Source organism: Salvia hispanica, chromosome 3 (genome assembly GCF_023119035.1).
Source record: "Salvia hispanica cultivar TCC Black 2014 chromosome 3, UniMelb_Shisp_WGS_1.0, whole genome shotgun sequence".
NCBI classification, from domain to species: domain Eukaryota; kingdom Viridiplantae; phylum Streptophyta; class Magnoliopsida; order Lamiales; family Lamiaceae; genus Salvia; species Salvia hispanica.
The window spans coordinates 41,955,199-42,013,749 of NC_062967.1; the positions used below are offsets into that span (position 1 = coordinate 41,955,199).

At 38.0% G+C, this 58,551-nt stretch overlaps 4 protein-coding genes across 4 annotated transcripts; 2 read left to right on the top strand and 2 right to left on the bottom strand.

Moving 5' to 3' along the window:
- Positions 1–3,415: 3,415 nt before the first annotated feature.
- On the bottom strand, positions 3,416–4,284 carry LOC125210216 (secreted RxLR effector protein 161-like). The gene is made up of 3 exons (XM_048109786.1): positions 3,929–4,284; positions 3,666–3,884; positions 3,416–3,518 (listed from the first exon to the last, which is right to left on the bottom strand). The coding sequence occupies exons 1-3, from the start codon at positions 4,282–4,284 to the stop codon at positions 3,416–3,418; spliced, it is 678 nt and encodes a 225-aa protein (XP_047965743.1).
- A 13,042-nt stretch (positions 4,285–17,326) lies between these two features.
- On the top strand, positions 17,327–18,109 carry LOC125210217. Its single transcript, XM_048109787.1, has one exon. It carries the CDS (start codon positions 17,327–17,329, stop codon positions 18,107–18,109), a length of 783 nt encoding a protein of 260 aa, XP_047965744.1.
- Positions 18,110–29,791: 11,682 nt separating this feature from the next.
- On the bottom strand, positions 29,792–31,663 carry LOC125210218. Its single transcript, XM_048109788.1, has 4 exons — positions 31,297–31,663; positions 30,756–31,015; positions 30,218–30,385; positions 29,792–30,152 (listed from the first exon to the last, which is right to left on the bottom strand). Exons 1-4 carry the CDS (start codon positions 31,661–31,663, stop codon positions 29,835–29,837), a joined length of 1,113 nt encoding a protein of 370 aa, XP_047965745.1. The 3' UTR covers positions 29,792–29,834.
- Positions 31,664–42,350: 10,687 nt separating this feature from the next.
- LOC125216031 (protein BIG GRAIN 1-like B) lies at positions 42,351–43,497 on the top strand. Its single transcript, XM_048117634.1, has one exon. It carries the CDS (start codon positions 42,451–42,453, stop codon positions 43,426–43,428), a length of 978 nt encoding a protein of 325 aa, XP_047973591.1. The 5' UTR covers positions 42,351–42,450; the 3' UTR covers positions 43,429–43,497.
- The last annotated feature ends 15,054 nt before the right edge of the window (positions 43,498–58,551 follow it).

Genomic DNA, 58,551 nt, shown 5'->3' on the forward strand with positions numbered 1-58,551 from the left:
CTACTTTTTTCTCTCTTCTCTCTTCTCTCCCCTACTTTTTCCCTCTCTCATACTTTACTCTCTCCACTTTAACTATTTAAATATCAATTCCTTAAATCATGTGCCCAAAAGAAGTGAGTCTAATACTTTGGAACGGAGGGAGTAATAAATATTTATTTGAATGAAATATGTTTTTCTTTGTACACATATACGACAGCTAAAAAACCTGAAACTTCTTAATATTTCATTTCAAATCTTATGAGATATACCAGAATTCGACCGATTCACGTACATAATTTAAAAGGCTACTTTAATTTCCCATCAATCAACAAGGTCTAGTGACTATGTCTATGTATATTCATACCCCAACTTGATTCTCTACATCAGGCAAATATGAGGCATAGTTTTCATCACTATCTTGAGAGTTGATGAACTCAAAAATATTTTACACACTCAACACATCCAGTAGGAAGTCCCTCAATCCATTAACTACTATCAGAATAACGAATGAGAAAATGAGACACTAAAAAAATGTTCACTAAAAATTTTGGGGATGCATGAAATCGTTGTACTAGTCATAGGCAGATATTTAATTTTAGTGGGGGACCAATTCATAACAATTGAATTTAATTTTTTTGGAATTTCGTTAATAAAAACAAATTTTGGGATTACTTTCATTCACCACTCTCTATCTCTCCCTACAATAATTGCACAAACTGCTGATTATATTCTCTTACATACGTAGGCAAAGATGCTTTATATATCGTCATCATAAATGCATTTTTGTACATTTTACACCAGAGGATGGAGAGAAATCAATGGGAAAGAGCACCTATAAATATGTTACATCAACCTTGTCCGTTTTGACGAAGTCTTATAATTAATTTGTGGCTACTAAATTTTTTAGAGCAATGATAAACAACCAAATTTTGTACAACTAAAATAAGTTATATTAATAATTTGATATATTAGTTATATATTAAAATTATAAATATAGTAAGTGGATAAGTTGAAAAGACTTATTAGCCTTTAACCTCATTTTTTATATTTATATTTGAATTTTCTTTCTATTATTTTTAAAATTTGAATTAAAGTAGGCACTAGTTACATATATAATTCTAAAAAAATAAAAAAATTATAAAAAATCATAAATATATAACCACAATATTATGCACTTCCCATGTACTATATATGTATCTAATATTTTAATTAAATTCATAAATAAACCTATTTTTTTATCAAATAAACAAGAATTTGGTTGTATAAAATTTGGTCACATAGATTTATTGAATTTTTTAATGCTTTATTTTACATTACTAAAAACGGCTTTTAACTGAGGGAATGGTAAGGGTTTGGCTGGTTTTAATGCCTTTAAGCACAAAATCAAGTGTCCTATTATGTGAGAATTGATTGGCTGGTTTTATAACTATTTGCAATTTCAATTATCTAGTACTCACTCCGTCTCATAAATTTTGTCACACTTTGATCGGACATGAGTTTTAAGAAATGTAATAGAAAGTGAGTTGACAAAAGTTAGTGAAATGTGGGTCCTACTTTTATATATTAGTTTTATAATAAAATGTGAGAAAGAATGAGTTAGTGGAATATGAAGAATGTGACAAATTTTATGGGACGAACGGGTGGAAAAACAAGACAAACTTTTTGTGACAAATTTTGATATGATATTCAAATCGAGGAATGGAGAGGAACTGTACTGTAATTTAATTTCAAATCCAAACTTTTTATAGAACAAAGATTGGATTTGAAATGGAAGGCTTCAATTTCAATTCCGCAGGCTCAATTCCATGATAACAAATGGAGCCTAAAAGATATTCAAACCGAAATCAATCCCAATTTATAATAATTAAGAACTTTGGACTACGGTAAATCCAGTATTCATATAAAATGTTTTATACTTGTTTAAATTGGTAGAAAAGATTTCAAGTTTACATAACCAGCAGGAGTAGTACAAAAGGTTAAGATGACGTTTCCAAGTTTACATAACTAATAGTACTTCAAAAGGTTAATTGTACCACAAGCTTTATGTGACATGTATTAAGTAAAGATCACGAATGAAATGAGTCTTTGTCAATGTACTTCAAACATGGAATACCATATTTTCGTCCAGAAAACACTTGTATAGTCAACACAATGCAAAATAATACTTCCTCCGTCCCGGATAATTCGGGTCATTTTGACTGGGCACGAGTTTTAAGAATTGTAATGGAAAGTGGGTTGAAAAAGTTAGTGGAATGTGGGTCCTACCTTTATATATTAGTTTTATAATAAAATGTGAGTAGGAATGAGTTAGTGGAATATGAGGTCCACTACCAAAAATGGTAAAAGTGAAGTGGGACAAATTATGTGGGACGGACCGAAATGGAAAACTGAGACGAATTATCTGGGACGGAGGGAGTAGTATTGTAGGGATCAGATTAGGTACGAATTCACTATTTACCAAGACCTCTTTGTTCTTCATTAGGAGAGCTCAGTCAAACTCTAACCATGCGACTAATAGTATCAAGATTACAAAGTTCGAATAAAAGAATGTAAAGTCTAGCTATTACAATCAATATCGAACCCTAGCTAAATCTTGATTCTCCACAACCTGCACACTCAATAAACTTGCCAGTAAGACAAAACCAGATCCTCTCGGATCTAAACCAGTTAATCAAGTGAACCACATATCAAGAACGAAAATAGAACAATCAAGGTAGTGGCTCAGCCACCCGCCTATAGAACAAGTCTATTCACCAGAAACCTAAATCCAAGGGAGCAACCGTTGAATCCACAAGTGATTCACCTCACACCGCAGAGATCAACACCAAACACTCCTTCACACCGGATCTAGAACTCAAGAACACGATCTCACACAAGATCTCTCACACACTCAAACCCTAGGTCTCACAACACAACCGGCAACCAAGGTAGTTGCCTCCACCGGTCAACACCTCTGTCAATCGCACAGAACCACCGCGAATAACCCCAAGGAAACCACCGGAGAAGCCATCGGAGAAGAAGAGTAAACAGAGAGAAGAGAGAGAGTATCTCAGACTAGAGAGAGAGAGAATTGAATAATGTGTGTGACTCAAAGAGTCACCACTCACATAACTAACACACACCACAATCCAACGGTTCAGAGCCTTGATCCGGGTGGGAGTACACATGCATCATCTGGAGGTAGAGGTAAGAGTATTGGGCTTGGCCCAAACTAATATCACATGGGCTACACAAATAACCGGCTCAAATGAAAGTCCACCACAAATACTCAACATACTTCACCTTGGACTTCATTATGGGAAACCAACTTGCACTATAGGTTAAGGTTTAATTCATCACAGCCTACAAGACAGTTTCCTTAGCACCAAAGGACTAAGTCCACAAGCATTTTGAAAACCACCAGGTTGCCTTTAGACACCAGAGGGGCTGACACCCATTAGTCTAAAAGGACTTCATGCCTCCACTTATCACCCTTACCACAGTTGATAAGAAGGCTGAGGTCTTCCTCCCCCCCCCTCCCCCGGGACATGCAACCTATCCTAGATCAAAATGCAAAAACTTAATGCAGAAAAGAAGTTTTTGTAATGGTAAAGGCTTAGTTCCCATGTCAGCTGGGTTTTTATCTGTATGCACTTTTTGAAGAAAAAACTTCACTCTTTTTTACAATATCCCTAATGTAATGAAACCTTACATCTATATGCTTTGTCCTATCATGGAAAACAGGATTTTTACATAACTGAATAGCAGATTGAGAATCAGAGAACACAACAGGAGAAGTTTTCACAAACTTAAGTTCAGAGAGCACTCTCTGTAACCATACAGCCTCTTCCATTGCCTCAGTGATGGCAATATACTCTGACTCAGTAGTAGACAGGGCCACTATATGCTGCAACTGAGATTTCCAACTTATGCAAGACCTACAGACTGTAAACACATAGGAAGTTGTTACTTCCTCTTATCCTTGTCATTAGCATAATTGGAATCCACAATACCAGTTAGTAAGACACCATCATCACACTTAGAATAGCATAATCCATACTTAGCAGTTTGCTTCAAGTATCTAAGCAACCATTTCAGAGTTTCCCAATGAACAGGACTATGATTTGACATATATCTATTAAGACAAGAAACTGTATAGGCAATATAAGGCCTAGTGCTAACCATCAAATACATCACAGATCCAATAGCATTAGTATAAGGAATTCTCTTCATAACATCAAGTTCAGTCTCAGACTTAGGGCACAGATCTTGACTCAACATAAAATCAGCAGCTAGAGGCACAGAAGCAGGTTTAGCATCAAACATGTTAATTTTTTTCAGAATTTTGTACACATAAGGCTCTTGATGCAACACAAGGGTAGAAGCTTTCCTATCTCTAAAGATGCTTATCCCTAAGATTTTCTAAGCATCACCCATATCCTTCAAGTCAAAATTCTTACTCAAAGCAGCTTGCACACCTTTTATGGTTTTCAAACAGGGACCCATAATAAGCATGTCATCAACATATAACAGCAAGAAAATAGGCACAGCATCAAGGTTCTTAACATATAAGCATGCATCAAAGGTACTTCTAACAAAACCTAACTTCTGCATACATGTATTAAACTTGATGTTCCACTGCCTAGAAGACTGTTTTAAACCATACAAGGCCTTTTTCAACAAGCATGCATGATTGGGAAACTTGGGATCAACAAAGCCCTCGGGCTGTTTCATGTAAATGGGCTTATCAAGATCACCATGCAAGAAGGCAGTTTTAACATCCATTTGCTTTAATTTCCAATCAAAATGAGCACACAAAGCAAGCATCATCCTGACAGTACTGAATTTAACAACAGGGGCAAAAAAATTTGTGTAATCTACCCCCTCTTATTGAGTAAAACCCTTTGCCACTAATCTGGCCTTATACCTAATGCCCTCCACCTCATTTTTCAGTTTGTAAAGCCACCTGCAGTCAACCACAGATGCACCAGGAGGCAAAGGTATAAGAATCCAAGTAAGAGGCTCATCCCCATCAGATTCATACACATTGAAAACCAAATTTATAAGAGCAACTAAACCAACAAAGCCATCAAACCTAAAAGGTCTATTGACATTGACTCTTCTAGTTCTATCTCTAGATAACACATAATCCTGCAAATTAGTATTATCAATAGCATTTTGAATGCCACTAGGGCTATGTATCACATTCTGGGCAGGAACAGGAGGAGCATTTCTAACAGGACTATCATGCATGTAAGGCACATTGTCATCAACATTTTGGGCATGATTATCATACATCACATTTGGATTTCCTTCATTAGGTGTCTCATTAGGTGTAAAGACTGGATAAGTGTTCCAGAATGGCTGCTCCACCTCACTTGGAGCATCACTGGGATGCTCCACACCAGTGAGTGTATTTGAGAACTCCACCTCATTGAGGGGTTCATCATCCACATCTATAGGATCTGGGTTACTTGTCAATCTTAAGCAGGAGAATTCATCTTCATTGAAAATCACATCCCTACTTATTATGACCTTGAACCCAGGTTCATCTCTTAGCCAGACTCTATAACCTTTGACACCTTCAGGATAACCTAGAAAAACACCTTTCCTAGATCTAGGCTCAAGTTTATCAGACCTAGTATGCACAAAAGCAGTACAGCCAAAAATCCTTGGATGAGAAAAGTTAAGAGGCTTTCCATAAAACACATTGATAAGGCTAATTTCATGCATCGGTTATATGGTGAAAAGCACTATATTTTTCTGTTGGGTCTAACACAGTTTTTAAGCCAGGTGTGTGACAGAATCGCTAGATCCAGGAGATGCTGGAGGAAATGGACTAGCGAAGGAATGAAGGAGAAGTTAGCAGAATTTAAGGAAAAGAAGGCTAGAAGAAGGGAGTCAATAGCTGAGGGCAACAAAGTCTATCTATACCTCGTTGGGCCCCACTTCAACGCCTATAAATAGAGGAGCATGCAACACACAACATATACAATCTTTTCGCTCTTAGCTCACACACAACACACACACACACTTGGGAAATGGGAGTTCTGGGGTAGTTTAGTTTTTAAGGGGTCCAATCTTCAGAGGAAGTCCGTCGTAACACCGTCCGTGTGAGGGCGAAGATACAATCAATTTACTTTCAGTTCTTTTGCACTTTATTTCGTTCGAACTTTACTTTTGGAAGTCGATTTGGTTATTGATGTTACTGATTATCTATGCATTTCTTAGTTTTTGTTATATTTGTGTTATCTTGTGTTGATCTACGTTGATCTTGTGGTTTGAAGTTTTTATTTCGGCAAGTTGCATGTTGATCTCTGTTTGTCACTTTGGTGCTTGATCTGGGGAATTTGGCTGTAGATCTGCGGAGTTGTTGTTGATCGGAGGTTGTTTGTTGAATCTGAAGTTATGGAATGTTTTTGGCTAGAGTTTGTGTCGGATGCTTGGATCCGGAGTGAATTTAGCATCCGAGGTTGGATCTGAACAGGGGAAGTCGAGTTGTGCATGGATTCTGAGTTTTCTGTTTACTTTCTGTTTTGCTTCGTCTAGCAGCCGTAGATCTGTTTAGTTCTTAATTGTTCTTCATTTAATCGTTTAAATCCAGTCTGCTCTGTTTTCCGATTACGTTTCATACCTGTTTCTTCTGAGTTTTTGTGAAATTTGATTTGAAGAAGATGATGTCGTTGTTAGTTAGTACTTTAGTTAGTTGTTTTCTCAGCTTTTCGTCCGTACTTGCTTTTTCAGTCATGGTCCCCACCGTCAGTTTATTTCCCAGATCTAGGTAATTTAGAATAGTTTCTTAGATCTAGCGATTGTCTCGTTCTAGTTTGCGTGCATGTTTTCTGTTTCGCCTAGATCCAACTGTTAGCGTAGCAGATTCCAATACCAAGTCTAGTTTATTTTCCTCAATCCAAAAAAATGCGTGGCAGCAGCCAACCCCAAAAATAATTTCCAAATCCTTAAGCATGTTCATTACGCATCCATCTCTGTGGGATCGATCCCTACTTCCCTGTGCTAAGTTTTAGTGTAAGTGGTTGAGGGTTTTTGAAGAAGTGCTCTGTGTGTCCGACGACCGAGATTTTCCAATGACCAGTGAGTTCCTAGACCAGTGAGGTTTCTGTGCACACAGCAACTCTCGTGTCTTCACACATATTCAGGACACTCACTAACCAGAGGCACAAAAGGAGACCTATTCACCAAATAAGTAGCAGTTAATAAAGTCTCACCCCAAAACTTTTTTGACAAACCAGACTTAGAAAGCATGCATCTCACTTTATCAAGCAAAGTCATGTTCATTCTCTCAGCAACCCCATTTTGCTGTGGGGTATAATACCAGTTTTATGTCTTTTGATTCCAAAACCATTACACATGTCATCCATCTAATTATTACAAAACTCTAGGCCATTATCAATTCTAATGGCCTTGATTTTCTTATCAGTCTGAGTTTCAATCAAAATTTTCTAAGTTTTTAGTTTTTCAAACACCTCGGACTTATGTCTCATAAGAAAACACCAAACGTTCCTTGAAAAATCATCAATCACAGACAAGAAATAAACACATCCAGAGTGAGAAGACACAGAGGCAGGCCCCCAAACATCCATATGCAAATATTCCAGAATACATGTACTCACATTTGCAGGTGCAGGAGTAGAAGGAAAGGAGACCTAATGCTGTTTACCCAGCACATAAGAATCACAAAAAGACAACTCACTATGAACATCATTATCAGACAGGATGGCATGCTTTTTCAGAATACTCAGGCCTTTAGCACTCATGTGACCTAGCCTATTATGCCACAACATATTTCTATCAGATTTAACAACATTGGCAAAAGATTTTTCACATGTAAGAGGCACAACAGTACAGACATATAAACCACACTTCTTTTTAGCTTTGAACAGGCACATAGATCCTTTGCAAATTTTCATATAGTCTTCCCCCCACTTTCCCCCTATACTCTCATTTTCTAGAGCAGTACAAGACATCAAGTTATAGCACAGATCTGGAACATATCTCACATCCTTCAAGTTGAGCACATAATCATTTTCAAACTTCAAACACACAATGCCAATGCCAAGAATTTCACACTTCTTGTCATCAGCCATAGACACAAAGGTTTTAGTTACAAGTTTCAGCTCAGAAAACACTTCCTTGAAAGGACTCACATGATAAGTACATCCAGAATCACATAGCCAATCATTAGATGTAAAAGGGAAAGCAGGAGAAGCATTCACAAATTGCAGATCATGCACCATGAACACAGAATCATTTACACTGTCATATGTAGCAACATTAACATGAGTTTCAACCTGGGCATTGTTGTTGGGAAACTTATTCTTCTTAGGCTTAGTACAATCTTTCTTATAGTGTCCAACCTCACTACAGTTGAAACACTTTCTATAGGTTTTAGGATCCTTACTTCTAGACCTAGACCTAAACTTTTTCCTAGAGTTTGAGGTATTACCAGAACCACTACTGGGCTCATTGCCCCCTCTAGATTTAGATCTACCTCTGACATTTAAAACTTTGTTATAAGCATTCTTATCAGCAGCTCTCTCCCTAAGTTCAAGTTCTTTAGATTTCAGGGAGTAGAATCTCTACCATACTTAACGGCAGCCTTAACATCACTATAGGAATCAGGTATGGCATTCATCAGAGCTATACTGGTGTATTTATCTATAGTTTTATTACCTGATCTCTTAATATCCTGAACAAGCTTCTGGAACCTATCCACATTGTCATCAATGTCTTTTTCAAGATCAAGCTTAAACTTAAACAACTTTTCAAGCAGATACATTCTTGAAGACATAGAGGTTTCAGTATACAGAGTATCAAGCAATTTCCACATTTCAGCAGCAGATTGCTCATGATCAACTTTTCTAATCACAGATTCAGACAGATTTAACACAATAGTAGCCGTAGCCAACTCATTCATTTCATCCTTTTTGTCCTGAGTAGTATCCTTAGGTAAAGCACCATCAACAGCTTTAAAAACATTTTGTTGAATCAAAACACATTTCATTTTCTGTTTCCAAATAGCAAAATCATTTTTACCATTATAGGGAACCAAACCAACAGACTGAGCCATTTTAGCAAGAATTTTTGCAAGAACACAGGAAGCAAGACAAACTACTCAAAGCCTTACACACCTGAAAGCACAGGGACATACACAAGCAACACAAGAACGGACACAAAGCTTTCACACAACAGATAGGACCTCAAATCCTTGACTGTCACGAGCAAAACTGGCCAATGCTTTACCAGCTCGCAATCACACACTACTGGAGGGCGCAGGGGGTCACTTGGGCAGTATAAGATGCTTGGTGGTCAAGTAAAATGAGATCACAAGATCATAGAGAACAAGAACCAGCGGAAGCAACACAGAAAAGAAAGCACAGAAAGTCCTAAGTCTTTGCCAGAGACTATCTACCAGAAACAAAAGTCCAAACCTATGATTGGCATTAAACAGAAAAGGAAAACCAGGAGATACAACCAATTTACCAGAGAAAATCTCCTCTCGATGGAGGATTCCACTTGCCCACCTCCTTTAGCGACTTGGCGTGCCGACCTAATCCCCCCGTGGCTCTGATACCACTGTAGGGATCAGATTAGGTACGGATTCACTATTTACCAAGACCTCTTTGTTCTTCATTAGGAGAGCTCAGTCAAACTATAACCACGCGACTGCTAGTATCAAGATTACAAAGTTCGAATACAAGAATGTAAAGTTTAGCTATTACAATCAATACCGAACACTAGCTAAATCTTGATTCTCCACAACCTGCACACTCAATAAACTTGTCAGTAAGACAAAACCTGATCCTCTCGGATCTAAATCAGTTAATCAAGTGAACCACAGATCAAGAAAGAAAACATAACAGATCAAGGTAGTGGCTCAACCACCCGCCTATAGAACAAGTCTATTCACCAGAAACCTAAATCCAAGGGATCAACCGTTGAATCCACAAGTGATTCACCTCACGCCGCAGAGATCACACTCCTTCACACCGGATCTAGAACTCAAGAACACGATCTCACACAAGATCTCTCACACACTCAAACCTTAGGTCTCACAACACAACCGGCAACCAAGGCAGTTGCCTCCACTGGTCAACACCTCTGTCAATCGCACAGAACCACCGCGAATAATCCTAAGGAAACCACCGGAGAAGCCATCGGAGAAGAAGAGTAAACAGAGAGAAGAGAGAGAGTATCTCAGACTAGAGATAGAGAATTGAATAATGTGTGTGACTGAAAGAGTCACCTCTCACATAAATAACACACACCACAATCCAACGGTTCAGAACCTTGATTCGGGTGGGAGTACACATGGCATCATCTGGAGGTAGAGGTAAGAGTATTGGGCTTGGCCCAAACTAATATCACATGGGCTACACAAATAACCGGCCCATATGAAAGTCCACCATGAATACTCAACAGTAGTAGTATAAATTAATTAAATAGCACCTTAATTTTAGGGAAAAAATAGATTATTCAACAAAAATGAATCTAGAAAACGTTCGACGTGCTAGACAATGCTTTAAAAAAGTGGCGGCTCTACGAATTTGTTGTTCTTCCCTGCTTACAACCTCTTTAAAAATGTGAATGCGTCATATTCGTCGTAACCTGAATGGGCTATGATGAGAAATGCCTTAGCCTTTAACTCAAGATTGGTTTCCTAGAATAAGAGTCCAAGGTGGAGTATGTTGAATATATGTGGACTATTATTGCTTGGGCCTGATTTAATTTGTGTTTGGGCCTTTTATCCTTATTGGACTTGGCCCAGAAGCCCAGCTGCTTCCCCTTCTCACCAGATGCTGCCACGTGCCCTCTCACTGGGATCCTGTTTCTCAGCCGTTGGATTTAGGGATGTGTTTGTTATGAGAGAGTGTCAGCAGTTTCTTTTCTCATTCGATGCACTTCTCTTTCTCTCTCTACTCTCTGAAACTCTCCGTCTTCTCTCTGGTTCTCCGATGGCTTCTCCGGTTGATTCCTTGAGATTCTTCACCATTCTTGTGTGATTAATCTAGTGTGAGTTGGTGAGAAGGCAACTTCTTCGATTGCTTAGTGTTCGTGAGAAAACTAGGGTTTCTCTTCTAAGGTTTGGGTGTGGTGAGCTGATCCAGTGTGAAGGGGCGGTGCGGTGAAGGTAGTGACGGTGTGAGGGTAGACTCCAGTCGATTCATCGTTGCTCCCTTGGATTTGGTTCTAGTTGAATAGATCTGGGCTATGTGGCGGGTTCTGAGCCATACTTTGTGATCTATTCTACTTTGCTTTGTTTTCTCTTGTTAGTATTTATTTAAGGTCTGCAAGGATCTTGTGTTGTTATACTAACAAGTTTCTTGAGTGTGCAGGTGTATCAAGAGGTCAAGATTACTCAAGAACCCTACCTAGAACTAGTTACTGTGATTGTAATAGTTGTGAGGGATTCTCTTTGTAATCTGTTGTATTTATCAGTCGCGTGGTTGGAGTTTGACTGAGCTCTCTTAATGAAGAACAAAGAGGTCTTGGTAATTAGTGAAATCGTCCTTAGTCTGATCCCTACAGCATTGATATCTATGTTGTCGTTTTCAAACAGATACTCTACAATCTGCAATATTGTGTGTTAATTTTCTTGATTTTAGGTAAAGAAAGTTGTTACTCATTTTCTTGAATCTTGATCCTATGATTATTGAATGATCATGATTTATTGCCTTTTGCATACAAGCCTTTTCTATCTATGTCTTTCTCCCTCTCCTTTAATTGCACAAATTCTTGATTATTTTCTCATATGTAGGTAGGCAATAATGTTTTGTTTATGGTTATCACATGGTTGACTTCTGATTACTACAGAGAGATAGTTGACTTGGTCACTAATACTTTTCTTATGAATATGAACAGAAATTACTGGGTAAACACCTTACACCTATGTCTACATCAATCTTGTTTAATTCGATCAGGTCTATTAAATTTTTTTGGGTATGTGGACTCGTATCTTTTATCATCGTTGATTCCATAGTAAGCCAAATGATTTGCTTTTTCAAGGGGACAGGCGAAATGATTAATTCCATACTGTTCTATGGAGAAAAGAAAAGAAAAAGGGTAATTTTCGTTTTGTTTCTCAGTGTATTTACTTGTTTTCTGAACCTTGGTTCATGCACTTAATATACTACTATATACTAATTCACATTTATTATTTCTTTTACCACTTTATTACTCCGTATTTTATATCGCTCCCCTTTTTTTTTATCATTGTTTTAGTAGTTATTTTTATGTATACGACTCGGTCCAAATGGCCCATAAGCTAGGGGCCTGGTCTTAGACCCGATTGCCCAAATGGGCCACAATCTAGGGGCTTGGTCTCAGGCCCGATTGACATTTTATCATTAAACATGAATCTTTCAAATAATTGCTTACACAAGTACTCACTAATTACACATGAATGAACTTGTATAGTAATGTAGTCCTCATCTACCTGAATCTATAAGTAGTCCTTGAAAATTAGAAAAGCACTTCCTGCGAATCAACTTGAATATTATAGCTCGAGCCAGGGCCTTCAGAGAGAAGGAGTTATCAATTTGTATATCAATATTATTTCCACAAAATTATCAGTTTGCTCTATAAACTCCACTCCTATTTGTTCTAGAAGTGGACCTCTTGAGTGAACAAAATAAAAGAAATCTGGATATGTTGAGTGGGACGAAACATAGGAGAAATTTTACTCTAATAATTGCACAATTTGTTGATGATAATGTGTCATTTTACATATTAATGCTTACTTAGATTGGGTTTTTGGATTAAATGTAGTTAAAACGTTTGGGCCACTTTTATTGTTATTGGGCTCTTATTAATTTACACGTTGGGCCATTCTTTTAATCTATTTGGGCTGTTTTATATGGATTTGAATTTAATTCATCTTTGGACTGTTTTTTTACTTAATTTGGGCAGTAAAAAATATATTTTGGGAGCATAAATTTTTTTGGGCCTGTTTTTGTTTACTGTATTTATTAAAATAAAAATAACTTGAGAAATCAGTATTTATAATTTTTTACTTATTATTTTCATTTATTAAAATTATTGTATGGTAAATATTAAATCATATTTTGCAGTAACTTACTAGTTTTATTTTATTGTTGTGTAGCTAATGTTGGTTTGGTGTATCCATTCAAAGTTCAATAGGTAAAAGTGATGTTATTCTTGAAAAACCTAATATATGTATTGTAAATGATAGTATTTGTTCGTCTATTGATTAGGTATTTTAATTTTAAAAAAAAATTGAAAAATTGAAAATATTAATTTTGAATGCTTTCATTTATGTATTCACTAGATAAATTCATTTAATTTCTTATTTTTAATATATTTTTATTTTATTAATAATTTAATTTTTTTTAAGTTTTGTAGAATACTAGAATATTGGTGATGCTTTATTCAATTGTTCATATAGTGGTGCATACTTTTGATTTGAGGAATGTCTAGGAAAATCCAATCTTATTCCCTGTGTTCGATATCCATGTACTAACCTTTAGCTATAAAAGATCTCCCTTATGTTTGATTGATTATTTAAACTAGACAGAAATAAATAAAAAAATAAAATAAAGCATAAAAACATATGATACAGGCGAATGAATGTAGAATTTTAGGATCCAAAACACGATCGACTTCCTTGAATTACGGTCTCTAGAGTTATTAAGTCGGTCACTTAACTAGATTAAACCCCCTCCCGAGGTGAGAAATTTGTAGATTAGGTGTTGAAATCAAAGTCCCCTTTAAATCTCTAACATTTAACTCCCAAAAGATCGCTAAGACCAATGACCTCACGTGAAACCTCAACTCTCCTGAGTTCTATTGAATTAAAGTGTGAATCATCCCTCTTCACAGTCAATTATTTCATCTCCCGAGTACTCTAATCAACTCTAACATATATTCAAGAGGTAGCTAATCAATTGAATATAGAAGGCATATAGATAAATCAAATAACTGCAAGAGCAAACAAGAAAATCAATTGAATATCTTCGCCAAAAATTCCACAAATGATGTTCTACTCATAACAAGTAAAAAACAATAATTAAAGTACGAGACATGAATAAAACCCAAGGTCGAATCTTCAATCTTCAATCTTCTCTTGTCTGGATCTGCAGAGTTCCGCTCCAATAGAAGATGGATGAATATATGTGTGGAATATGAGAGGGAAGAATGTGTAGAGAGTGAGAAGGATTGGAGGCTCTTAATAAATAATTCCATGTCTATCCATTTTTCTCCTCTTAGTGTCAATTCTTCAACCTTAATAAATAATTCCATGTCTATCCATTTTTCCCCTCTTAGTGTCAATTTTGTTGTCAATATTGATGCTTGGCACAAGATACTTGGGCATTTATCTTATACCAAATTGAAATCTATGTCGACACTTGAAGCTCGTGTTACTTGTGTTGTTTAGACTGTGTGCATAGAAAGGAATAACAAGCCTTCTAGGTCCAGCGAATCCACTAGATCACAGGGTCTAGGAACTCACGGATCGTTGGAAGATCTCGGTCTTCGGACATACAGAATACCTCTTAAAAAAACCCTCAACCACGTATACTAAAATTAGCACAGGGAAGTAGGGATCGATCCCATAGAGATGAATGCACAATCAAACACGTCCAAGGATTCGGAACTATTTTTGGGTTGAGGAAATTAAACTAAACTTGGAGTGAAATCTGCTACGCTAACAGCTAGATCTAGGCAGAAACAGAAATCATGCATTTAACTGGAACAAGCGGGACAATCACTAGATCTAAGAAACTATTTTCTAAATTACCTAGACCTGGGAAATAAACTGACGGTGGAGACCATTTGCTAAAAAGGTAAAGTACGGAAGAAAAGCTAAAAAACAACTAACTAAAGTACTAACTAACAACGACATCATCTTCTCCAACAATTTGCATAAAAATTTCTGTAGAAACAGAGATGGAACGTAGATCGAAACGAAGCAGACCGAAATTTAAAGCAATTAAACGAAGAACAATTAAAACTAAGCAGATTTGCGACTACTAGACGAAGTAAAATGAAAAGAGAGCAGAAAATTCATGATCCATGCACAACTCGGTTTCCCCTGTTCAGATCCACACTTCGGATGCTAAATCCACTCCGGATCCAAGCATCCGAAACAAACTCCGACCAAAAGTATATCCATAGCTACAGATTCGCTAAACAACCACCGATCAACAACAACAACATAGATCCACAACCTATTTCCCAGATCAAGCACAGAAACATCCAAAACAGAGAATAACATTCAACTGCCGAAATAAAACCTCAAACAAAAACTCAGAATCAACATAATTCAACACAAAATAAACACCATCATGACATAAACTAAAATGCATAGACACATATGCATGAGCTAGCTTCAACTTTTAGGCAACCGTCCCCACAAGATCAAGGTCAATCCAATAGGATGCACTTCTCCAAATCGGCCCCTTCCCTTCTTCTACCTAATCAATCTGTCAGTTCGTCAAAATAGCCTTTCACTTCCCCAATTGTTGGATTCACTCGATCACTCATTCCTCACCAGGGATGTTAGGACCGATTCTCTCTTAAGTTATTGCCATACCACTAAAGCGTCGGGTTATGAAAGTTTCTCCTTTAACACTTTGTTCCCCCCTTTTTTTGCTGGGTCAGGTTACTATTGCTTCCTGCCCTTAGACATATTTCCCCTGGACTTTGTCCAGCTTATACATCATCTTTTTTCATTCCTTATATTTTTTTATTCCTCCATTTCCCCCCTTTTTTTTCTCTTCTCTCCTCTGGACTTCGTCCAGCTTATAACTCCTTTACCTGGACTTCGTCCAGCTTATACCTTCATAACCCAATTCCCTATTTTTTTTCTCCTTCATGACTCTTCTCCCTAAGCATTCAGTAGCGACCCCATTACATGTGTTAGCTCAAAGTTATTTAAGACTTATAACTCACTCTTAAGTGGGGCTTCACAACTAAGTCAGCTAAGGCATCCTCTATCGTTCTTACTTCGTCCAGATCGACTTGGCTTATTAAAGGAAAAGGCTTCTAAGTTGAAATACATCTTATCTTCAATTACTCTCACTAAGGAGATCATGCCGTATTATATTCACCAACTCATGCGACACAGACAAACCTAGACTTAACGACTCATAACATGCTAACAAATACACGCATTGATTCCTCTCCCCCTCCCACTTCACTCAAGCTTGTCCCCAAGCCATCGTCGTGAAGGGGGGAGACAGGGTAATCAATGCAACACACAACAAACAAATAATAATCATATAAAACTTCTCACACTTAGACCGAGCATCGCGCTAAGTGGGAGAATACACAATAAACATAAAACATAAATTTCTCACACTTAGACCAAGCATTGGGCTAAGTGGGAGAAGGGGAACACATATAGCAAATATTCACAAAGACACATAATAACAAAGACATAAGAAAAAATATAACGGAATGCAGAAAATAAAAGTTACTTGGTCATGGGGATGATTCACTTCTGGGTCTGGCTCCCTCGAGAGCCAGATTGGGGTGGGATTCCGGGTCGGGTCATCTTCGTGACGCATCAACTGACCGGGTCCGCCGACTTTTGGTAGGATGCTAAATTAAAGACCATGCCCCAGGATCGAGTGGACGGGATGACATGGGAGGACTTCAAGACCGAAGTCTATGACAAGTACATACCCAAAAGCTATCGCAAGGCAAAAGTAGCCGAGTTTCACCACCTCACTCAGGGACGTCTGTCCGTGACCGAATACGACCGCGCGCTTTGTGACATGACCCGCTATGCGCCGGAACAGACGGATACTGACGAGAAGCTGGCCGATAAGTTTTGTGAGAGCCTAAGGCACGAGATTAGGATGGCATTGGCAGTCCGTGGGACCCTTACGTACTCCGAGGTGCTGGCCCACGCATTGGATGTCGAGGCAGCAATGCCCAAGGAGAGGAGCGCGGGGAACACTACGCTGGCACTACCCCCGCCACGCCCTAACCATGATAAGAGGAGATGGGACGAAAGTAGGACCCACTACGACAACAAGCGATACCGCCCCACCCAGAACCCTCCGCCGTACGGAGGAGGGCAACTTCGTTCAATCCAAGGAGCGACCCCCGGGCCAGGCCACCCCAATGTAACGTTTGCGCCAAGTACCATTTCGGGGAGTGTAGAGCGCCAAACCCGACTAGGTGCTTCAACTGTGGAGGGAACGGGCATTTCTCGAGGGAGTGTCCGAGCAAGAATATGGGAACCGGGCCGAGGCAGAACCATTAGGGTTTCCGTCAACAGCCGAGGGCGCCACCGACGGGCTCGGGAGCGAACTGGGACCAACCCCAGCGGCTGCAGCAGCCTTTCCGCCCAAGACTGCCCGCCCAGGCTAGAGCGTACGCCATGAGTCAGAAGCAGCCCAGGATTGAGCAAGGAAACCACGAGAGTGGAAATTTGGCAGGTATAGGCGAAATCCTCAATACCCCTATTGTTGTGTTTTTTGACACGGGCGCATCGCATTCGTTCATATCTGAGTTGTGTGTGCATACCTTGAGCTTGCCTATTAGAAAATCTGAACATAGGATGATGGTGTCCTCACCAGTAGGAGGGATAGTAGAGATTTCCCGATTTTGCTTGAACGTAGAAATCGTACTAGGAGAACTTAAGTTAGTTGCTTACGAACTGCGAGTTATGGCGATGAGAGATGTCGACGTAATCCTAGGAATGGACTGGTTAACCGCGAACTTTGCGACGATTCGCTGTAAGGAGAGGCAGATAACCCTACAAGCTCCGGGTACGGAACCCATCGTGTACCACGGAATCTCGATGAACCGGCGAACCGCTATAATCTCTGCGCTGCAAGCCACCGCGATGATGAAGAAAGGACGTCCTGCCTGCCTTGTCTATCTCCACGGAGAAGAGAAGGAGGAAAGGAAGATAGAAGACGTCGCTGTCGTACAAGATTTTCCAGACATTTTTCTCGAGGTGTTACCTGGATCGCCACCAGATCGACAACTAGAATTCACGATTGACCTCGAACCTGGAGCTACACCCGTATCCAAGGCACCGTACCGAATGGCGCCTAAGGAATTGGAAGAACTCAAGATACAACTGCAAGAGATCATGGATTTAGGTTTCGTTATGCCTAGTGTTTCGCCATGGGGCACTTGGACCCGAGGCCATTGAGGAGATGGTCGAAATCGTTCAACAAATCCGCGCGAGAATGAAGGAAGCCCAAGACAGACAAAAGTCTTACGTTGACGTCCGACGGACCGACTTACAATTTCAAACCGGTGATAAAGTTTTTCTCAAGGTATCCCCGTCGAAAGGGATAATACGTTTCGGTGTTAAGGGAAAGTTGAAGCCGCGATTTATCGGATCTTACGAAATCTTAGAAAGAGTAGGACCCGTTGCGTATCGATTAGCGCTACCCCCAAGCCTTGGGAACGTGCACAACGTTTCCATGTGTCGCAGTTGCGGAAGTACGTGTTCGACCCGACGCACGTGATTCACTACGAGGAAGTTGCGTTGAATCCAGACTTGAGCTACGAGGAGCGACCCAGATGATCCTGGACCGAAAGGTTCAAACCTTGAGAAACAAATCTGTCGCCTCAGTGAAAATACTTTGGAGAAATCACGGGTACGAAGAAGCCACGTGGGAGCTTGAGGACAAGATGATGGAACTATACCCCGAACTCTTCCCATGAAGGTACCAAATTTCGGGACGAAATTTCTTTTAAGAGTGGTAGAATGTAACACCCCACTTTTTCGAACCCTAATTTTAGAGCCGAAAATTTAATTTCCTAATTTATGACTTAGGAGACGTGAATTAATTGAGGAACGAAGTTATGACCGAGTCGGGTGTAGGGTTGCGTTGGAAGCTTGAAAAGTCAAACTTGTTGATTATATGACGTGGCATGCGAATATTTGAATTAAAGGTGAAATTATGTGATGATTTAATTGTTTAAGGGTGAGTGAGATTTTTAGGATACTATTCCATAACCTTTTCCTTGGAATTTTCGAAAACCATAGCCTTAGTGGAGAAAATCCCATTTTTCCGGATTTAATTTAATTCTTGGGATATTTATCCAAATTAAATCCAAAACTCAATTATTCTCTATTTCCTAATAAGAAAAATCGAACCCTATTGTTTTAAGGTGATTTTCGAAAATCACCTATATTTGGGAAGGAAGAATTATTTTATTTTTAATTGATCCCTTATTGATTTCCTTCCATACCTAGAATTTAAATATTCTACCAAATCTTTCTATACCTCAAGGAGATCTTGTCATATCTTATTTTAGTTAATATTAAAGATCCATTCCTTATTTAAAGGAGCAAATACACGCCTATTTCTTTTCCTAATGGGGAGGATTTTTATTTTTATTTTGCTCCATGATATTTTATTCTACTCCGTAAAATATACAAAACAAAATCTTGGCTAATTAAAAGCCATATATTTCGAAAATCCCCATGCTTGAACCCTAGATCTTTTTCTTCCTCCCTACTCCACAATATTTGTTTTTAATTAATTATGGAGAATCAAATCTTACCAAATATTCTATATTATTTACCTAAAGATCTTATTGAGCACTATAAATAAGAGAAACCCCTAACCCTAGCCATCACAATTTTCGCCCCCTCCCTCTCTCCACTCTCTCTCAATTTTCTTCTACTTTACTCCAATAATCCTTCATCCTTTGAGAAGAATTAGAGTTTGAGCCTCAAGATTTTTGAAGAACCAAGTCTTTACTTCGTTTCTACCGTTCGTTATTCTCAAAAAGGTGAAACCTCAGTTGCGAAGCAGGATAACAAAGGAAAGAACATACTTGAAATCTAAGCAGTCGAGGTGGGTTTTATTCCTAAACTCTTTTATGTTGCAAATTTATGAAAGTGGAGAGATAAGGGCGGTTTAACTGTTATGTCATGCCTATGTTTGTTTTGTGATGATATTGTGTGCTTGATGCCTAGTTTGTGACTACGCTCCATTAGGCTACAGTGGCTATGGATATGTTTAAACGAATTCGGGTCTGCGTACGGGCCGCAAACCCTACCAGGCTGTGTACACGGTGGGATCGGGAGTCGTCCTTGCTAGTCGGCCGGTCTCGTGGGAGAAAAGTGTGGCCACACTTTCGTCGCACTATGGAAATGATGAGATTGTGGAAAGTGATGAGGAAATTGGGGAGTTGTTTGATTGGCCAATCTATGGAAATATTTTTGTGATACTCGTTGAATATTTATCTTGAAAAGTGTAAAACCTCGAGTTCACTATGGTAAGGGTGGCGTAACTTATAAAATGTTTTGGCAACGAGTTCACTGAGTATTTCAAAATACTCAGCCATGCATGTGTTTTCCTTATGTGCAGGTTGAACGACGACGAGCGGTGGTGGGTGTTGAGCATATTAACTTATTAAGATGAGTGTTTTGAACTTCAAGCGTAGTTGTGTCTCCATACATAGCTGCACTTTCTCTTGGTCGTTTCCGCTGAATTTTCTTTGAAACACTTTAGTATTATTTGGATATTTTGCACTTGTTCCTTTCGTTTTAGAATCTTGAGACATCTTGTGATATCATTGGGATTTATTGAACCCTTCAGTTTTGATAAACCTTTGACTTGCGACTCTGATAGTCCGTTTTATACTTAGGTCAAGCCTCTTTAAATGGAACCCTAGCCTATGTTAAACTCTTTTAAGTCAGTTTTGGTAGCAGTCGCCGCATTTATTGTACCCTAGGAGGGCGGGCTGTTACAGTTGGTATCAGAGCCTCAGTTCTTTCCGCTCTGGACCCAAGAGTCTTTTCAAAAATTTAAGTTGTCCTTGTAATCATTTTCTAATAAACTGAATATGGAAGGCTCAACACCGCAACTCGTCTTGTTCAACCACGAAGAAAGAGGTACAGAATATTTCTATGATTGAAACTTTATGCTCTTGGAAATTTCGGTGGAAAATGTTATTTTTGTGAAAAGCATGCCATAAGTGTTGGAAATATTGTGAATGTGAAGCGATGCTTCCCGAGTGATGACCTGTCGAATGTGTATGAGAACTTGTGAAATGCGAATGTGATTACGTGAGATTTTGTTGAAATGTTGCGATGCTTAGACCTGGACTTTTTGGAACCTAGCATGACTTAGCTATACGATCACAGCGCTTGTACCAACAATAGAAACGTGGAATGACTAGTATAAGGCCGTTAGTGTATGTGGAAACTCGACGAATCGTTAGAGGAAACACGCAAATAGTTGCCTTAGGAACGAGAACGTCCGACGATATTACCTTCGTACCGCCATCTTTTGCTCTTATACACATGTCTATCCTTTTCGCAGCACCATACACACTTGTTATTCTTTTCACCCTTTGTGGCGGTGCTGACTTGTTCCTTTTCCTCTTTATGTAGATGGTTCAACCCTATCACGCCCTTATACGTCACCATTACTCCAAGAATAGGAACTTTCCGGTGGAACGCTATAGAGAGCTGGAATGGGACGGAAAGCAGTTCCTCCTGAACTTCGTCACCGATTTCTACGGTCACTGGCTGGACGCTTACGCGTACGGAACTACCCATCATGAGGGAATCATGCAACTTATCCATATACTACCTTCCCCTTGGAGCCAGTGGACCGCTCAAGCCTCAGTATCCTACACCTGGTTTAGTCCGTCCAAATACATGCCTTGGGGAGACTTCGTCGGCCTAATAGGAGTCTTACTTCCGGCCATGTATGCCGCCATTGACGGACCTCCACTCCATCCTCCAACGCAAAAGTACTCGCCAGGAGCAGCACGTCGAATGAAGTATCGCGATGATGAGGAACCGCACGTCGCTCGCGTTACCCAAAGGAGGACACTTAGGATGCGCATTTCGGCCCCTCGAAGGATCATAAGAGAGGCCAAAGAGATGCTTACCTCGATCCCTTCGCCCCTAAGCGACGGGAAGAGAGACGAGGAGATGGGACCCGCAGAGAAGGGAGAGAGCTCGAACGAGGAAAGTGTTGGAGAGTCGGAAGAACCGGAAGAGGACAAGGGCGAAGATGTCTAGTGCTCGAATAGTGATTTTTGTTTTCCTTTCCCCATGTTCTGAATTTTAAAACCTTTATTTACGTTGTCATTTTCTTTCGCTAGTTTTGTCCTTTTTCGTTCATTGTACTAAGACCTTTTGAGACCACTTTCGAGATTTAATGGGGAATTCGCACCTTTTTATCTTATTATCTTGCAATGAGCCGTCTTCACTCTTTTCCATCCTTATTGCGTGAAAATACTTGTTCGTTCTATTTTCTTCCAAGTGTTTTCCACCTTGTGGTGCAACTTTATTATGCTTTCTCTTGCACAACTGTTTTTCTTTACAACTGCTATTGTGTGGTCTTTCCTTGGACCTTACTTGTAGAAGGAGTTAAATTTTTCTTTCAAAATGTACCACATCGCTATTCTGGGTTTGAATAAGTGCGCTAAAAACTCGAGTGAAAATGAATCAGAATGCCGCCTAGACGCAACGTAAGACGTGCGAACGAGGAGCCATCTTCCCCAGGCTTCGGAAGAAGAAAGCGTGACACAACCAAGGCCGCCACCACCACCTCCTCGATGTGAGACGCCTTAGAGTAGCTGGACTTAAACGCCCCTGCCTTGGAGTGGGTGACTAGTTCCCATGCTGCTTGTACTTTGAATCCTGGCGTGTTCTTCGGTACACCAACCATCCTCTCATTCCATATGCTTTCATCGTCCCCAGCCTTGGTAAACAACCCCATCCTCAAGGACCACTCTCGGATGCTCATTTCATGTTCTTCGTTAAAAAGCCTGAATGTGATGGAGTCCGCGTCGAGGTCAGAAGTGTTCTTTAATCGAAATGTTGAGAAAAACTCTCGTGCTAAATCCACCGGCACCTTCTCCTGGCTGTACCTCAATAACCACTCAAAACCGATTGAATAGATACACGCACGGAAGTCTTCATCACATGCAATCGTCATAAGTTCCTCGGAGCTGTACTGCTTGCCAGACTTAGCCATCTTTCCAGCACTACATCTCTCTTTGTACACTGTGGCCCGTTTCTGATCGTCGAAATGCCTCATCGACTCCAGCAGTTCCTTAGTCAGCCGCACCTCCAGACGCCCATGGATGAACTCTTCTTCAGATTCTTCAAGTTCAGAATTAGACCCAGGGGAAGGCTCAGCTTGTTCCTCGGTAGAGGGAACTTCGGTCACTGGGGAAAGGGGCTCCTCAACCTCCTCGGCGGAGGGAGCTTTCCTTGACCGTTTTGACTGGGTCGCAGCTGCCTTTCCTTTCCTTGCCCTTTCTTTGGCCAGGCAACGATCCTCCGCCTCTTCAACTTCTGTCCCTCGGGCAGTGAACTCCTCCTTCTCGGAATAGACCAAGTCATCCACTTCGTCAAGCATACTTCTCCTGGCTCACCAAATTCCATATCAAACACCTCAACATCAAAATAAACAGAGATCGACATAACATTTGAAGAAATAAACTAACAGCAGAGAGATCTATGCAAATTGACTTGAAATTTAACTGCTAAACGCAGATCAACAAACGGTAAAACAAGTAAGCATCATCATCATCAAGGTCGACTCCCAAAAGTGAAGTTCGACGGTAAAAACAAGCGAAACAACTGAAATTAAAGGTAATTGTATCTTCGCCCTCACTCGGACGGTGTTGCCAACCACGAAATTTCTAAAAAGTAACCTTCCATTCCCGACTACCCCAGATCTATTTCCAAGTGTGTGTAAAGTGTGTGAGCTAAGAAGAGTGAAAAAGTTCTCTCATTTGCGTTGCATGCTCATCTATATATATAGGCGTTTGAGTGGGCCCAGCGAGGTATAGATAAGACTTTGTTGCCCTCAGCTGTAGACTCCTATGTCACGCCAATTTCCTTGTAATTCCTGCTCACTTCGTTCCTTTCCCTCGCTAGACCATCTCCTTCATTACTTCCTTGATCTAGCAATTTTCTTCACACACCTGGCTTAGGAAACGTGTTAGACCCAGGAAATTATAACATTTTTCGCACATTACCGATGCATGAAATTAGCCTTATCAAAGGGTTTCCCCCTCAGTCATCAACTCTAAAACAGGGGTTTCCCCCTCAGCAAACTCTACCAAAACAGGGGGTTTCCCCCTCAGCAACTTCTTCTTGAACAGGGGTTTCCCCCTTTTTCTCACCCTCAGAGTTAGGGTTTTCACCGCCTTGTCTCTCTGCCCCCATCTCCGTTTCACCGTCATTTCGCTCACCATCCGCCACCAATTCACTTGTCGCCTCTTCCTTGTCCGCCTCCAGTGCACTTCTGCATGGAGCAGTTTCTGTCTGTTGAAAACCAGAGTCCGATACCCTAGTTGAAACTTGAGGCCTCTCTTCGTGGGGAACTGCGGGTTGTGCCGTCGAATCCACTGGGATCGTCGGTGGTGGTATGGCCGCCGCGGATGTCTTCACGCTGGCGGAGAACAGAGCGTAAACTTCTTTCGCCTTCTTGACGCTTCCTAATTTTTGCGTCAATTCTGCCAACAGAACCGCGTCGTACGCTGCCGGCTGCGAACTTCTGGTGGCCTGAGTTAGATCCATCGCTGTAAATCTGAAATAAAAAATAAAAATAAAAAAGAAAACTTGGTCGAAATTGGTTAGGGTTTGTGTCTCTAGAGAGAGAAACAAAGTAGAGAGAATGGAGAGAGAATGCAGTTTGTCGGTTTGGATTATTGGAGAGAGAAATTGCCGGTTAGCCCTTTTTGGTGAAAAGATGGTGCGGTTGCAGGCGTGATGTAAGCAACTGTACACCTCCCATAAATATCGTCTAATTTGAAATTCAAATTATCTCCATCCCTTCTTGACTTCCCTCTCCAAACTCTCCTTCCCTAGCTGAGTCTGGTGCTTCGAAAATATTTTTGGAAGATTTAAATTTTATATACATTTTTTTTTTTTTTTGGATTTTCCTCTGATTGAAAAGCAATTAAACTATTTACACACTCCTTTTGAGTATTCCCGAGATTCCCTGGTTCAGTGTTTATATATAAAATGTCAACCAATTTACCTGACCCAGGAATTCATCGAGAATATCTCCTTGTCTGACTAGGTGATAATAGGGAGTGCGCGTAGTGGCACTTCCTCCACTACACACAACTCAGAATTGTCCCTATAGACTTTCACTCTATGACCATTAACAAGAAAAGGGACAGAGTTAGAGGCACTTCCCTAGATCTCTACTGCTCCATTTGCGCGGAGGTCAACGATGGTATATGGACCGATCCACTTAGACTTCAACTTCCCTGGCATCAGCTTGAGCCGGGATTGGAAAAGGAGCACCTTCTGTCCAACATGGAGTTCCTTGACCCGGAAATTCTTGTCATGCCATAACTTTGTCCTTTCCTTATACCACATAGCAGACTCATAAGACTCCAGCCTCAGTTCCTCCAGTTCTTGTAACTGCAACTTCCTTTCTTCTTCACAAGCCGAAGGCTTCATACTCATCCCCTTGACTGCCCAGTACGCCTTGTGCTCTATACCCACGGGCAAGTGGCACATTTTGCCAAACACCAGCCTATAAGGCGACATTCCAATAGGAGTCTTGAAAGCAGTTCTGTAGGCCCATAATGCATCACCGAGCCTCTTACTCCAGTCTTTCTTTGACGGATTAACTGTCTTTTCCAATATTGCTTGATCTCGCGATTAGAAATTTCTGCTTGGCCGTTAGACTGAGGGTGGTACGGGGTAGATACCCTATGGTGAACACCATATTTCTTCATCAGAGCCTCGATGGTGCGATTACAGAAATGTGTTCCTTGATCCGAGACGATGGCTCGAGGAACTCCGTATCTGTTGAAGATATTGGCCTTCAGAAATTTTTCCACCTCCTTCGATTCACATGTCGTGGTGGCCTTAGCTTCTATCCATTTAGACACATAGTCTACTGCAACCAATATATATGTGTTCCCACAGGATGATGGAAACGGTCCCATGAAGTCCATCCCCCACACGTTGAAGATTTCGCAGACAATCACCGGGACCTGGGGCATCTCGTCTCTCCTTGAAATTCCCCCTGTCTGTTGGCATCTCTCGCAACACTGACAAAACTCAAAAGCATCTTTATTAAGTGTCGGCCAAGTAGAACCCACTATCCAATACTTTCCTTGCTGTCTTCCTTGGTCCAAAGTGACATCCACATGCCAAAGTGTGGCAATGATTCAGCACATCTCTTTGTTCCCATTCGGGAATGCAGCGTCTAATCACTTGATCCGAACACATCTTCCATAAGTAAGGGTCATCCCAAAAGTAATATTTGGCTTCACTTTTAATTTTCATCTTCTGGGCCCGGGAAACTCCGTCTGAGCTTGGCACCTCTCCCGTGACTAAGTAGTTCACTAAGTCGGCAAACCATGGTTCGTTGCGTTCGGCGTTCGCTTCCCCTTGTCGGATTCTCCTGAGACCGTTTAATGCCAAACTTGCCTTCCAACCGATCCGTCTAGGAAAATCCCCTAGATAATACAAATGCTCTTCAGGAAAAGCATCGGGTATGGCCTCTTCCGTTTCCCCTGGATGAATTCTGCTCAAATGATCGGCTACTATATTCTCCGTTCCTCTTTTGTCTCTCACTTCCCAATCAAACTCCTGCAAAAGCAAGACCCAACGGATTAACCTCGGCTTAGACTCTTTCTTAGCCGGTAAGTACTTTATTGCTGCGTGATCTGTGAAGACTATAACCCTCGACCCAAGAAGATAAGGTCGGAATTTTTCGAATGAGTAAACGACGGCCAACATTTCCTTCTCCGTGGTATCATAGTTCTTCTGAGCTTGATTTAGTGTCTTGGATGCATAGAAGATCACATAACTTCTTCCGTCTATCTTCTGCCCTAGGACAGCTCCCACAGCGAAATCACTCGCGTCGCACATTATCTCAAAGGGGTGATTCCAATCTGGCGCCCTGATTATTGGTGCTGACACGAGTCTGTCCTTGAGCAACTGAAATGTCTTCTTGCATCCTTCGTCAAAGACGAAATTCCACATCGTTGTGCAACAAATGAGTGAGCGGTTGCGCGATTTTCGCGAAATCCTTGATAAACCTCCTATAAAATCTCGCGTGACCCAGGAAGCCTCTAACTTCTTTTTGGTTCGTGGGGTAAGGTAACTTTGATATCACATCCATCTTTGCCTTGTCCACCTGTATTCCTCTTTCATAAACCACGTGACCCAGGACAATACCTTCAGTCACCATGAAGTGTCATTTTTCGAAGTTTAAAACTAGGTGCTTCTTCTGGCATCTTTTTAACACTAGGTCAAGGCTGTCCAAACAATTTGTCGAACGAATTCCCGTATACGGTAAAATCATCCATGAATATCTCAATGCATACTTCCAAGCAAATCCGAAAAAATACTCATCATACACCGCTGGAACGTTCCTGGTGCGTTACACACCCCAAACGGTATTCTTCGGTATGCGTACGTACCAAAAGGGCACGTGAACGTGATTTTCCCTTGGTCCTCCGGGTTAACGTAGATACTGGAAATAGCCACTTTGTATCCATCCAAGGGAAGCAAAAATGCACTGTTTGCCAGACCCGATCTTTCTAACATCTGATCAATGAAAGGTAGAGGGAAATGATCCTTCTTCGTGGCCTCATTCGGCTTCCTGTAGTCGATGCACATCCTCCACCCCGTCCACCAGCCTAGTGGGCACCAGCTCGTTCTTTTCTGTCATTCTTGACAACCTGTATTCCAGACTTTTTGGGTACCATATGGACGGCTTGGTCTTTCCTGCTATGAATTCCTTGATGAACTTGCTAAAGCTGAGGCATCTTCGGGGTTTGCAAGAAGGGCAGATTGATTTCCAGCTTGCTAAAAATCTCCATGAGGTCCTCTATATCATCCTTCTTTTTCTTTGCTTCCCTCGGTATGGAAACGGATTTGCTCGCTTCACCGCATTTGTGGAACTCCCAGCCGGGGTTTCGCCCAGCTTCCCTACTTCCTTCCTTACTTACTAACTCAGGCTCTGGATCTAGGAAAAATGGATCAGCTGCTCGAGGTAAAAATCCCCCTAAATTTCCTTGCTGGAGGTCATCCTGAGCAGGAACTTCTCTGGGTCTAGGGCTATTTCCTTGAAACATCGACTCTCCTTCCCTTTACTTGCCTGTGTGGGTACTTCTTCGTCGATCTCCAGTGTCAATCCTTCATAGCCCCTCCCGGATCTCAAGGTAATATGACTAATGTTTGCTCGGTCGGGTGGCTTGACCGTGGTAGGAAGTTTTCCTTCATTTCCCCGCATCTCATTCAAGGAAACCGCGATCTGGGACAGTTTGTTTTGCCATCATGTCCATGGCTGCTTTGTGTTCCGGACTGAGCGTCTTGCAATTTGTGCACCACGTCGTTGTTGGAATGCAAGTTATTCTGAATGAACTGCTGTGAATTCACTAGGTCGTGGACCATGTCATCCAAACTCCTTTGTGGCCTGGAGTTGAATTGATTAGAATTTGATCCTTGAACTTGGTTCTGTCCTTGGGTTTGTCGATAGTTCCCCTAATTTTCTTGGTGGTTATTGTACTGGTTGCTAGACCATTGATTCCCTTGGTGATTTGGTTGGGAATTCTGATAGTTCCCTTGGTTATTCCTCTGGTGAGGTGGCACATAGGAGCTCCCTAGATTGTTCTGATTCCTGTTTCCCCAATTAGTATGGTCTGATTCTGTACCCGATTTGCGGTTGCCCCTCTTGATTTCTCCTTGACCAGTTGGACTGCCTCTCTTGGAGGGTGTGCATAATTTGTGAGCTGCAGTGGGGGCGGCTGACTTTGATCATTGTCAGTCCATCTAAAATTGGGGTGAGTCCTCCATGGGGCCTCCTTTTGTCTTCCTTGGGATGAGTCATAATTAAAGTCCTAAAAATTAAATGACATAATTAAAATCTTAAAAATTAAAAATTACATATTTAAACTCATAAAATTAAAAAAAACCACTACTCGTGGGTGAATTTCGTCCAAATGTATTGGATTAGGTCTTCTTGTAGCTCAATGTGGGTTTTGGTATCGCACATTGTGTGTCTTGTTTCGATCCTCTCGCGCACCGTCGTATGCACACCTCGACGTGGGAGAGACTTTGCGGTTGAGCTTCCGACTTCATCCACGTCGTAAAAGTTAGCTGTCATTGGTCCTTCGTCAGCTATAATCATGTTGTGCAAGATAATACATGTATACATGATGTCGGCAATATTCTTTGTGTACCACAGACGAGCCGGAGTCTTCACAATGTTGAATCGGGCTTGAAAGACCCCAAAAGCTCTTTCGACGTCTTTCCGAGCAGCCTCTTGACGCTACGAATAAAGAACCCGTTTCGGGTCTTGCGGATTATTGAGCGTCTTCACGAAAGTCGGCCACCTTGGGTAGATACCATCAGCGAAATAGTACATCATGTGGTAAGGATTTCCATTGATGGTGAAGTCGATCACCGGTGCTACACCATTCAAAACATCATTGAAGAGGGGTGAAGAATAGAGCACGTTCAAGTCGTTGGATCCGGCTACACCGAAATATGCATGTCAAATCCATAGGCGGTAGTCAGCGACCGCTTCAAGGAGAAGCGTTGGGCCGTTGTGGCCGCTTAAGTGTTGTCCTCTCCAAGCATTCGGGAAATTCTTCCACTTCCAATGCATGCAGTCAATGGTGCCAAGCATTCAGGGAAATTCATGGACTGTTTTTATGAAGATGAAGCAACCGTTGACAATCAGACGTGAATTTCTTCTCCCACAAAAAGGACTAAAATTATAGCCTCAACGCTATGATAGACTTGTACACTTGCGGGATTGTACTTGTTAAAAATAAAAGCGAGTCGCACACGTAATAAAACGATATCATTACCAAACCACTAAAATGATTGCAATTTGTAACACAGAAATCTGACCGATTTATCTCTGCTTATTCCCATTTCATTCTAAACATTTTACAGAAAATCAGTAGCTTTCCGGCAGCCTAAGAGCTGCAACTGCTGAAGCCGGCGACGAAACAACAGTGTCATTCGGCCACGACATCAGATGCAGCTGAATGCCGTCTGCTTTCTCCATAGCAAAAATTAATTCACGCCTAATATCAGCATTATCACAGCACTGAATCAAGCCGTCCGAGTCGACTGTCGACGGCATCAAGCTCTTCCCCTTGAGCCTCGAGATCACGAGCAGGTGGCGCGTTCTGTTTGCCTGATGGAACAGTTGCCCCAGGCCTGCCCGCTCTGCAGCTGTCCCTTGGGTCACCGAGTTCACGCAGATGAAGCCCTGCAATTTTTTCAAATCTTCAGTTTGACGCTATCCCATCTTTTACATAAAATGTTAGTTTTTACCTCTTCGGTACGCTTGATGTCCATCCCAAATCGAAACTCTCCCGGTTGTGGGAATAGTTCGATTGGGACTTCAGCGAGCCCGGGCAGAAACCAGAGCCTTATGCCTTGCACGACGTTTAAAGTAGTCATGTTTGTGCATTGTAGCCTGCTTGTTGTATGGCTCGTCTCCTTCGGATATGTGTTAGAAATAATCATATTTTAACAAACAAACATAACTTATTTTATAAGGAAACAATATTGTAAACGCAATGATTTGTGTTGGAAAATTTTAATAAATATACCAAAATTGTTTGGCACAAAGGAAAGTGTCCTTAAGTTGATAGCACAATTGTCCACTAAACCTTAATTGTTTGCTTTTTTGAAACGTTTTTCATTTGCGTCTCATAATTTAGTTGAGACACCAAGATTGAAGGTGCTTTTTAAGGCAGAGGTTGTGTGTTTAGAGACACTAATTAACGTCCTTAATTAACTAAAAAAATGTCCTTAGAACATTTTATTTTATAGTGATACGACTAGAGCTAGAAAGAGAGGAACATACTGATGTGATGATTTGTTCCGTTTGAATGTTGGTGAAGACCAGAGGAATCCCAGAGGAAATTGCAGCCGAAAACCAAGCCATCGCTCTAACGGTAGGCGCCTCCATACCCCGCTCTCTCGACAAAGGCATGAAGAGAATCGAGCTCACCACCGTGGACCGCCGGTCGGGCAAACACGAGCCCACCTTTTGCTTCCAATCGTATTTGATCCCTTTCCGGTGGAAACCCTTGAAGTCTAGATTCACAACTCGCCTACTCATCTCTACATACGAGTGATAATTGCTTGTCACATTTTATCCTAAATATATACTCCCATGTTCGCTATTAATTATCTAAAGTTGACTTGACTTAGATGTTATGAAATCTGAATCATACCGTTATATATTAGTTTTATAATAAAATATGTGAAAATAATTTGAAATATGAGATTCATTACTAAAAGTAGTAAAAAGTGAATAAGACGGTTTCTCGTGGATGGACAAAAAAGAAACTGGCATAAATTAGAACATTTTTCCACATAAAAGTAGCATATAGAAAACGTACCTTGCAAATCAAAGCACTCTTGGAACGTCATCTCGGCGAGCACGGCCACGTGCCTCTCGTCGGAGGCGGCCCTAACGGTGAACTTCTTCTGAAGCTTCCCGTTCACAATTGGCACGACGCACACTCTAAGCTTGATCGTCCCCTCCCCTCTCCTCACCTTCAGCCACACCTCCCCGGCCACGCGATGGATCCTCCCTAGGTGAGAGTTGAGGTCAGCCCGTGCCTTAGCCGAGACAAAAGACTCGTCCGCGCTGTCCTCGCCCACGCCCTCAATGATATCTCCGGGCAGGGGCATCGTCTCGTCCCACTCCTCCGCCGTCTCTTGTTTCACTTGCTTTACACACACGACCTTTTGTGAAGGCGGCATTGTTGAGGATAGAATGAGAGAGTAACATCACAATGTAGGAGTTGGTTGTCTACTTATTAGTGAAAAAAACATAGGTAATAACTATATGAATTTGGCGTTTTAGTTCTCAACGTTGGAGACTATTCCATATTTTGGTGTTTGTGATGTCTAATTATGTCAATTTCTTGTTTCTATGTATACTACTTTTACAAAGCCATGTAATATAATTATGTGACTACTTGACATACACTAACAATTAACATTTAACATAAATGACGTTTTATACTAAGAAAAATTTGTATACAATCTCTCAGTTAATCTCGTCTTCCCTACTCTATCCCTCTGCTCTAACACAAACTTTTTAAATTTTGATTATGGGAGCAAACCATGCTTAGACATTTATTCAAATGCATGAAATTTTTACATATAACTAACATGTGATGCTATGTAGCTCTTAGGTGGTAGTGAGTAATTCTTGTCCTCGATCGTCTAATGATACACAAATTACCGACAGAAAATATATATATCTAGATTCATAATCAATATTGCATGTTGAACATTTAAACACTTACTTGTTGCGTAATTTGTTTTTTTAAAGAAACTAGACAGCTAAATTTTCAGGGATTACATAATGAAACATTCATTTCCAATAATCAAAATATCATCGACCCTATATGATAAGGTAAATAATGATTCATTTTCGCGCCTACTTCACAGTTGCTTCTTACAAAATTAAGTTGTATGATTATTCCATCAAAGTAAAAATTCCAACTCTTGATAGCTTGTTTTTAAGTTCGTTTTGTTGATGGACTGTGTACTATACGTATTGTCTTCAAGTTCTCAGTAGAGAAATGTGTTTTTATATCAATCTGTCAAATGTCAAAATTGAGTATGAGTCATATTGTAACCAATTCATTGCAGCCTATTAATCAGACTAAATTTCTAAAATAATTGCATTAGGCATTAAATTAATAGGTCTAAAATTAAATTGAAATATTTGCCTCTCACTGAATTCGAATCCAGATATATGATGCACTTACATTCAATAAGGTGATACATTCATATCGTAAATTATTGGTAATTTGTTTACTTTTGGAAATGCATCCAAATTACTAATTTGAAACATATGTCATCTTAAATGAATTCACTAGAAATATGTATCAGCAGAATCCAATCCGTCAACTATATGTGCTCAACAATTTTTATGCTATTGTGTTTTACTTTTACATTATGTTTTAATAGAATCGGCATTTACTATGTGGGTTGTTAAAGTATTTAATTCATATTTTATTCCGGTGGAAGCAAAAATGATAGTAGTAAGTAATGAAATTTTAGTAGTGGGAAAATGGTCCCCCAACAATATACTTTGGGCATTGGGATCTCCACAGATCACATAATTCGATAATTATATTTATGTATATCTAATCTTTAGAAAACTCGCAAACACATGCATAAAGAATAACGACAGTGAGTCAGTGTCCCTTGTCTATGTATCTTATCAATGCTTAAAGAGTACACTACCCTCTCAATTAGGCAACTCCTCCACTTCGACTATTATTATTGCCGGATAATGTATATTCTAATGCAAAATTAGTAAAGTATTAAAAGAAAAAAGAATAATTAAAGTAAATAAAGAGTAAGATTCATTTTATTAGTAGTGTAATGTGTGATAAGAAAGTTTGAAAGTAGACTAATTTAATGGAACAGAGTAAAATAATAATAGTAAAAAGACTATTTTCTAGGACTAATGCAAAATTATTTGTGACAAAAATATTGACCAATGGCTTATTATAACCATTGAGATTATGAATAGTGAGAGAAAAATTCAATCAACCATGCATTTTCTTTAAACAGAACATCTCTAATTTATATATAAAACGTTATCTAGCAACGATATTGTTATTATATTGTCACGCCTAAAACATAAATTAAATATTAAGCTTAAGCGTGTGGCAAAATTATAGAAAATGCAATTAGATTTGTGGTGTCTGCAACAAGCACGAGCACAGTAAAGATGTTTCACGTCTGACACAACACCAGAGTTAAAATGCCTTCTGCACGTGCCAATAGTACTCCACATAGATTTAGTATTCTACCCCAATCTCACGTGCTTAGCGCCTTCCCAACGCACGCTGCCACGTACTCTACCATTAAGCATGCACCGCTAGTCCGTGCAAGAGTACGCTGAACGGTGAGCCAATCACGGCTTGCCACGTGACTCTGTTTTGAAAATAACGGTTATCGTACACAATTCATACTCTAATTTCATACTCCAATCCCAAGCTTCTTTTTTTTGCAATTTACATGAATCGATCCATTCGGCAAGGACGATGCTCCATTCGGTGACAGTTTGTCGGACATCGACTGCAACCGCTTTTCTCCGATTGACTCGCAATGTGGGGAGGTGGCGAAGCGTGAAAATTGAGGCCTATCAGGAGACTCGGGAAGCAAATAAATGTCATCATAAGACATACATCAGGAAAGAGAAGCAGGGAACCAACTACTGATGGTGGATTATTTTTTCGAAAATCTTCTATGAGGCGTGGAATCTTTCAGTGGCAGTTTCAACAAGATCTAGGTGAAGAAATTTGGGCACGCTTTGGCAATGTTGAGGATGCGCAGAAATATGTATGTTTGTAATTATGTTATTTTGGTTGTGTAATGAAATTATAAATTAATTTTTATTCAGTATATAATAAAAAAATATATTATAAAATTAATAATACATGGAACAGTGTTAAATGCTAAAAATGTTGATTTTTGCAAACTAACAATTGATAAAATACTTTCAAATAATGGTAAGGGGGTTGTACACGGCAGGAGATGATCAGTTATCTCAACTCAATTATCTTCTGTCAATAATTTTATGTCAAATTGTGCAATAAGTTTGAACTCAAAAACCCATTAAAGCTAGTAAAATTATAACTTGTCTTCTATATTGAGTTAGAGTCTAAATTATTGTCTTAATTATTCTGGCTTTTAGACGGTTTTGCACAATCGGAAAATTTTGAAAGTTTTGTCAATTTTGGTCAATCATACAATTTTCAACTATAGTTAAATTATATCATGATATTTTTTTGAATCACTCACTGATTTGAATTTGATTGAAATTGTATATATTTTTGAAGCCAAAATACATTAGTCCAATTTATACGACTACTCTATATTTTCAGACTAAAAAACATAGATTTGGCTTAATTCCACATCTTACACAATTTCTTTTAAATCCAACTCAACTGGAAAATTGAGAAAAAATCATAATTAAGATTTGACTATATTTGAAAGTTGCAATATCAACCAATAAATGACTAAACTTCGTGGTTATATGTTATTTAAATAGGAGTACTATAAATAGAAAAAGGGCGATTGGTGGAGTGAGTTCGATTATAAGCTTTTTGAGGGCATAATATTCTTTAAGCTGAAAGCGTAACACGATCAAACCACAAGATCAGTATTGGTCCAAAATATGCAACACATACTTTGGTATTAAATACATAAAATTAAAATAAATAAATAAATGTATCAGATTCTCAATCGACAAAACCCCAATTGAGCGACCAATTCGCAGAGGTCTCTGCTTAGAAAGTGATGTTGCCTACTACTATATCATAGTTGTATATAATTTAACTGGGCATTAACCGATCCAAAAAAGAGGAAAAGTCATGTGATCTTGGTAGCGATTAAGGGAGCAAAAAAGAGGAAAAGGCATTGATTCATATTATAGGTATTTCGTAAATATATGGTATAATATTTGTTGATGATAAATAATTTACTTAAAAGATCTAATAAAAACATGAAATATTAAATTATTCTTCGATTTTGACCATGCTGTCATGATCGCGATCGATTTTTAATATCTTCATGTCATCATATCTATGCATATAACAACTACTAGAAGAAAATATTGTTTGATCAAATATTCAACATATTATGTTTTTGAGTGAATTGCAAAACGAAGATCTCACTTAGGAAAAATAACCTTTACATATATGAGTAGTACATTTGAGGTCCTTTTATGTTATTATGAAATATTTTGGTCTTTTTTTCAATTTATTTACCTCGGAAGCATATTACTATCTCTGTCCCTGAAAATTTGATACATATTACCATTTCGGTCCGTCCCTGAAATTTGATACACTTCGCTTTTACCATTTTTAATAGTGGACCTCATATTCCACTAACTCATTCTTACTCACATTTTATTATAAAACTAATACTTAAAAGTAGGACTCACATCTCACCAACTTTTTCAACTCACTTTCCATTACATTTCTTAAAATCCGTGTCGGGTCAAAGTGTAGCAAATTTTGAGGGACGAAGGTAGTAGCACGTAGTATATCCAATCATTGACTCATTTTTGCAATTGTAATTGATTTTTTTTATAGTGATAATGACATACCCACATTTGAATGATATCCCCCAAAACAAATTGAAACTTTGCTTATGTATAATTTATGTTCAAAGGTTTACTTCGGATTTACGTCTATACCTTATTTTCTCAAATAAACCATTTTACTATATAGTCATTATATTTATATCTATAAAATATATATCTTCAATAGTATTTTTATTGTAAAATTTACTGTCTAAGATGAACTATGAATGATATGAAAATTCCAAAAAATCTAAGAACCTCCATTTCTAATAGCAGAATTCACCTAAACAGTAACACTAGAAAGTGGAGTAATCTACTTTAATTAAAGGTATATTGGCACTTAATATCACGTAGTAACTTTTAAAAAGTTGGATTTTTCTCATGAACTTTGAAATTGGCAAATAATATCACGAATTTTACCCCGAGTTTGTTATTTCCCACCAATGAAAAAATTCCGGCAAATAATATCATTTTTTTTCATAGTTTCTCGACAACAACTTCGAGAGCTTCAAAATTTTCAATATTCGAGAATAGTTTACTTGAAGCACACCCTCCAAATTTGTTCTTCAATCTATTAATATAGCCTAAATTTTTTTATTGGTGAGTAAATAACAAACTCGGTGTAAAGTTTATGATATTATTTGTCAATTTCAAAGTTCGTGGAAAAAATCCATCATTTTGAAAGTTACATGATATTAGGTGTCAATATCTCATAATTAAAATATAGTAAAGTTTGTTAATGAAAATAATGAAGACAGATTTTTTTTGAAATAACATAATAAAGAGAAGAAAGAGGACACAATTTGAAGCTTCAAGTTGCAGAAATTATATGTCATATCCTTAAATTGAAAATCGTGGATACACCTCTATCAAGAAAGCCTACAAAAATTATTTTGTGATGAACAAATGATGGTTAAACATGGCTACGGGTGGTCAAAAAAGGATAATTTAGTGTTAAAAATCAGTGCAAAATGACTTCAAACGTGCTACTCCAATTGCTAATACTGAAAATCACAAATAAAATAAGTGATCCTAGTTTTCCAGTAACTATTTTTATAATTAACTCACTAGTAATTAGTGCAATTTAGGAACCCAACAATTTTTGTTATAAAATGTACCTACATAAAATACTTCGAAGCATCAATCATTCTGTAAATCTAATGTTCATTCCAAGATGTGACACCCTGTTAATTGAAACTGAAGCTTTAACTTTTCAATAAGTCTATGCAACCAAATTTTGTACGACCAAAAATTGATTTATTTGAAAGAAAAAGTAATTTATATATACATTTAATTAAAAAGTATAGACATACATATAGTATAGGGAACGTGCAAATATTATGGTATTTTTGTATAATTTTTAAATTTTTTTTTACCATAAAATGTAATTAATGCATATTTTAATTCAAATTTAAAAAATTATAGAGAAATAATTCAAATATAAAAATAAAAAATTGAAAATGAGGCCAAAGACTAATAAATTTTTTTAATTTGTTAACTAACTATATTTATTATTTTAATATTTAATTAACACATCAAAATAGTTAATATAATCTTGTTTTGGTTGTACAAAATTTGGTTGTTTATCATTATATTAAATATTTCCAGGCTTTTCTCTATTTTGCCTCGTAATTAACCTTACTCTTTGACAAATTATTTCTGATAATTACTGGCCTCTTCATCATATACTCCTTCTGTCCGCGAATAAGAGTTTCGTTTTTCCATTTTAGTTCATTCGCGAATAGGAGTTCCGGTTCACTTTTACCATAAATGGTACTCTCTCCATTTCATAGTAATAGAGTCGTTTCTTTTCGGCACGGAGATTAAGAAAAATTATATTAGGTGAGTTAATTAGAGGGAGAATAAAGAGTGTAAAATGAAAAAGGTAGAGAAATGAAGAGAGAAAAAAGTAAGACAGAGTAAAGTAAGTGTGAAAAAAATGTGTTGACTTTTACTGAAAATGGAAATGACTCTATTACTACAGAACGTACCAAAATGACAAAATGACTCTATTACTATGGAACGGAGAGAGTAATAGAGTCTCACATTCCATTAACTTATTTCATTCTCATTTCATTTAAAACTAATATATACATATTAAACTCATATTCCACTAACTTTTTGTCATGCACTTTTCTAAATATTTTTAAAAATCTGTGTTGTACAAGAAATGAGACTTTTAAACAAACAGAGAGAATACTATTTACGGATTCTAGTGTAATAAACTATTGGAAAGCTAATTCAACTATTCAAGGCGCCTACTGCAAAAGTTACCATGATTAAAAATTTAAATTTTAAACCAACGAAGGTTAGAAATAATTAACTGCTAATTTTCCTCTATATTTTAAACCTTGAGGCTCCTCCATTAATTAGTCAATTGGGTGCTTTAATTGACGTAATTTAAACTAATTTACCCCGTATCAATAGGCTCCCACAATTATTATAATTTGTAAAAAGCCAACTTTAATATTTACCTTTAAAAACAAACTTACCTTCTTAGTGATTTAGTGAATGTGTTGACTTTGAATAAAACAAAATTGAAAATTGTATAAATGCATTTGTATTACATCGAAAAGAGCATTCGATCTAAATTCAAATTCAGAATTTCAAAATGTGTATAGTCGATCTAAATTCAAATTCAGAATTTCAAAATGTGTACATCCAATAAGGAGTTGTTAGCATTTAGATACATGAAAAAATAAGTTGCTTGTATAAAGTAATGTTGTAAGAATATATGTGAGGAGTGATCATCGTTCTATAAAACAATAATCATTTATTTTAAAGAAATAAGAGGTCCATTATTACCAATATACATAATGAAGCGATAAAATAAAACATTCCAACCGCTTAAATTATGTAAATAACAACCACCCAAAAAATTACTAAATGAGAATTGAAAAATAAATGAAAATGAAATAGAGTCAAATGCAATAGTTGTTGTTGGTGTGCATGTGCGCGGCTGTCTAATTGAGTCAGTTTGGTAGGGAATTATTTAAGGCGTTACAAATTAAATTATCTAATATAAGAGCACGAATAATAAATAAATATTGGTTAAATTCAGTAGAGACAAAGATGCCTCCTAATTGTTTCACCAAATCTCACAAAACTTTAAAGAAAAAAATAAAAATAAAATGGCTCCACCAACAATTTATTCTTTGTAGTTAAAACCCAATTATTTTGGTCATGGAAGTACCCAAAAAGATAGGAATCCCTACTAAAATTAAATATTTTCAATGGTATAAGGGTCATTTACTTCTATGTTGGTGAAAGATGTCGTGATATAAAACTCAAAAAAAAAATTATAGTCAATTCCATAACTTTAAAAATAATCATATTATAACTTTGACTTTTTCACAATGTCCCATTAATTTAGATTTTGAGAAAAATTATATGGTTTGATAGCCTAGTTTTGTATATTTTCATACTAAAATCAATGTCAAAATTGACAAAAAAAAACATGGATATACAGTCAACTGCAGGAATAATTGATGAAAATGAAATTTTAATTGCCAGAATTAAGGACCATGATCAGGGCTCAATTAGAATAAAAGCGAATGTTCGTGTGTGGTAATTTAGGCAAAATCTTTTATAGTGATTTGATAGGTCAAAAATTCATTGATATACAGTTAACTGCAGGACGTTTTTACTACTATTAAATCACCAACAAAATTATAGATATTTCATTAAATATAAAGAGATCATTAACAACATAGCGAGCTATAACGTGAGTTATATGATGACTTAATAAAAGTATTTTATTCAATCATATAGGAAGTTTATACACTAGCTTCGTCCCTGAAAATGACTCACTTTCATTTTTTATTTATCTCAATCAAAATGCTCATTATTAAATAAACTTATAGTGCATGCTCTTGCAAAAGTACACTAATAAAACTTAATTTAGGCCGGAGTTGGAGTAATATTTGGGGCGAGCATTCAGTTTCGATTTGATTTTTTGATGAAATCAAAAAATTGAATTTTATAAAAAAATTAAACTTAATTAACTAAACAAAATTTGAATAAAACTCCACCTGAAAATCCAAAAATGTAAACAAAAAAAATACCATAATATATCCTCAATTCGAGATATATTGTTGTGATTTTAGAAGATTGTTAACTGTGAGTGATAAGTACCGTTTAAAATTTTAATTCGTCTAGGCAAATTCAAAAGCCTCGGTTGAAAATGAGGCAGCTAAGTTTATTAGAATGTTTACAATTTTAAGTTGTTTTATTTAGATTGTATGTATCAAATTCAGTTAAAATATATACACAAATAATTTCAAGTTTTATTTGTTTATTTTTTATGTATTGGACGATATAAAAAAATAGAATTTCACTAAAAACAAAATCGAATTGATCATGAATAGCAATGTAACAAAACTAAATTAAGTTTTGATTTCAATGTGATTCATTTCAAAAATTCGATTTTCAATTTTTTTTCCTCGACCTAAGTCCTAACTAGTAATATAATTTGCACATTTCTATCATAAAAATCTAGTATTTAATATTTCTGATATTCCTAACTTGCCTTGCACACCTGGAAATATATATATTCCGAAGATAAGCCAGAGCAACTCTTCAATAAGAAAGTGATCAATTAAAATATAATTACCATTATAAAAACGATAATCATTAACCTCGTCGACATCTTTGTTTACTTCTCTCATCCGCTTCCTTTCAAAAAAATTTACAAAATTATTTTAATTTAATTGTATTTTGTTGGATGAATATATTTCTCTAGTCACTTTTTCAGCATAAATTTATTTAAAATAACCTTTCTTTTTTTTTCTTGATTTTTTTGGTATAATATGCACGGACAATAAATTATACTAGTACTACTATTTTTTATTATTTTTATTATAAGTTAAAAATTATTATTAGCATACATCGGTTATCTAACGGACCATATAAAATAACCAAAATACTATTTTTACCAAAAATTCCAATTATTCGCTTTATTAGTACTTTTATTGAACATGATTCCTATTCTCAACGTTACCAGCTTTTTCTTTCCAAGTGAAACAACCATTTACTATTAGCAGATATTTTAAAAATTATATAAAAATAAATTGTTAGTCTACTTATTCAACACTGGTTTTCTGTAATTAAAGCTACTAAATTGCATTTCAAGAAATGAGTGTCTCTCTAGTCTCCACGGCAAACATATATCTGCAATTGGTACCATTAATTAACTACTTTATCACTTCACTATATTGTATCTCGCAAATTAAGGTACAATATCAATTGGTCTATGTAGTACATATTATAAATATAAATTTTCTAAAATAAGTTGGCAAATTGAATAGTGTTGGATCTATTACGTTTACTTGTTGCGTTTCAAATTTTATATACATGCCACTTTCAATTTGTTAAATAGTAGTATATGATTTGTCTCTCACATTAATTCATCTCTTTTTTGGCAGTTCGAAGTAAAAATCTAAACCGTATCCCAGTTTAATTATTTACTAATATGAATTAAAGAAAAGGCAAGCACACAAAAGGATTGCAAATTCGCAAATTCCTTATCTTGTAAAAAAAGTGCATATATGACTGGTTTTGCATGTAAAAAAAATCCACATCAAAAATGCAAATTTAAATCAACCTTGTTTAGAGATGGTCGAAAAACTATGACCGCTTATAATATTTTACTCCCTCCGTCCCGCTTTAGCAGTCCCATTGACTTTTCTGCCATCTTTTTGTAAAAATGATAAAAAATAGTTAAAGTGGAGAAATGGTAAAGTAAAAGAGATAATAATGTAGATAAGACTTTTTACAAAAAAATGACAAAAAAGTCAATGGGACTGCTAAAGCGGGACGGAGGGAGTATTATTTTTTTCACTAATTTTCCTTTATATTTTTTTAAAACCCGAATACAATTCAACTGCGACTGATAAAGTAGGACGAGATAGTATATAATTACCGTATAACTCATAATCTTCCTAATAAAATGAAGAGCGCATAATGCGCCATTACTCAACAAAGTTTTTCTGAAATGGAATAAACTTCACCTCCAAACACTAACTAAGAAAAATATCTACTCCTAAAATATAAATTTCATTCAAAATTTAAAATCAATGTACACATTACAAGATCGTCATAAGTCATGACTCCTCCCATTCATTTTCGTAACCGAATTAGCCAATTAACTATTTCCCTATTACGCTAATCTTATTCAATCAAACTAATTAGATTTGAAAACGAAAATTATGCTTTTTTAGGAAAATTCAATAATAATCCAATAATCAAACACCAAGCTGTCAAAGACCGCGCGTGCCAACTCCTTTATATCCTTTCTCTTCTATTCATTTCTCTCCAATCCATCTTCAACCTCAAGCTCCCTCTCTCTCTTTCTCTCTTCATCGCCCCTTTTCCTTCCACCCTTTTTCCCCTACGCTTATAGCCCCAAACACCTCAGCTTCTCCATCAAACAAAAATGTATTCTCGAGAAAAACTATGCAGAAACCAAACCCAAAAGTCAAGAAAAAACGACAAAAATCCGCCTTCTTTCTCCTCCACTCTCCTCGACGAAATCTACCGCTCAATCGACGCCAATGCCGACAACAGAGAAGCCGCGAGAACATCCCTCGTCGAGAAATGGATGGAGAAGGAGAGAGCCGCCGCCGCAATGAGAAGAAAAAATCAAGAACATGTCCACGAAAACGACGTCGTTTTCTTCAGCTCCACGTCGTCGTCTTCCGACAGCTCTGGCGCCCTCTCCTCTTCCGACACCGAGTTTTTTGCCTCGGCCACCCGGTCCAAGGCGAAGCTCTCCTGCTTCACCACCCGGCCGAAACCGGTCCGGACCGGACCGGCCGAGGATGATTTGATCAAGTCCAAATCGAGGGCGTTGAAGATTTATGCGAATTTGAAGAAAGTTAAGCAGCCGATTTCTCCCGGTGGGAGGCTCACTACCTTTATTAATTCGCTCTTTAGCAATGCAAGTGGGAAGAAGATCGAATCCCGAGACGATAAGTCGTTGTCGTCGTCGACGGCGTGCTCGTCGGCGTCATCGTACTCGCGGTCGTGTTTGAGCAAGTATTCGCCTCGGGAGAAGACGAGGGACGGGGAGCGGAGAAGAGTGAGGTTTGAACCGGTCAATGAAGAAGTCGTTGACCGGCACAAAAATTTGGGTAGTGGGGATTCGGGCCGGTTCGGGCGGCCTCCACTACCCCCGATCGAGTTGAAGGTGGGCAAGAAGGCCGAGTTTATTGCAAAAAGACAAAATACTAAAAGAGTTGATGTTTTATGTACTGATGATGAAGAGGATTGTCTTAGTGATTCGAGTTCAGACTTGTTTGAGCTCGACCACCTAGCGTTTTTCGGGAGTAATAGGTATAGTGAGGAGCTGCCCGTGTACGAGACTACTCATTTCGATACGAATTGCGCTATTGCTAGTCGTCTCTCCCGGTGATTAAGTTCATTAAGGAGGAATAAGATGTTATGATGTTTTTTTATTTAATTTTATATTGTTTGGGACTAATTAGTTGTACATTGTCTTTTTAACTTATGCTTTTTGATCATACCATATTAGAAGATGTTACTATATATGTTACTTTACGATCTATGGAATTCGATGATGTAAATTTTTGTGAAAAAAGCACTATTTGGAATGGAGACAAACACTGAAAAAGAAGCAATGGGGAGAGGGTTTGATCCCAAGTTTGTAAGAGAGTGACATATTTTGATAAAGAGAAAAGAAGAATAAAAGAAAGAGAGAGAGAAAAGATTCGAGATCAAAATGAGAAGCAAGAATTGTAAGGTGGTGATGGTAAAGGGAAAGACAAATCTTCCCCATGGGAATAGGGAAAAGTGAACATCTTTAACTTTATTTATTTATTTTTTTAGTTGATTTTTGTAATGAAATTTGGAGGAATTTTTGTTGCTTCATCAGAAGGTGTGATTGTTCAACAGATCCCCAAGAGGCCAAGTAAAGTGCCATTTGTTTAGAACTATTTTTATCTTCCCCAATTTTATGCCCACCTTTTTAGATAATATCAATTTCTTTAATTCAAATAAAGTTTCCTATTGTTCTTTTAAGAATGATCAATTATAATATTTTATTTAACGAAAATTTACGGGTCATATTAGTTCTTATAAATTCATCGTTGCATCACATGTCTTTTCCAGCCAATTTAAGAGGCCGTCTATTAATTATATGTTGAAATAAAAAATTAAAAAGCATTACTTCTCTAAGATGAATAGGTGGAACCGTTAGATTGAGATAATTACAAATTAAAGTTAAGAAGATTTAACTATTTTTGCTTTGCTAGTGCTAAACGACAAAGATTGTATAAATATGCGTGATATTTACTTATAAAATAAAAGGTATTGATATATTTTGGTATGAATGAACAAAAGACGAAACTACAGAAATTAATGATATGGTGTGACAATATAATATAGTTGTTCATGAATACAATATTTATTTCTAGGGAGTTTGGTGGAGAATGAAATGCTACTAGTTATTATATTAACCTTTTCAATTCTTACAAATTTCATTCCTATGAATCTTATATGTCTTGTCATCTGTCAAGTTTCAATATCTAAACTTGCAAGAGTAATTGCTAACTAATCTATAACTGTATAATTTGTCACGAGTTCCATTGGCATGTACTGTAGACTACAGTGCTTCTAGGTTCCAAACATGGAATATATACATAACAATTAATCATATTAGTTACAATTTTATAAGAAAATGTCAAAAAAAATATTTATAAAATTTGGTTAATTTCTGACCACCTTCATAATTTTCAACTAGCCAATTATATCATACTTTTGATTTTTTTTTCAATTAAGTATATCTCACAGTTACAAATTTTGGCATCCTACGTATTTTAATTTATTGAAAATGGCATGTACATATGTAAAAGTTAAAAATATGACTGACTAGGTGCACTAGCGAATTTTTATTTAAAAATTTAAGACATGGTTTTGACTAGGTGCATTTTCTGTGTACCACATCTGATTTAATTTTCTCCAATTAAGATCATGCGACAATTGAAAAATACCAAAGTTCCAACAATTTGTCATTTTTAATATATGTTACCTTTAAAACTACAAAATTGAACTTTACTCTTCAAAATAAAGATAGCATGCGTGGAAATGATCTCTAACAATATATCTAGTAAATTTAGGGTGATAAGTCTCACAAACTAAATTTGTATAGTAGTAGAAAAGAAAATTGGAAATAAGTGTCTAACTATAAACTATGTGTGCAATAAATCAATATCAATTTTGTAATTAGGTCAGTAGACTCAGTACAATACATCGGACGAAAGTTATGGGACCATAATATATCTCTAGTGAATTTATTAGATCAACATTAGCCTAATAAATAACATACATGTGAGTCTAGTCTACTGGATAAATCCCGTCAACCAGCTATTGAATTTAAATGATAAACGAAATAATTTTGGCGATGCAATTATACACCTCTCACTTATGAATCAGCACAAAGTGTGAACGTCGAGCTACACTTTCTATTATGAAAATCTCATATTTGTTCAACCGCATAAAAATTAATGTAAATATCGATATGTTCTGCAATTTTTAAAATCTTAAATCGGTAACTGAAACACATATCTCGCAAATGATACTATGTACAAGAATTCATAGTAAACATAAATCAGAGATACAAATCAATAATATAACATTAGCTACGATCCGAAACTTATCCTATGGCGCTGAGCTTGGATTACAAGTTTGTGCTCCTAAATTTCCCCTCCAAGTTAAACACTTGATGAGTTGAATTGCATTAAAAAGTGGGCGAGAGATATGAAAACATAAAGAGTCAAAAAGTATAAACTTGATGGATTGCATGGGGGTTGCTTTTGCATTTTTGGTTATTGGGTGAGTGTGCTGGTTTTTTACAGTGTTATTGATGGGTTGTTGAGTAACTCTCTTGCTGCTGTTTGGTTTTTTTTACATTGGACCTGTTTGCTTATTTTTTTTTAAAAAAAATAATACAGCTATGAATGGATTGTGAATTTTTTGGAATTACACAAAAACAATATTTATGACATCCATTAAAGTCATCATGAACGAAGGTAGATACAAAAAGGGTACAAATTAACATGGTTTAGAATGTAATATCTTGTCAAACGACTACTGGAATCATAAAGAAGATCATAATAGCTCAATAATACTTAGGTGTCACAATTCATATCCACTGGGAAAATGAAACAATTATATTAATGTAAAGCAATTAATATCGACATTGTTGATGGACCTAATGCAGTTTAATAGTTGGAAATTCAATAAATTGTATCTTAAATGTCTATTAATAAAATGAAGGACCACGGTTCATCTACCCCCATTTTCAGTAATGGTATTACGATAAATCACCACCATTCTATATTTGTGTGTTTATTTTCGGTCATATTAGTAGAATGTAAATTATGCATCCGACACTAGATAGTACAAAAAAACGATTAAAAAGATATAAGACTATGTATATTTATTTTGCATATCGTTATAACTTATAAACATATTTTTTTTAACTGTATTTCATTTTTCCTCTGTATTTCATTTTTCCTCCTTAATATTTTCAATGTTTAAGGAATGTTTATTGGGTGTTAAAATATTATGAATTTGGAAGGATATATTAACGTGTATACTCAATCTCGCCATCATTAAAAACTTTAGAGTAAACGCCAAAATTGGTCCTGAACATATGATCATTTTACGTTTTTGGTCCTAAACATTATCTTTTGGATTTTGTGGTCCTGAATATATGAAAATTTGATCATTTTGGTCCTCTGTCAATATTTTCGTTAAAAACTAACGGTTAATTGTTTAATCCCGATTTTGACCAAATTTAACTTTTAATTCTGATTTTTTACTCCATAATTAATTCCCTAATTATGAGAGAAACAAAAGAAAAATTGTGAGAAAGGAAGTTAGGTGAGCTCAACACACAAGAATGAAGAATCTATATCAAAATCTCTCCTTTTGTTTGTTAAGGTAAAACAGATTCATCCAAAAAGCCTTAAAAATCCAAACTCGAAATCAATCATGGCACATGATTATGGATTCGAGCTCCGGCAGATTGAAGAACTCCCTGGCTCCGTTGAATTGGTAGGTGGAGATGGGGCAGCGCTTCCTCGGCGGCCGCGGGCAGGGAAGCTTCTCCAGTATTCTTGACTCGGGACCACAAAATCCAAAAGATAATGTTTATGACCAAAAACGTAATATGACCACATGTTCAGGACCAATTTTGGCATTTACTCAAAACTTTAAAGTACTCCCTCAGTCCCACAAGAATATGTACTTTTTTCTTTTCTAGTCCATCCACAAGAATATACACTTTCTAATTTTGGAAAGACTTTTCTCTCTAATGAGGTAGAACTCATTCTTCACTAACAATACTTTATAATTTTTCTCTCTATATCTCTTTTATTTTACTAATTTTTTATTAAAATTCGTGCCGAACCCAAAGCGTATATATATTCTTTGGGGACGAAGTGAATATAGATTATGATGTACTAGTATATCTCTATTTTCTTGATATTTGCGTAAAATGTTCTATATATACTCCATAGTCCTTTATGCAATAGTACTGCTCCTATTACTTTTCTTCACAAAGGAGAAAATGCTGAAACTAAGCCAAAAACTGGGGATCGAAGCATATTAAGATTCAAGAATGGTGATAATATAAATACTAACAAAATCAACTTAACATTAAATCTAAACTAAAAGAATAACACATAATATAATATTCCACATGTCCTATTTAACATGATTCAATTTTTTTTGGATATCTCGTTAAGTGGCACGTTTTCTAAAATGGAAATAGTGTCATTTCTACTTTACTCCCTCTATATATATTCTCTCTTCATTTTATTCATAAAATAGTATTGTATAAAATCTTGTAATCGAAAAGGAAAACGTTTAGCTTTATGCACAATAAAGGAAGTAAATAACAAAAAAACTAATTAACAAAACAACATCATTAAAAATAATGTCAAAAGTGTACATATATTTTTGTTAATTCATAAATAATTCATAGTAGTATATTTAATTATGAATACTTCAATTAAATGTCAAATAGTTTAGGATATAATTAACCATAATTTTCCTTAGCAAAAAATCATCAGTCATCATTCCTCTATGGGTACGTAAAGAAGCATGCCATAACTAAAAACGAATAAAAGCTCGAATCTTTATAGTCAAAAATTCCAGCATGATCAGATGATAACAATTTACGAGCCCAATATATATAAATATATGTGCTTTGGTATATACCATATATTTTATTCTATGATTCATTCTGTTAATGTAGGTAGCTGTGTTGTCAATCTATGATTATAAATTATTCAAAAATATTAGATAAATTGTTAAAGAAACTTCTTCCAACCTTCAAGTTACTTTATTTGAATCATATAATATCATTATTGAGAGAGAGTTTTATTTAAGATTATTCTTTGGTGTGTCGTAACGGTGGGCGAGGCAATAATAATGCACCAATCTTTTGTGGGTCACATATCGAAAATCGATCTTTGAATAAAGAAAGAAAAAAGAAAATGGCAAGATCTTGTAATGGCGGTGGATTAAACATATTATTGCATTATACTATATATTTTGTTGTAAAATATAGTATCCATCACCTTTTATACACACTCACACACAAATCATATAGTATTATTTTTCTTTTTATTAAATACGAGGACACTTGATAGTCAGAAAGTATATAACAATCTTTAGTTCTTTACTAAAGAGTGAAATTGATAAAGACGAAATTAACATAGAACTAGAAATACTAGAAGAGTTCTTTTCTTTTTCTTTTAATTGAAGGAATAGACAGTTGAAGAGTTAGAGGAATAGATAGTATAGTTTCCTAAAGTAATACTATCAATGATTGGTAGTTTGTTGAGCTTCAATTTATGTTTCTTCTTCCTTTCTCTAAAGTAACAAGCTCTCAAATAAGTTAATTTTTAAATTATAAAAGAATAAATTTTTAGATTTCACCATACTCATTTCTTTTATACTGGAATGTGCAACATGTGACAGTTGGACCCATTAATACCCACAATTTTTTAGACCGTAGCATGTCGAACATCAATGTATTTGTGTTGTATTTGTGTATTTGTATATACGAATTTCCGAGCAAAAAATATTACTCAAAATCGAAATCGGTGTGGATGTATTGAGATTTCGGTTATGGTAATTTGAAAAATTTTCGCCTTAAGATGAGTTATCGAATCTTAAGTGGTTCTTTCTCTATCGTTATCTCTCATCTATTTTCTTCATTTATATCAATATTTGCGATATTATTGTAAAAAGGCGATTCCATCGCCTTGGCGGCCCCAACACTTCGGCCGGACATCATGTGAGGGGGTTCAATCAGGATACGTAGTAGCCTAGCCCATTAAGGAGGAAGCTTTAACCCACTGGCTTCCAGAAGCCCATCTCTCAAGGCCTCACACTTGTGTCTGTGAAATGGAAGCAACTCACGACAGCAGTGGGATTTGAACCCAATATTTGCGTATTATTAATATATCGTGATGGTGAAGTGATAAATTTAATTTCTATCAATAATGAAGAGCTTATGATATAATTAATTTCTATCATTGTCAATTTGTGATGGTGAAGTTATTTTTCAGTGATATGTAATATCAAGGTTTTCAGAAAAATAATGGTGATAGATTTGTTTTATTAATTATAGGAGATTTCATAATATATCGTGATTCTTTAAATTTGGAATACACAATTGTAATCTTTTGACGATAATTTAATACATTTATGAATATTAATTGTTTTTAATTAGTTCTATATTATTTAGGAGTATATATAGTTTCACCCTAGTGCAGTACCCTTAATCCAATTCCACCCATATATTATATTAATACATTTAATTAATCTTGAATCTTGATAACCCTAATTTATTTAGTTATGCTTTGATATTGCTAATTTTTTCATTTTTTGATTTTGGAAAATTAGGTACATTGATCTACATGGCACCTAAGGTGATCAACGTACAATGAGAAATGTGACGTATATAGCTTTGGTATAATACTCAACTAATTAATCAAAAGGTGAATATCCATACATCCACACCGATTTCGGACCTTTAAAGGTTTGCCTTTTCTTATTTTTCGATTGTCGATATTAATCAGCCATCACCATTGAAATATACACTAATTTTGGGTGATCTTCATTTTTGCTCAATGATTTAAGTCCTCATCGAATTTCATTTTATGGTGTGGATAGCGAAATTGCCGAATATGGGCTTAGACCCCACTTTCTCTGAAATTACATCCGTGATGCAAATTTTAGACATGAGAATGAGAGGGATTAATTAGTTTTTTACGACAAGCAATTTATTGGTTTAATTTTTTTACTTTCCGGACTTGTAACATTTAATTTCAGTGATAGATAGGTATATGAGCTAATTAGATTATTTATATTAAGGGCATGTTCGGTGTTGACTAATTGCCAAGAAATGTGGTCAATTCGGGGCATCGATGATGGTTCAGTGTTCAATAAATTAAGCTGCATGGCCCTCGAGATCGACGCCGGCCCGCACTATTTATGTTGACTTTTGCTTGAAATAAATCACAGAGCCAACTTGATATTGGAATTCTGCTCCGCAACAGTGACGACGAAATGGCGGCGATATTACCAAAGTGACCCTAACTTTTTTGGTTCCCCCCCCCCTCTCCGCCTTCCGTGTTCATTTGGAATTGTCATTCTCCTTTTGTTCTTTCTCTCTCTAGGTCTGCACTCTCCATCTCTTCCTCCGTTGTCGCAGCAACTTCAAGGAACCACCACGAATCCGCCGCCGTCAGGTTGTCGGGAACGTATAAAACCCACTACTTTTTATCAAACACAGTGTTTTCCGGTTATATTTATGTGGATCTAACACTTGTCCTTTTGAAGGTTACACATCCAGATCCGTTTGGTTGTACGACAAGATAGCCTCCGACGAAGTCAAAATCTTGGAAAGACGGTGTTAGTTTGGGCAGGTAAGCGATTATATTTCATTGACCATACATTATCCTTGTACAGTGTATTAACATTTGACATCGGTTTAATACTTGTGTGGATCTGTTGTTACACGAGTTTTTTTGTTATGTCGTTGCTTTGATTGCCTGATAGATGAGGGCTCCCGCTAGTGATAACGCGCGACTGTTGATGGTGTTAGAGAATACTCCCTCCGTCCCACTTTAGCAGTCTCATTGACTTTTCTGCACTCATTTTGTAAAAATGATAATAAATAGTTAAAGTGGAGAAATAATAAAGTAAAAAAGAGAGTAATATAGAGAAGAGTCTTATCTACATTATTCTATTTTTCACTTTATTATTTCTCCACTTCAACTATTTATTATCATTTTTACAAAACGAGTGCAGAAAAGTCAATGGGACTGCTAAAGTGGGACGAAGGGAGTATAATGCATGTGTTGCGCATAGAAACAACAATCCTTGTGCACGAGTACATTACTTGCACCAGCCGGCGCAAAAGAAGGGTTATTGTTGAGGAAGCACGGGGATATAGTGTCATCAAAAAAATGTCAATGCAAGTGAAGCATCTTGATAGGTTGGTTAATGTTACCAATTATGACTGCGTCGCTAATTTACGATTGGATCGGAACACATTCTGTCGGCTTTGTCGCGTTCTCTTTCTCCGTTCTGGTCTAAAAAATGGAAAGTGCATGGGTGTGGAGGAGCAGGTTGCCATGTTCATCATCGTTTTAGCACACCACCAAAAGAACCGCATGGCCAAATTTTAGTTTTGGAGGTCGGGATCCACGGTTTCGAACTACATGAACAAAGTTTTGGCCGTTGTTCTCAACCTACATGGGGTTTTGTTGTCCAAGCCAGTGCCGGCGCGGCAGATTGCGTTAACTACCGTTGGAAGTGGTTTCGGGTACAATTAAACCGCTTGTCTCGTTATTTACGTTGTTTTGTTGCATTCCTTTTGTTGTTTACCTTGCTGCATATGACCAGGGATGTCTTGGTGCACTCGTCGGTACGCACATCAATGTATTAGTCAGCAATACGGACAAGCCTCGTTACCGAACCCGCAAAGGTCAAATCGCAACCAATGCTCTAGTGGTTTGCGACCGTAACATGCAGTTCGTGTACGTGCTACCAGGTTGGGAGGGGTCCGCTGGTGACTCGGATTTTACGTGATGCAATTAGTCGTGACCGGGGTCTGAAGGTTCCTCAAGGTCGGTAAGCTTGAAACACTTCGATGCGTTGAATATATTACAACAGGGTATGCTTAGCTATCCACATATTTACAAATAACGTTTGGCGTAATATTTCAGGGTGCTATTATCTATGCGACAATGGATATGCTAATAGCAACGGTTTCTTGACACCATACAAGGGTGTGCAGTACCATCTAAAGGAATGGGCATCAGGGAATGCAAGCCCGCAGAATCCTAAAGAGATGTCAACATGCGTCACACCAAAGCTAGAAATATCATTGAACGTGCATTTGCGATGTTAAAGATGCGGTGGGGTATACTACGTAGTGATTCGTACTACCCTATCAAAACCCAAATTCGTTTAATAATGTCATGTTTCCTATTGCATGAATTCATACGCCGAGAGATGTCGGTTGACCCCATCAAGGCGCAGCTAGATGGGTATGTTGAATACAACGTACCCGAGCCTGAAGGGTCCGAAAATGAGTTTGTTGACCATGTTGATCCCACTACCGAGTGGACGCAGTTCCTTGATAATTCAGGCCCTTCACTTCATAACGGTGACAACCATGACAATACCTGCATCGATGTGAACCGGTATGTGTATTGTTGTGGCCACAAGAGCGGTGGCAAATTCCCACCCTTTGTAATAGTGTGCTTCATGTCTTTGGTACTAGTACTACTTGGAATTGTAAGAGCATCCGCAACGCTGCCTCGTTGCGGTCTCGGTCTCGTCTCGACGAGACGAGATGGCATCGAGACAGCGTTGCGGCTCCCGTCTCGTCTCGATGAGACGAGATGTCTCGACCCGCGAGTGGGCGTCGGATTTATGACGTCATAATTCAATTTTTTTTTTTTTAAATCAGATTTTTCAAAAAAAAAAATTTTAAAAAAAATGATAATATGACCGTTGAACAGTCATATTTTTAATTTGTTTTTATTTTTATATTCTATATATACTCTTCTCCATTCTCCATTTTATACACAAACACACATCTATTCTCTCATCTCTCTTTCTTTCCTCTCCAATCACTTCTATAAAATCATTCCTTTATTTTTTTCTTCTCCCAAATTTAATCAATTATGGATCCATTTGAGCAAATACGTCGAATAATGGAAGAATCGCTAGAAGAAGATCGACGTAGGGAGGAGGAAGCCGCCACGCCTCCTAGGCGACGCCGGACATACATCCACCGTAACCGGGAGGAAGCCGCCGCAAGGTTGGAACGTGATTACTTCAGTCCGAACCCGGTGTGGGGAGATATCTACTTCCGTCGCCGTTTCCGTATGTCACGCCCGCTATTTTTGCATATCGCGAGTACATTGGCGACACGGGAAGAGTTCTTCAGAGAAGGGTTCGACGCTGTTGGCCGTCCTAGCCACACGACGCTCCAGAAATGTACTGCGGCGATCCGTCAGCTTGCTACTGGACAAATGGCGGATGCGTTCGACCAATACCTGCACGTCGGAGAATCCACTGGGCGACTTTATTTGTTGAACTTCTGCAAAGGAGTCCGGGCAGCCTTCACCGCCGAATTTCTGAAGAAGCCAACCACCGGAGATTGTCAGTTTCTGCTCCGTCTTCACGAACAAGTGCACGGATTCCCCGGGATGCTCGGGAGTGTCGATTGCATGCATTGGCAATGGAAGAATTGCCCTGTGGCGTTAAGGGGGTCATACACGAGCGGCCACAAAGGCACCCACCCCACCGTTATACTCGAGGCCGTCGCCGACTACCGGCTATGGATTTGGCATGCGTATTTCGGGGTCCCGGCTCGAACAACGACGTCAACGTGCTCAACAACTCCGACCTCTTCGCTGAAGTTCTGAATGGTAAAGCGCCGGCCATCAACTTCGTCGCTAACAATCGCCAGTATAAAATGGGGTACTATCTTGCCGACGACATCTATCCGAAGTGGCCAACCTTTGTGAAGACGTTCAACGGACCTGCGGACGAAAAGCAGACTCTTTTTGCGTAGAAGCAAGAGTCTGCTCGCGAGGATGTGGAGAGAGCGTTCGGGGTTCTCCAAGCTCGATAGAACATTATCAAAGCCTCGGCTCGACAGTGGTTTATGGAGAATATGGTCGACATCATGTATACGTGCATAATCTTGCACAACATGATTGTCGCCGACGAAGGACCTGAGGCGGGAAATTGGTTCGACCCTGAAACCCCGGGAAGCTCAACCGCAAGTAGTCCGCCTCGGGAGTGCATCCGTCTTTGCAAGAGCGGTTGTCTATTCGGGCAAGGACACGTGATTCTACCGCCCACGCCCAACTCCAGGAGGATCTAATGGAGCACATTTGGGCAAAATTTGGCAACCGTTAAATGATCGTCACTAGAGAACTCCTTCTTCTGCTTCTTTGCCTCCATTTTTTTTATTTGAGTTTAAGTGTGCAATTTGTAATTTCTAGTTTTTTAATTATGTCTTTTTTATTTTTTTAGGTATTTAAATTGTAAGTTTATTTTATTTATAATGAAGTGTATTTTTTATTAATTGAATTTGTTGGAATTAAAAATAAAAAATGAAATTGAATGAATAGTTAAGAGATGGTTAAGAGATGGAGGGATGCAGGTGTTGTCTCTTAGTTAAGAGATGAGCTGAAAAGTACAGTGGGGCACATGAATAGTGAAGAGATGAGACGGTTAAGAGACGGATAAGAGATAGCGTTGCGGATGCCCTAATCGATAACCTTTTGTGATGAACGGAAACAATGCGGTCAATGCTAATTCGAAATGTAGTTCATTGAAAAAAAAACACATTACTTAAACAATATATTACTTAAACACAATCAACATTCCACAACTCAAGGGCACAAAAGACTTCATCACAAATAACCAACATTCTACGACACAAACCTACTTTACTTCAATGCATAATAGCGACACTCCACTACACGTTAACAGATAATAAACTAGCATTGTAATACAACCCATAATACCACCTACGATCCATCACAAGTTGACAACGACCATAACGGGTGACGGTTACACAAACATAATGAACGCAAAATGGCCTACGCCTTCTCAACCAGTACGTAGAACGTGATGTCATCCGGGTTGATTAGAGTGAGAATGAGACGATCACCTTCGGCTAGCCCATTATCTCGTCGGAAGCGTTTCCACTCATGTTTCACCCAAATTCGTGAATTGGTATGCACGAGCATCAGCATCCACTTTTTTTTATCTGCAAGGAAGTAAATGGAAGCTATAAGGGCACCCATTGGAATATGTCGATGCCAAAAACCATATGGTATCTCAAAAGTGTGGGCTAATAACTCCGCAGTGACGATAACCGTAAATATCAGCCGACCAACGATGTCAAGAGCACGGTGGTCGTCTTTGTAGTTGATGTCGTCTGATGACTCCGTTTTCATCTCGGAAGGCAAGTAGTCCTCCGTTGTGTCGACGTCGGCGTGGTGACTTTGGTCCGGCGGTTCGAACTCATTATCTAATGCATACAATGAAACCCATGAACCACAAGTGTTAATATTGAGCGACCAAACTTGTGGATAAACATATCTCACCTTCGGCGTCCGATAGGGGTGGGACTCTTGTTCGAACGTCATACCTCTTGACATCGAACATCTCAATGTCAACCAACATGAAGGTGATAAAATCACTGTGCTTGAATAGGTTGTCACGGAAAAATCCAGTCCACCGATTGTAGAAGTGTGTCCCATTAGGTCGCCATAGAATCCGCATCGTCCAACCGGTACCATTCGGCATTACCAACCTACACTCATGTGTAAGTTGACTGCCATGAACCACATCGAACTCTGGAGGAAGACGCTGAAGAAAGCAAATAATGCATAACAAATGTTATTGGACGCGTAAAAAGGTAAAAATCCAAACATTTGTCGAAAATATAGACTCACGAACTCTTTCATGTGGCGTAGTCGTGAAAACTCTGTAAGAAATTATGGCCGGCGTGGATAAAGAGGGTCTCCACTGTGTTGTGGATGCATCCTAGCTCCGGCCATTAATAGTTGAACAATTTTGATTGACTAGAAAAATGAGTGTGTATAGGAATTGTGTAGAATTTGTTCACATGCACACACCTCGATATACATGAATGGCAGCACACTTGCGTGTGTAAGGCGGTGCACTTATTAAAAAATGGACTCCTTTTCACGCCCTCAATTGTCGTGTTCAGCAGTCGGCATAGGGTAGGTTAGGGGTCATTCCATCATTTCATGTTTACACCCGATTTATCTACCCCATTTAAGTACCCACAACCACCTCCACCATAATTCTCTTCTTCTCTCTTGAATCGCAACGATGAGGCCGATAGTCATCCGCTCTCAAAAGAAGTACTTCTACATCGACGACTGGGAGGCCGAAGATGACAAGACATTGCTAGAATTCATGCTCGATCAAAAGTTGAACGCCGAAGCATAGGGCGAAGGGTTGGATTTCTTCGGCGAGGACTTCCTCGTACAAGCGCATGAGGAACTTGAGGAAGCCTTCAGTGAGTTGCAAGGTATGGAACTCATTTACGAGCGCATCAAGTTCTTGCACAAGAGGTACGAGACTTTCACATTTGTTATCAACTATGTGGGCGTCTACTGGGATGAGGAAGAGGAATACATTCGTGCAAGTCACAAGACTTGGATAGCCATGATGAGGGTGAGCCAATTACATATAATCTTACTTATTTTGCATGTTATTAAGTTTTGTAAGTGTTTTCCGTCGCAGGCGAACTACTTTGCGATTGTCTACTACCTTCGTGACGAACCGCAGTATTCGATACTCACTCATGTGTTTGGACCAGGATCGGCAAACTTCGACGACATGGGAGAAGTCGAAGGACCCACAGGGACCGTCGACACGGGAGAAGGCGATGGACCCTCAGACACTGCCATCACAGGAGATGTCGATGGACCATCCGACAAAGATGAATGAGCATTCTACGTATTCGTCGAAGTGAAGCATGGCCATAGTTAATGTAGCTTTTTTATGTGTGTTTGCGTGATTAGGTCTTTGTTTTAGCATTTGGTTTGGAGGTTCTTTGTTTTGGGTATGTCGTGTATGTTATCCAAACTGAACGTATTAGCATTAGCGTTACCTATTTTCTGGCGTTCCATTGTCGTGTTAATCGACAATGGTATTGGTAATGCAATATATCTGTGACTTTGCATACCTCTTGAGTGTCGTTAACATGTTCCCAATATGCAACACAAAAACACAATGAAATTTAGAAACGCATAACTCAATGTCGATTTGATGAAACAAGAAATGAACCGATTAGCCACAATAAAATGGTACTACTGATTCCACCCTCCCACGTCAATGTTTCGCCTAAGCGAAAAGAGAACACTTCGCATGGATGATCAACTAGTGTAACATCTCCTATTTTGTCTTTATGCTAGTAATTAAAAGGTATAGTGTGTAAGTGGTAGTGTTTAAACAAAACCTCTTCCATCACACTCCAACCACACAAAAACATCGAAGAACAGATGGTATAATACATGACACATATATTGAGAAAAGCCAAAATACGTTCAGTTGAGTTTTCAAGGAAGATGTACGAAATATTGCCTAAATCTTTTAGTTCGACCGATTGATGGGTCGTGTAATTAATATGGTTGTTCGATTGCGTTCCTCGATGAAGATAGTGAAAATCTTCGTCGATGAACCAAGTGGGGAGATGCATTGGGATATGGTTGTTGACTCTACTATATATAAGTGGTAATGTAATGATGAAATGAGGTGGGTAAATGTCTAATCAAAACTCATTGCATGATGTTCTTACTATAAAAACATCATTTAGGATGATGAAGCATATTTACATATCGCTCACTCACCATGCACCTGTTTCATCGCATGATCATCTTTAACATTCCCTTGCAATCGCACTGCTTGTATAATGGCATGTGGACTTCCGCCGTAGATAGTGTCCTCATTGACACAATGGTGCATCTCAAAAGGGAGACGATACGCCTTAAATAAGAGTTCCCTACCTATTTCATTACATGTGTGGCTGGGAAGGTGTACTATAGGTGTGGCATTGCATTAATGAGGGCATACATTCCGATCCGTTTGCGGCTTCTTGCATCGTGATGCCGCACATTCAAAGAAGTGATCATGTCCAAAGGGACGTATTGGGACAAGGGTGACAGCTTTGTGTGTGTCGCCAACTGTGTATGGGTCACTCTAATGGAGGTACGTTGTCTTCATACCCTATGTTTACTTTGATATAATCTTCAAGGCGTGTTATGTCGTAACAAACGTTTACGTACATTATTGAACAGAAAAATCCTTTCGCGGAATCGTACTACTACGATGACGAACCCGAGTATAACTGTCTAGGTACATGTTCGGATTTGCTATGCATAGTGTGTGGCCGCCTGTGGATGTGGTAGAAATCTCGTCGCCCGAT

Bases quoted from the DNA above. Each gene is read 5' to 3' on its own strand.
- LOC125210216 (XM_048109786.1), bottom strand. From the start codon at position 4,284: ATGTTTGATGCTAAACCTGCTTCTGTGCCTCTAGCTGCTGATTTTATG. The intron at 3,885-3,928 runs GTAACAACTTCC...GTCTTGCATAAG, and splicing joins AATGACAAGGATAAGAGGAA to TTGGAAATCTCAGTTGCAGC. The intron at 3,519-3,665 runs GTTTCATTACAT...ATTTTGATCTAG, and splicing joins ACAAAGCATATAGATGTAAG to GATAGGTTGCATGTCCCGGG.
- LOC125210217 (XM_048109787.1), top strand. From the start codon at position 17,327: ATGAGTCAGAAGCAGCCCAGGATTGAGCAAGGAAACCACGAGAGTGGA.
- LOC125210218 (XM_048109788.1), bottom strand. From the start codon at position 31,663: ATGCCGCCTTCACAAAAGGTCGTGTGTGTAAAGCAAGTGAAACAAGAG. The intron at 31,016-31,296 runs GTACGTTTTCTA...ACTCGTATGTAG, and splicing joins AGAGTGCTTTGATTTGCAAG to AGATGAGTAGGCGAGTTGTG. The intron at 30,386-30,755 runs GTATGTTCCTCT...ACATATCCGAAG, and splicing joins CGGAACAAATCATCACATCA to GAGACGAGCCATACAACAAG.
- LOC125216031 (XM_048117634.1), top strand. From the start codon at position 42,451: ATGTATTCTCGAGAAAAACTATGCAGAAACCAAACCCAAAAGTCAAGA.